This window comes from Bombina bombina, chromosome 11 (assembly GCF_027579735.1).
Source record: "Bombina bombina isolate aBomBom1 chromosome 11, aBomBom1.pri, whole genome shotgun sequence".
NCBI lineage: Eukaryota > Metazoa > Chordata > Amphibia > Anura > Bombinatoridae > Bombina > Bombina bombina.
The window spans coordinates 27,983,825-28,055,913 of NC_069509.1; the positions used below are offsets into that span (position 1 = coordinate 27,983,825).

Below are 72,089 nucleotides of genomic sequence, written 5' to 3' on the forward strand. Positions count from 1 at the left end.
CTCTGATATTTTAAGAAGCAAAAAACTTTCAATATTATAAACTGTACAGAAAGCTCTAAATTTATATATAAATACAGTGCTTTTGTTGTAAAAAGAGATGCAGGAAAAAGGCTCCGGTACTCATTGATTATTGATTGATATATTGAGGAAAGCAAAGGGACAACGTTATTTACAATGCTTGATATATTCTGCAGCTCCCTCTTGTGAGTATTTAAATGATTATAACAAATATTAGTTGTTATGAGATGGCAGACGTGAGGGTACTCAGTACCGGTGAGGTGAGTAGCTCCACACAAAAAAAACAACCTCTTTATAAATATATATGTATGTTTGTATATACAGAGCGTCTCATTGATGGTTTAAAAGGTGGCCAAAAATGAGTCCTCCCCCTAACTGTACCCTGTGCACCCTTGATATTTAATTTTCTAGGCACCATTTTGCACCCCAAATTATAATGAATTGTATTAGCTTGATATTGACACATTTAACAAAAACAAGAATAAAAATGTCCTTAAAATAAATATTATGCACTGTTAATAAAATGAGATAAAATTATATTTGTTGTTACCTGAAGCTGCAGCTGCTGCCACAAGACCTGCAAAACAGAGGAGAAACATCAGCTTTATGCGCATTTCACCACCAACATCTCCCACCTAAAGCTCTCCAGTAAATGAGCGCTTCTTGTAGGTGAGAAGAGCAGGTGCCAGAGTCTGTATGATCACGTTACTGGCTGCTAACTATGGAGCTTGCATTGTTACTCATGTAACTCAATAGCCCAACACTATACTGAGTAGCAGAAACAAATGGTTTCACAGCATCAGCTCTGTCAGGTGAGTGATATGGAGCACTGGGCTGTAATCCTGTGCATCAGATCCTAAAGGGAACTCTTCCAGGTATTACCCCAGCAGGAACACTTACCCAGGGTAAGGAGAAGGGTGAGAACTACAGCTGGCAGGTGGCAAACGCTCATCCTGTTGGGTGCATCAGATCCTAAAGGGAACTCTTCCAGGTATTACCCCAGCAGGAACACTTACCCAGGGTAAGGAGAAGGGTGAGAACTACAGCTGGCAGGTGGCAAACGCTCATCCTGTTGGGTGCATCAGATCCTAAAGGGAACTCTTCCAGGTATTACCCCAGCAGGAACACTTACCCAGGGTAAGGAGAAGGGTGAGAACTACAGCTGGCAGGTGGCAAACGCTCATCCTGTTGGGTGCATCAGATACTAAAGGCAACTCTTCCAGGTATTACCCCAGCAGGAACACTTACCCAGGGTAAGGAGAAGGGTGAGAACTACAGCTGGCAGGTGGCAAACGCTCATCCTGTTGGGTGCATCAGATACTAAAGGCAACTCTTCCAGGTATTACCCCAGCAGGAACACTTACCCAGGGTAAGGAGAAGGGTGAGAACTACAGCTGGCAGGTGGCAAACGCTCATCCTGTTGGGTGCATCAGATACTAAAGGGAACTCTTCCAGGTATTACCCCAGCAGGAACATTTACCCAGGGTAAGGAGAAGGGTGAGAACTACAGCTGGCAGGTGGCAAACGCTCATCCTGTTGGATGCATCAGATCCTAAAGGGAACTCTTCCAGGTATTACCCCAGCAGGAACACTTACCCAGGGTAAGGAGAAGGGTGAGAACTACAGCTGGCAGGTGGCAAACGCTCATCCTGTTGGGTGCAGAGGTGTCTCTGTCCATTGTTCTCTTCTTGATGAATCTTGTTCTCCTCTTTGTTTGTCTATCTCCTTTCTTGCTCCCTTTTCTCTCTTTTTCCGTTTCTCTCACTCTCTCTATAATCTTCCTGTCTCTGTAAGTGCTTTGCACTCTGTAGTCTTTCACTCTGTTGTCTCTCTCTATTTTTTACTTTTTCACTGTCTCCATTTTTCCCTCTGTATTTATTGTTCCAAGTTTTGCTCTGTCTTTCTTTCTTTTTCTCTCTCTTTTTCTCACTTTCTCTCTCTCTCTCTCTCTCCCCCTCTCTCTCTCTTTCTCTCTCTCTCTCCCTCTTTCTCTCTCTCCCTCTTTCTCTCTCTCTTTTTCTCACTCTCTTTCTCTTTCTCCCTTCTCTTTCTCTTTCTCCCTTCTCTCTCTCTCTTTACCTCTCTCTCCCTTTTTCTCTCTCCCCTTTTTTTCTCTCTCTCTCTTTCTCCCTTCTCTCTCTCTCTCTCCTTTTTTCTCTCTTTTTCTCTCTCTCCTTTTCTCTCTATCTCTCTCTCTCCTTTTCTCTCTATCTCTTTCTCTCTCCTTTTCTCTCTATCTCTTTCTCTCTCCTTTTCTCTCTATCTCTTTCTCTCTCCTTTTCTCTCTATCTCTTTCTCTCTCCTTTTCTCTCTATCTCTTTCTCTCTCCTTTTCTCTCTATCTCTTTCTCTCTCCTTTTCTCTCGATCTCTTTCTCTCTCTTTTACGCTAGTGTCAGTCAGCAGATGTGTCATTGTCTTGATATATTCCTGGTTTCCTCTTCTCTAGTACCCTCAGGGTATTTCAGCTTCCTGTAAGCTAACAAGCACCTAGCTCTATTCTTCACTTGTTTGTAACACTAACCTTCCTAAACACAGAGAACCGGACAATATCTGCCTTAATTATTTTCTACAAAATCTATTCTGCATAAATGTCATTTAAAATGACACATTTGTTTAATTTGAGCTCTTTAGATACGGTAGACCTATAGCCAATTTAGAGCGAGTTATTACACAGTGAACCTCTACTTGGATAAAGAGCTTAGAATTTGCCAGTGCTGAGGACCTACACATTACTAAAGCATTGACTTATATGTTTACATTAATATATATGCATTGCATACATACATATGCACATGAAATCATAATAAGATGAGTAATTACAGATATATGGATCTAGAAAGTGCACCAATGACAAGAGGCACATATGTGCTGCCATTAATTAGCAGATAGTTCGCAGTAGTGCATTGGCGCTCCTGAGCATATCTAAGTATGCTTTTCAACAAAGCATAACATGAGAAGGAAGCAAATTAGGTAATAGAAGGAAATTTGAAAGTTGTTTCAAATTGTATGCTCTGTCTGACCCAGGAACGAAAAATTTGGATTGCACGCCCCTTTAAGCTTCTTACTTAAAGGGATAGGAGCCAATTTAACAAGCTCCGTAGGGAGCTTGAGGGCCCATGTTTCTGGCGAGTCTGAAGACAAGAAAACACAAGTTATGGAGCTGCGGTCTAAAGACCGCTGCTCCATAACCCTGTCCGCCTGCTCTGAGCAGGCGGACAGGAAACGCCGGAAATCAACCCGATCGAGTACGATCGGGTTGATTGACACCCCCTGCTGGCGGCCGATTGGCCGCGAGTCTGCAGGGGGCAGCGTTGCACCAGCAGCTCTTGTGAGCTGCTAATGCAATGCTGAATACGGAGAGCGTATTGCTCTCCGCATTCAGCGAGGTCTTGCGGACCTGATCCGCACTGTCGGATCAGGTCCGCAAGACCTTTGATAAATAGGGGCCTCTGAATCATGAAAGTTTAATTTTGATTAGTCTGTCCCTTTAAAGGATTACTTTCTGTTATAATTTTTAAGCCAAACAACTAACATATTAAAGTTAATAAACATTAATTAAAACCTACTGACCTATATTTTCTCCAAAACGAAGTTTCATAACGTTATAAAAGTTATATCTTTTATTCCCCGATGATGTCACATTATCCTGCCCACTATTTTCAGCACTGTGTGTTCAAAATACTTAAACCAATGAAATTGTGTTTAAAGCGCCATTTTGAAACCTAGGTATTGTAAACGGATTGGTACAGAGCAAAGGATACCCACGGAGTGGGTTTGGAAAACAATTAAATTTGCAGACAAGATTTCTGATATACGGTAGAGATATGTTAATGAAATGCTATTGATAAAAAACGTGTTTGGGGTAGTTAGTTAGTTACAGGCATAGAAAATATTTACTTACAGTGGCCCTTTAAGTATATTGTACCCTAAATCAGAGAAAGTTGCAACTGTCAGCTGTTTGTTTAAACACAACTGCATTAGATTGTCACAGAGTGTCACAAATAGCTGTCACATTTCAGGCACTTTATACGTCTGTGTGAACCACAGTAAGTTTCACCGTTATTATTTTAGAAACAGACAATGCTTCTCACATCTAAATAGCAATTCTAGTACCATAAAAACATAATATGATTTGCATTAAATTGTGATGCACTAAGTACCCTTATTGCCATACAGATATGCATAGCATCCTGTATGCCAATAACGTGCCACATGCTTCTGTAAATACAGCGCCATCACAATAGCTAAACAAACTAAGGGAAAACATTCAAAACAAATAGAATGACTGCCAGATATTTATTTAAGTAAAATGGAACTTTGTGTTCAGTTAAAACAAATAACCTAATTATCCAACAAGTTATCTAATTAGCAATACAATACAGCTCTGTATGTTACAGCTCTATGTGGTTTTAACTAAAAATAAATAGATATTCTCACGTAGGGTAACAGTGCATGTGTTGGTCATGTGATACCCAGGTATGAAGAATAGTTACTTATGTTCGGAAAATCCTCACATTACTCAGTAGTACGGTTACACTATACAACACAATTAGTAATTATAATTTAGTATTCATTATTATTAGTAATAGTACTTAATGTTATGTATCTATTTATTTCTAAAGCAAATGAGGGTCAAGTTAGAGCATACAGTTAGTAAAACCAGATATTCCTTGGAAACCAGGAAAAAATCTTAAAGGGACAGTTAAGTCAAAATTAAACTTCCATGATTCAGATAGGACATGTAATTTTAAACCACTTTCCAATTTACTTTTATCATCAAATTAGCTCTGTACTCTTGGTATTCTTAGTTCAAAGCTAAACCTAGGTAGGCTCATATGCTAACTTCTAAGCAGTAAAGGTTGTCTCTTATCTCAATGACTTTTGACAGTTTTTCACAGCTAGACAATGCTAGTTCACATGTGCCATATAAATAACACTGTGCTCACTCTCTTGGAGATATTTATGTGTCAGCAGTGATTGGGCAAAATGCAAGTCTGTAAATAGCACTGAGATAAGGGGGCAGATTGCAGAGGCTTAGATACAAGGTAATCACAGAGGAAAAAAAATGTATTAATATAACAGTGTTGATTATGCAAAACTGGGGAATGGGTAATAAAGTGATTATTTATCTTTTTAAACAATACATATTTTCATGTAGACTGTCCCTTTAACCCATGACAATCCTACAATATCCAGCACGGGTCAGAGATATTCCCTTGCAATACTTTTATCTTTCCGCTTCTGAACTGAAACAAATTCCATAATATTATAAGTAACGTTCAGTCCTTTATTCAGTACTACATAACAGCTAGTGATGTATAAACTGAAGATAATAACAATATTAACAGCGATGTGACCACATCGCCAGTCGCCATTGGTTCAGTCTGGGCTTGCCGACAGGACAATGATAACGGGGACCTAGGAGCTTTTTCTCAAGTAACTTGTATAGTGTTGGTAAAGTGCAGAAAGAACCCCAATGTGCCTGTCTAGGTCTATATAATGACACAGATACCAGACGGTCCCTATTTCTGTCCCTCTACTAGAGTCCTATGTGCCTATTTGCAGAATTTCCCATAGACACATCTATAGATCAGGGAAGTACGTATCTCAGCATTAAGGGGTTATTGTCTTTCCCCTCCTTATTTTACTGTATAAATAAGGTATTGAAACCTTTGTATAGATCAGAACACAGCCCTAAGTATTAGTAAGTTAAAGGGACATGAAACCCAAAATTTATCTTTCAAGATTCAGATAGATTTTAAACTACTTTCTAATTTACTTCTAATATCAAATTTTCTTCATTCATTTATAATTGTATTAGTGCCATTAGTTTAAATAGTATTGCAGATATTTCACTAATGCCTTTCTTAATTTTAATTGAAGCTTGTTAATATATAACAGTAAACTCCCAGTTAACCGACATCCATGGGGATTGGTAGATTCCGGATAAGTGTAGTTTCTGGTTGCTTGAGAGTTACTATTGAAAATAGGCCTAACTAGTTATATAACCCATACTATAAACGCTGTTAATATTAATATTTAAATACAGTAAATAAAAACTAATTATTAGTTAATATTAATGTCGCCTCCGTTTAGTCCCGGGCACCTAGTGGCAGCGTAATATCTAATTCTCAGACTGCCTTGTGCTCACAACTTTCAAGAGCAGTTATGTAGGGTCTGGTGGCATGAAAAGGGCGTGCTTTTACCATTGAGAGGCTACTATAGAGAAAGGAAGCTGCGGAGCAAAGTTAGTGTTAATTTTAATGTACATTATGTACAATTTTTTTTTTTCTGGTTGCTTGAGAGTGTTGGTTGCTTGAGTTCCAGATAACTGAGAGTTTACTGTAATTACAATTTACATTTTCTTATATTCATAACATTTGACAATGTAATTATTTTCCCTGCAGGTACAAAAAAATAAGGTGGATTAGAACATTAAACAAATTGCTGCAACTTATCAGTTATGAATTATCCTAGTTAACAACAAACACAGAGAAAGGGGCGATTTATCAGGGGCCGAATGGCCCCTGTTTCTGTGCGAGCATCACAGCAAAACAGCAGTTATGAAGCAACGGTCTTAAGATCGTTGCTCCTTAACTGGTCTGCTGCCTCTGAGGCTGCGGAGATCAATCCTCCCAAACCTATATGATTGGGTTGATTGACACTCCCTGTTAGCAACCGATTGGCTGCAAATATGTAGGGGGCGGCATTGCACAAGCAGTTCACCAGAACTGCTTGTGCAATGTTAAATGGCGACAGCGTATGCTGTCGGCATTTAGCGATGTCTGTCGGACATGATATGCTACAGCGTATCATGTCAGACAGACATTGATAAATAGCCCCCAAAGTGAGGGCGATACCATATATTTAACAGTCCTTATTTATATTTCATGTATCATGCAAGTTTTACCTTTTTATTCTTGTTTTTTCTTTATTAATTAAAGCACCGTTAATTAACAGACAGCTAAATTACGAGTTTTGCGTTATGAGTGGCTCGGTAATAACTTGCAAGTTATTGTCACTGCTCACCTTTAATAGCGCTGCTATTACAGGTTTGCAAAAACCCGGCGATATGGCTGCCTTGAGCTCCATACTGCACACAAATATCAGCGCTGCTTTGAGCTGCTTTGACGTGCTCGTGCACGATTTCCCCATAGACATCAATGGAGAGTGTAAAGCTCCGTAACGCATCCCCATTGATGTCTATGGGTAAAGAAAAGTTATGTTTACACCTAACACCCTAACATAAACCCAGAGTCTAAACACCCCTAATCTGCTGCCCCCGACATTGCCGACACCTACATTACACTTATTAACCCATAATCTGCCACCCCAATGTCAACGCCACCTTCCTACACTTATTAACCCCTAATCTGCCGCCCCCAATGTCGCCGCCACCTACATAAATTTATTAACCCCTAATCTGCCGCCCCCAACGCTGCCGCCGCCACTATACTAAAGTTATTAGCCCCTAAACCTCTGTCCTCCCACATCACTAACACTAAATAAATATATTAAGCCCTAAACCTAACCCTAAGTCTAACCCTAACACCCCTAACTTTAATATAATTAAAATAAATCTAAATAAAACTTACTATTACCTAAATAATTCCTATTAAAAACTAAATACTTACCTATACAATAAACCCTTAAATTAGCTACAATATAACTAATAGTTATATTGTAGCTATCTTAGGTTTTATTTTTATTTCACAGCTAAGTTTGTATTTATTTTAACTAGGTACAATAGTTATTAAATAGTTATTAACTATTTAATAACTACCTAGTAAAAATAAATAAATACAAATTTACCTGTAAAATAAAACCTAACCTGCCTTACACTAACACCTAACATTACACTAAAATTAAATAAATTACATTAATTAAATACATTTAACTAGTTACACAAGTTACACAAAATAAAGAAATTATCAAATATTTAAACTAATTACTCCTAATCAAATAGTCTTATCAAAATAAAAAAGCCCCCTCCCCCCAAAAAAACCCTAGCCTACACTAAACTGCCAATAGCCCTTAAAAGGGCCTTTTGCGGGGCATTGCCCCAAAGAAATCAGCTCTTTTACCTGTAAAAAAAAATAATATAAACAACCCCCGAACAGTAAAACCCATTACCCACACAACCAAAACCCCAAAATAAACCTAAGCTCCCCATTGCCCTGAAAAGGGCATTTGTATGGGCATTGCGCTTAAAAGCGCATTTAGCTCTTTTACGGTGCCCAAAGTCCCTAATCTAAAAATAAAACCCACCAATAAACCCTTAATAAAACCTAACACTAACCCCGAAGATCCACTTACAGTTTTGGAAGACCGGCATCCATCTTCATCCAAGCGGCAAAAAGTCATCCTCCAGGTGGACAGAACTCTTCATCCAGACGGCATCTTCTATCTTCATTTTTCCGACGCGGAGCGGCTCCATCTTCAAGACATCCGGCGCGAAGCATCCTCTTCATACGATCCCAGCCATACACTAAAGGTTCCCTTTAAGGGACGTCATCCAAGATGGCAACCCTTGAATTCCGATTGGCTGATAGAATGCTATCAGCCAATCGGAATTAAAGGGTAAAAAATCGTATTGGCTGATGCAATAAGCCAATAGGATTGAGCTTCAATCCTATTGGCTGATCCAATCAGCCAATAGGATTGAGCTTGCATGGGTGTTCATATTTTTTGCAGTTTTCTCGCTCCATTCACTTCTATGGAAGATGAAGTTAATACTGTCGCGCAAAAGGCCTCTGTCTAGCAAAGCTAATGCGCGAGCAGGAGTGCTAAATTGCACTCCACTGGTAATCTAGCACTAAATACATATTAGCATTTAAGCACAGCACTGCAAAAATTATTGTACAAAATAAATATCTTAAAGGGACACTAAACCTAGTTTTTTTTATTTCATGGTTCATATAGAGCAGCAATTTTAACTTTCAAATTTATTCCTATTATCAATTTTTCTTCATCTCTCGCTATCTTTATTTAAAAAGCAGGAATGTAACGCGTAGGAGCCGGCCCATTTTTGGTTCAGGATCTGGGTTATGCTTGCTTATTGTTTTGCTAAATGTAGCCACCAATAAGCAAGCGCTATCCAGGGTGCTTAACCTAAAATGAGCTTGCTCCTAAGCTTTACATTCCTGCTTTTTTAAATAAAGATAGCAAGAGAATGAAGAGAAATTGATAAAAGAGGTACATTAGAAATACTCATGTTTCAGGTGTAGTAGGGAAAACCCCCCACTTTTTTTTAGATAAATTAAAGGAAAGGCAACCAACATAAATCATAAGAATACATTGCACAATCATTTTACTATATAATTAAATGTTTTTTGGGTGTACTTCTGAGATGAATTTCCCTTTAAAGGGATAGAAAAGTAAAAAATTAAATGTGCATGAATGTATTCAAATTTGAATTATAAGTAATGGTGGTGCACAGGCCCTCACAGGATATGTGCGTATGCTGCAGAAAAACCCTAATCATTTTTACTAGAAGCATTTTTGCTAATGGAAGTATATTGTAAAAATACTTATAATTCAGATTTGAATATAATCATGCACATTTCATTTTTTACCTTTCTATCCCTTTAAGGACTATGAACAAATATCTAGAGACTTTACCTGTCAAGTTTACAACTGATGTATAATCCGGCCATATATACCTAAATGTTTAGCACAATTGCCTGTGTTCTATGATTTACATAAATGATACTCACTAACATCTCATGCAATTACATTTCCCCTGTGAGATTATATAGGAGGGCCTATATGGCAATGAAGAACGATAAAAAGACTTGAAAGTTCTGTTCCATTTGGTATCATCTGATACAAATGCAGAGTCTGCTGGTCTGATCTGATAAATGGATTAGAGTCATGTCACAAAGCTTTGTGTCTCTCATTTTAAGGCATATGTTTTTATGGGTTATACAGGATATGGGTTATACAGTATATGGGCTGTACAGTATATGGGATATACAGTATGTGGGCTGTACAGTATATGGGTTATACAGTATATGGGCTGTACAGTATATGGGTTATACAGTATATGGGATATACAGTATATGGGCTGTACAGTATATGGGTTATACAGTATATGGGTTATACAGTATATGGGCTGTACAGTATATGGGTTATACAGGATATGGGTTATACAGTATATGGGCTGTACAGTATATGGGATATACAGTATGTGGGTTACACAGTATTTCAAATACACAGTATATGGGTTATACAGAATATGGGTTACACAGTATATGAGTTATACAATATGTGGGCTGTACAGTATATGGGTTATACAGTATATGGGTTATACAGTAAATGGGATATACAGTATATGGGATATACAGTATATGGGTTACACAGTATATGAGTTATACAGTATATGGGCTATACAGAATATGGGTTATACATTATATTAGTTATGCAGTATATGGGTTATACAGAATATGGGTTATACAGTATATTAGTTATGCAGTATATGGGCTGTACAGTATATGGGTTATACAGTATATGGGTTATACAGAATATGAGTTATACAGTATATAAGTTATACAGTATATGGGTTATACAGAATATGAGTTATACAGTATATGTGTTACACAGTATATGAGTGTTACGGTACCAACAGTGTACCAAGGGTTAATACCAGATGAACAATGTCCTGCATAGGGAATCAGCAATTCACAACCCAGCCAGTTTTCAGGTTTAAAACAGAATGTCTTTATTAAGGCTCATATGCCCAGTATTTATGCAGGTCTGACCCCCCAGATGGGGGGTTGAAAGAATGTTGTACATTACATGGAGGGACAACGCCCTTTGACAGGCCACAATAGAATCACATTACTTTACTTAGGCAGATAACAACTTAAACACAAGACACACTCTTGGCTTTTCTTATCACTGAGGCGTCTGCTCTCTAGATGTGATTAAACAATGGAATGTTTATTACTTAAACGTAATTATAGCACACAATAGCTGAGGCCAGCAAACCTGTCTTTTAGAAAACAGCTTCTCAAAGTTACACAAGGTCAATTCTTTTAGTTCTGACCACAGGGTCTGTCACATAGCTCCCCCCTTGTGGAACACTCCGGCAGACCCGGCTTGACCCTTTGGCGGGTCAACCTGGGGATGACCGGACTAGGAGGTGGTAGGCATGTCAGTTTGCCAGGACAATCCATCTGTATTCCCGTTATGAGAGAGAATTCCTGTCCATACAAACAAGGGTTCAACTTCCTCAGTGCCCAGACTAGGGCTAAACAGTCCTTCAAAATCTCATCAGCTTCTTTACGAGTTTTTTGTACCTGCTCTTTATAGGTATCCACAATCCCTTCATACTGACATAGGGTGCCCTTGAGTTGCTGCACCTCACTATGAGCCAGCGTCAGCTTTCCCTCCAGTGTCACTAAGTTTGTCTTTAATGTTTCATGTTCCACTCTCAAGCTGGTGTTTTCTGCAGTCTGTCGGTGCAGCTGGTCTAGCAGAGATTCCTGTTCTAAATGTGCTTTTTCCTCTGCACTCTTCTTCTCTCCCGCTAGCACTGTTACATGATTATTTAACGTGACCATTTCATCCTCTACTTGACTCTTCTCCTTCATCAGCGCATTGTAACGGGACTTCCACGTATCAATAGCGGATAGAGATTTACTGAGCTCAGCATCCTGGGGCTCAGCAGCAGGTGGGTCAGTCTCTGTGACACGGTTCTGGGCACTGGTAGTCACAGGGTTAACATCAGCGGGACCCATAGGAGCATAGACAGAAACAAGGGGGGCCAAGTTATTTCCAAGGAGAACATCAGCTGGTAAATCCTTCATGACCCCCGCATTCACAGGTCTAGCGCCCACTCCCCAATCCAAATGTACCCTAGCAACAGGTAGGCGGAACACAGCACCCCCTGCTACCCTCACAGCCACAGTGTCTCCAGTGTGCTGTTTCTCAGACTCCAAGTTCTTTTGAAGCAAGGTCATGGTAGCACCAGTATCCCGTAGACCACTGACCTCCTTCCCATTCACTTTAACCAGTTGCCGGTTATTCCGGTGGGCAGCTTGCACAAGGTCTGCCTCATGTAGGATGCCCCAGCATTCTTGCGCCTCTACGTAGCGGGCCGCAGGCTGAGGATTACGTGGGATTCCGCCGGCGGGTCTTCTCCAGGACTGTGCTTGGTTCGCTGCGTTTAGGGGACACTCTGGTCTTTTGTGCCCTAGTTGCTTACATCCAAAGCACCGAATAGGTTGTGAGTAGCCCCGCAAATTGAACCGGGCTCTCTGAGGGTAGTTCGTGGCCGGAGGCCGTGTGGTATAGCAGTGCGCCGGGGTTTGGTAACTGGCAGCTGCTGGGGTGACTGGGGGTTTGTACTCCACTCTAGCAGGGGGCTTAGTGGTAGCAGTGTCCAGTTTGCGGGCATCCGTATACTCATCTGCCAAGCGAGCAGCTTCATGCAGGGTGGAGGGTTTACGGTCCCGAACCCACTCTCGAACTCCTGCGGGTAACTTGTCGAAGCAATGTTCCAACAGGAATAGCTGCAGCACCTCTTCCCCAGATACGGCTTGGCACCCCGCTATCCAGTGAGCTGCTGTGCGGTGCACCTTACATGCCCACTCAAGGTAGGAATCTCCAGCTAATTTAACAGTGTCTCTGAACCGCCTCCGGTATGCCTCCGGTGTAACCGCATACCTGGAGAGCAGAGCCTCTTTTACAGTATTATAATCCCCGACTTCCTCATCTGGAATGGCCCGAAAAGCCTCACTGGCCCGGACGGATAATTTTCTGGATAATATCGTGACCCAGTCCTCTGCGGGTACCTTGTGTAGTGCACATTGCCTCTCAAAATCCGCAAGGTACCCATCAATCTCTCCTTCTGTTTCCAGGAAGTTTTTAAAAGCTGCAAAATTTACTTTTCTCTTTTCCACTTGGGCTGCTGCAGCGCCGCTTTGGCGAAGTAGGTTGGCCTCCACAGCTGCTATGACCCGGTCGATAATTTCCGCAGATGGGTTGGGGCCATAATGTGCCAGTCTTATTTTAACCGCCCGATCAAAGCTTGCTTCTTCGGGGGTTCTGTCTGATATGCTGGGCCCATTGGTTCCTACGGTCCCTGGTACTCCTTCCATCTTAGTCAGTATTGTAATAATCCCCCTCTTCCTGAGGTTACTGGCTTGTGTAGTTGCTCTTCTGGGCGATAAGGTTCATTCCGTCGCTTGCCACCAATTGTTACGGTACCAACAGTGTACCAAGGGTTAATACCAGATGAACAATGTCCTGCATAGGGAATCAGCAATTCACAACCCAGCCAGTTTTTAGGTTTAAAACAGAATGTCTTTATTAAGGCTCATATGCCCAGTATTTATGCAGGTCTGACCCCCCAGATGGGGGGTTGAAAGAATGTTGTACATTATATGGAGGGACAACGCCCTTTGACAGGCCACAATAGAATCACATTACTTTACTTAGGCAGATAACAACTTAAACACAAGACACACTCTTGGCTTTTCTTATCACTGATGCGTCTGCTCTCTAGATGTGATTAAACAATGGAATGTTTATTACTTAAACGTAATTATAGCACACAATAGCTGAGGCCAGCAAACCTGTCTTTTAGAAAACAGCTTCTCAAAGCTACACAAGGTCAATTCTTTTAGTTCTGACCACAGGGTCTGTCACAATGAGTTATACAGTATATGGGCTATACAGTATATGGGCTATACAGTATATGAGTTATACAGTATATGGGCTATACAGTATATGGGATATACAGTATATGGGTTACACAGTAAATGAATTATATAGTATATGGTTTATACAGAATATGGGTTATACAGTATGTGGGTTATACAGCATATGGGATATACAGATGAGTATATGGATTACACAGTATATGAGTTATACATTAAATGGGTTATACAGAATATGGGTTATACAGTATATGAGTTATACAGTATATGGGCTATACAGTATATGGGTTACACAGTAAATTAATTATACAGTATATGGTTTATACAGAATATGCGTTATACAGTATATGAGTTATACATTATTAGGGCTGTACAGTATATTGGTTATACAGTATATGGGATATACAGTATATGATATATACTGTATATGGGATATACAGTATATGGGTTACACAGTGTATGAGATATTCAGTATATGGGTTATACAGAATATAGGTTATACAGTATACTAGTTATACAGTGTATGGGTTTACAGTATATTGGTTATACAGTATTTGGGTTATACATTATATGAGTTATACAGTAAAAGACAGGAGATAAGAGGGGCGCCTCATGTGTATATCAATATGTTGAACCAATTAAAACATTTAAGAAGCCAGGTGGGTACTCACATTTGGCCCTAGTACACTTATGTACTAGTAGGTGCAGGCTAGTAGCTTAGGGTGTACCAGCTAACCCTCTCCAGGTGTAGGCAGGCCAAAGCAGGAGGAACCTGCTCTTCCAGGTGGTGATATGGAAAGTCAGTTGCAGCAGTATATACTGCTATATATGAAGGTGAACCAGCGCTTGTATTATACAAATTAGTTTATTAAAAACAAATATTAAAACAAATTTAAAAACATAAACAAGCAAAGGTTTAGGATGCAACGCGTTTCTCAGCCCCAACATGGGCTGTTTCATAAGGCATCTGAGTTATACAGTATATGGGTTCTACAGTATATGGGTTACACAGTATATGAGTTGTACAGTATATTAGTTAAATAGTATATGAGTTATATAGTATATGAGTTATACAGTATATGGGTTATACAGTATATGGCTTATATAGTATGAGTTATATTGTATATGAGTTTTTCAGTACTGTATATGGGTTATACAGTATATGGGTTCTTCAGTATATTAGTAATACAGTGTATGGATATACAGTATATGGGTTATACAGTATATGGGTTATATAGTATATGAGTTATATAGTATATTAGTTTTACAGTATATGGGTTATACAGTGTATTAGTTATACTGTATATGGGTTATACAGTATATGCGTTACACAGTATCTGTGTTATACAGTATATGTGTTATACAGTATATGAGTGAGTTATACAGTATATTAGTTATACAGTATATGTGTTATACAGTATATGGGTTATACAGTGTATGGGTTATACAGTATATATGTGTTATACAGTGTATCCGTTATACAGTATACAGGTTATACAGTATACGGGTTATACAGTGTATGGGTTATACAGTGTATGGGTTATACAGTGTATGGGTTATACAGTATATGAGTTATACAGTATACGGGTTATACAGTGTATGGGTTATACAGTATATGGGTTATACAGTGTATGGGTTATACAGTGTATGGGTTATACAGTGTATGAGTTATACAGTATATGAGTTATACATTATATGAGTTATACAGTATATGGTTTATGCAGTGTATGGGTTATACAGTGTATGGGTTATACAGTATATATGTGTTATACAGTGTATGGGTTATACAGTACACAGGTTATACTGTGTATGGGTTATACAGTGTATGGATTATATAGTATATGGCTATACAGTGTATGGGTTATACAGTGTATGGGTTATACAGTATATATGTGTTATACAGTGTATGGGTTATACAGTGTATGGGTTATACAGTATATGGTTTATGCAGTGTATGGGTTATACAGTGTATGGGTTATACAGTGTATGGGTTATACAGTATATATGTGTTATACAGTGTATGGGTTATACAGTACACAGGTTATACTGTGTATGGGTTATACAGTGTATGGATTATATAGTATATGGCTATACAGTATATGGGTTATACAGTATATGGGTTATACAGTGTATGGGTTATACAGTGTATGGGTTATTCAATATATGGGTTATACAGTAAATGGGTTATACCTTGTATGGGTTATACAGTATATGGGTTATACAGTATATGGGTTATACAGTGTATGGGTTATACAGTGTATAGGTTATACAGTATATGAGTTATACAGTATATGGGTTATACTTTGTGTGGGTTATACAGTATATGGGTTATACAGTGTATGGTTTATACAATATATGGGTTATACAGTGTATGGGTTATAAAGTATACGGGTTATACAGTATACGGGTTATACAGTGTATGGATTATATAGTATATGGGCTATACAGTGTATGGGTTATACAGTGTATGGGTTATACAGTATATGAGTTATACAGTATATGGTTTATGCAGTGTATGGGTTATACAGTGTATGGGTTATACAGTGTATGGGTTATACAGTATATGGGTTATACAGTGTATGGGTTATACAGCATATGAATTATACAGTTTATGGGTTATACAGTGTATGTGTTATACAGTGTATGGGTTATACAGAGTATGGGTTAAAGAATATATGGGTTACACAGTGTATGGGGAAATCTGTTGGCGCTCTACAAACAACTGATAACAATAATGACTGCTCCTGGAAGTTCATTCTAACGGAGGACCTAGATAGAGAGGTTCCTTGTTCCACACCTCGGCACAGAAGCATATTTTTGACCAATGGTAAAGCTTGTGCCTAGCACAGGAAGATTTAGATGGGTAACATATTTGAGGAGTATTTCTAATATGAGCTGTACAGTATATTAGTTAAATAGTATATGAGTTATATAGTATATGAGTTATACAGTATATGGGTTATACAGTATATGGCTTATATAGTATATGAGTTATATAGTATATGAGTTTTTCAGTATATGGGTTATACAGTGTATGGGTTCTCCAGTATTTGAGTTATACAGTATATTAGTTATACAGTGTATGGGTTTACAGTATATGGGTTTACAGTATATGGGTTATACAGTATATGGGTTATATAGTATATGAGTTATATAGTATATGAGTTATATAGTATATTAGTTTTACAGTATATGGGTTATACAGTATATGGGTTATACAGTATATGGGTTATACAGGTTCCTTGTTCCACACCTCGGCACAAAAGCATATTTTTGACCTATGGTAAAGCTTGTACCTAGCACAGGAAGATTTAGATGGGTAATATATTTGAGGAGTATTTCTAATTCATGATGCCTTTGCTCTCCAAATGTTTATTTCTATTAATTTTAACTAAATATCAATACTCCCTGGCTTCTAGTGAGGGTACATGACCCTCCATGTGCCCCTGGCCTCCAACTGGGAGAAAAATATGACACAAATATGAGCTAAAATTATTGGGGAAATCTAGGAGGGGTCTTCCCAGTGCCTAGAGCAGCACAAAAAAGAAAAGCACCAGATTTAGAAACATTGTTGCAATCACATCTATCATATAGCGTTCAAGACACGTGAACACTCCTGAGCCTATCTCAGTATGCTCTCATTGAAAGAAGCTAAGTTCTAACAAATCTATTTTTTTATTGTTCGCTCTATTTAAATCCGTCACAAATAATTTGAACCAAATGCCTTTTACAAATATACTTGAGTTGTACAAATAGTGCTTCTTGTTTTATGTGTGTCACTGTGCACTTGAGTCGTGGAAGTCCGTGAGCTTCTCTCCTATTGGCCAGCTTTGCACAAACATTTACTCTATAAGGTTTTTAAAGAAGACAGTGTTAACTTTTTCATGCAGCAAAACATGTTTGACTTGATTTAATGTTTGACCTTTTATAAGCTTTATAGAAATGGTTTATATTTGTCTCTTACGTATATATATTAATATGGTATGATTATAAAAAGCTCTGGTAGTGATGTTTGTTTTGTTTATAAGATTGGTTTCAGATTTTTCCCATTGTTCAGTTCGGACAAATTTTGTTCATTTGGGCATTTGTTTTGGCTGAATATTCAATTCAGATTTGTTACTCTTATTTTTCCTGAGAACATCAAATAGCTACAACTATTTTTATAAAAAATCTTACATTATAGAATTGAAACAATTAAAAGACCCTATTTTTCAATGTTTAATAGAACATTCAACCCACTAATTGAAAATGTCTGAGTTTACCCTAGTCTCCCACCTCCCTATGCTAGGCTAAGCTTAACTGTATAAGATTGCATGACAAAAACCCAACATTTTGTGCTTGACTGGTTTTCCCTAACAATATAGTTACTTCTCCCCCTTCCTGCGCCTTTTTTGGTCCAAAGCCGCATCAGCAAATTAACTCATCAATTTGGTCAAACAATCATTAATTTTTTCAGCATTTTTCTGAATCAGCATACATTTTGATGAACTTGTATTTGTCCAAAGCCCAATGCACTTCTCAGTTGGTCTTGATAAAGGCCCGAAACGTGTTGACAGTATATGGTAAGTCTATTGCTTAATACCTCACACTGTTTATAGCAGTATTGCACTATTGTTTTTCTGTATTTTTATTTTTAGGTCTCAATAACACACAATACCTAGAAGGAGGGCTTTGGATAACTCCGGACCTATACTAGTTAGGATTTACCAAGCACAAAGCCACTTTAACACTATTTTTGTTTTTGACCCTGATTTTTTCACCATCATTTTTGGTACATTTTTACACTTTTTGGATTGTGGATTACCTAATTTTCACAGTAATTTTTTCATTTTTTTCTTACCACCACCTAAGGATTTTTAAATCTGACCGATTTTCCATCAAGGATTCACATTCCCCATTCCACAAGGATAGACTTTCATTTTACATGTGTTTTTTTAGGCAAAGCATTCTGTCTTTACTTGCTTTTATTTGTTTTTATTTGCTTTTTTTGGTGATTTGTATGAGCTCATTAGGTCACATGGATCCATGTTGTCATGCAGATTTGATTATATATGTCTAAGATTGTAATACTTATGTAATAACCTTTTTTATACTTGTTTAATATACTTTATGTTTGGGAAGAATAAATGCTGATTCTCCCTTAATTACATTTCTTTTTATATATATATTTTTTTTTTTCGTGAGTATTATTATTTTAGATTTTTAGCATAGTGTATATAACCTTAGCCTTCTCTTAGGCGCTCCTTGGATTATTCTATTTTTTAGTGATGCTTGTTTTGTTTATAAGATTGGTTTCAGATTTTTCCCAGTGTTCAGTTTGGACAAATTTTGTTCATATGGGCATTTGTTTTGGCTGAATATTTAATTCAGATTTGTTACTCTTATTTTTCATGAGAACATCAAATATTTACAACTAATTTTAACAAAAATCTTACATTATAGAATTGAAACAATTAAAATGCCCTATTTTTCAATGTTAATAGAACATACAACCAACTGATTGAAAATGTCTGAGTTTCCCCTAGTCTCCCACCTCCCTATGTTAGGTCTAAGCTTGACTGAAAAAGATTGCATGACTAAAATCCAACATTTTGTGCTTGACTGGCTTTTCCTAACAATATAGTTACTTCTCCCCCGCACTGCACCTTTTTTGGTCCAAAACGCATCAGCAAATGAACTCATCAATTTGGTCAAACAATCATTAAGTTTTCAGCATTTTTGCGAATCTGCATACATTTTGATGAACTTGTATTTGTCCAAAGCCAAATGCACTTCTCTGTTTTTGGTGTAGTGTTTTATGGTGACTTATTATAAAGCTGCAAGATTAGTCTTGTTGCTATTGGCAGAGCAAAACCTCTCAGAGGGCACAGTACAAAGTATTCTACCTGAGTCAATTAGCATATGCGTGAGCCACTTTGTCTTCAAGTGAATTGTTTTAATAAAATAGGACACAATTTAATAATTTACATATTTTAGTGTGTCAAGATATTACCATTAAAGGACAGTTTGAGATCTTTAAAGAAAATATTAAGTTATAATTAGAAAAGCAACTTTCATAATTCATCTTGTCCCCTTTTCATGCAATTTAGCTCTGAAATTGGTGGACTTTCTAATTCTCAGAGCTGGAAATGCACCCTGCAGACCTCTCAAGGCTAACCCCGCTACTTTCTTTATTGGCTTCAGCAGCTACCAAGTGCAAAACAATTTAGTATGTATTAAAACAATGACCGTGGCTAGTCTTGCCAGCTGCAAACTCAAGCCTGGATTCACTCTTCTAAATATGGCAAGTGGTGGGTGGACTCTGGCTATAGAAAAGCAATTATAGTCAATAAGGTGTTAGTTTATTTAAAAAGAATGTTAGACTTGGCTGATGTTATTCTATAGTAAGACAACAGAAATTGATTTCAATAACAAGGTGTTGTGTGTCCCTTTAAACCTCTTGTTTGTGCCCTTTGGCAATTTCCTAAAACGATATATAGTTAATTGACCAACAGCACCATTACCCATGTGATTAGGAGATTAAGAACATGAGTTAATGGACTGCAGAATGTTGTAGCAAGACTGGGAACATCGCCAAGTTGTGCATAAAATTTAGTTTGTTCCCCGGAAATTGCTGCTGACAAACTAATAACACCGTTATTTGCTGTGCTGGGTAATGTTGTAGCCCCAGAACTTGTAAAATTAACATTAAGCACAACTGCTGAAGCGTCAGGAGCATTTTTTACAATCCAGTCTATGTAAGATGTCACACTCATGTACACCCCAGGGCGGCTCACATTTCCGCAACCCTCTCCAAAACTGACCACTCCAGCCAAGAACCAGCGTCCATCCTGGGCACAAACCAAAGGCCCTCCGGAGTCACCCTAAACAAAGAATTAAAGATTTCCTCATTAGTTTGCACATAAATACAAGAGCTTCTCAGCTACATTCAGAAGAAGATTTGGACGTGATAATATCTGATGAGCTAATTATATCACCTGGCAGGAGTCTTTCTTCCCTTCTTGGTACCCTGCACAGATCATATCATTGAAGATGATTGTTTCATTTTCACTAGTATTAGAATTGATGTGATAAAGGTTGTCACATGTGGTTGCATCAATTAGTGGCAGTTGTACTTGCTTCAGTGTTTGTGGACTCTCCAGGCTGACTGTAAACAACCCAAGACAAACACGATTACTTTAGAGATCATCCTGGAGTCATTTGATGATCATCAAACTACTTTAGAAGTCATTTGCACATCATCAGACACCACCAGGCTTTTAAAGTCACCAACTAAGAAAAACAAAAATCTTGGTGGTGACTTATTAGCAGATTATCTTACTGATTAAATCACAAGCATGAACAGTGAGTGATTGGATCTAGAGTCATCTCATTTACATATTTTGGCCTGTGGGCAAACTTCAGGATGGCTTCTGATAACTAGTCTGGAGTCATTAATTAATTCAGAATGACTCCAGGAAGATCATCCTTTTTGAATATGGAAATTATCAAACATGTTATTAAAATATAACACATTTGAACCCTTCCCCTCTGATGTTTATTCCCAAAAGTAGAATGAGTCCAGATAAACTTGTCTGTATCAAGTTGCTCAAAAGTCCAGAAAAAATATTTTGAGCTGTGAAAAAATTAAACTAAATCTGTCCACACTTTAATAGTCATATTTATCTGTTTTTTTAAGCTGACTTCTGTAAACTGTTTCTTGGTTTTCTGTACAGAATCAGCTCATTTTGAAAGCACCTCAGACGTTTGCTAAATCCTTTTAAACAACATGTTAATAACAAGCACACAACTGAAACCAAATAAATTAAAATTACATTTGTAATAATAATAACATATAATATATTTTCAATATAAGTATATTAAATAAAAAAAATATATAAAAATGAAAATCTAACTTATTTTAAAAGATTTACTTACAAACTAATTTTAATTTGTAATTAAAGGGCCATAATACCCAAATGTTGAAACACTTGAAAGTGATGCAGCATAGCTGTAAAAAGCTGACTAGAAAATATCACCTGAACATCTCTATGTAAAAAAGAAAGATATTTTACCTCAAAATGTCCTAAGTATTCACACCCCATTGTAAAGGACTTTAAGCAGCAAATCAGCATCTCTGTCCCGGGACAGGCAAGGGAATGAACTTTGTGCACACTCATGTTATTTCCCTATTCAGTTTAAGTCCGTTTACTATGAAATCTCATGAGAGTTAAGTGAAATCTCATGAGATCACAGTAAAAGAGTTCATGACCTCAGCACTGCTGATGCTGATTGGCTGCTATTCATTTTTTTTTTTTTTTAACCTGCAGCTGGACAACAGGTGAAGTATAACGTTTTACACAGCACTTACTCTGGTGAGCTGAGGAAATTGTGAGGTAAAATATCTTCCTTTTTTACATAGAGATGCTCAGGTGATATTTTCCTGTCAGCTTTTTACAGTTATACTGCATCAGTTTCAAGTGATTTAGCATATGAGTATTATGTCTCTTTAATCATTACATCCATTTAATATTGCATATTTAATTCAATGCATTGGGTGAGCCAATAACACGAGGCATATATGTGCAGCCACGAATCAGCAGCTCCTGAGCCTACCTAGTTATGCTTTTCAACAAATGATACCTAGAGAACAAAACAAATTAGATAAAATAAGTAATTTAGAAATTGCTTAAAATCACATGCTCTATCTTAATTATAAAAGAAAAGAAAATTGGTTTCATGTCCCTTTATGGTTTAACTTTCTCATGAAAACACTAGTTTACCACGTCTGATCGCTCGTCCTGTGTGCGCAAAATAGATTTCTGGTATAGCTCCATTTCTCTTTAAAGGAATCAGACAGTTTTAAAACAATCTGTGAACTAAAATAATAAAATAAATGCATGTTGAATAGATCCCAGCTCTAGTTTGCCAGCAAGTAAATGTGTACTAAAGGCACATAAAGTCCAAAAAAAATCAGATAAAGTGTAAAATAATAAAAAAAAAACTTTCCAATTGACTTCTATTATCAAATTTACTTTGTTTTCTTTGTATCCTTTGTTGAAAAGTCGGTAGAAAAGTGTAGGAGCGTGCATGTGACTGGCACAATACATGGCAGCAGTTTTATAACTATTTTATGTGTTTGCAAGAACAGGAAGTGGCAGCAGTGTTTGCTGTTATGTACAGCTCTAGAAATCAGCACAGTACCTAAATATCTCATCAACAAAGAATATCATGAGAATTAAGTAAATTTGATAAAAGAAGTAAATTCAAAACTTTTTTAAAACTGTATTCTCTGTCCGAATCACGAAAGAAAAAGTTTGCATTTCAAGTCTCTTTAATACATGGCTTAGAATATAAATAATAATAGAAGCCATCTCTGTGTATTGCAGTGAGTTGTGTAGGGGATCAGACAAATCTATTTATAGTCTATATTATGTGACTACAATACATTAGTGAGTCCCTGTTCCTGTGTGATGTTAATGAGAACAAAGGCTTCTTGTGGTCGTCACTTGTATTCTGCAGGATAGAAGAGCAGGTGAGTTTATGAATAGTAATTTATTGTGTTTGTGTTTCTGTAGCTCTCTCCGTTGCGCTGCACGTCAGACTAAGAGCAAACTGAAATTAGAATTAGAAAGCTGTCATTTCCCTACAGCATCACTTTAAAACAATCTTTGAGCAATTAGTGAATGAAAAAAATACAAAAAACAATTGTGAAGCGATCCCAGTGCAGTGCAGGTAACCTTGCCTTATCACAACTTTACCTTATGGTGTAAAGTATAAATAATAATAGAAGCCAGCTCTGTGTATTGCAGTGAGTTTTGTGTAGGGGATCAGACATATCTATTTATAGTCTATATTATGGGACTACAATACATATTCAAGTCCTCTTTCTGTGTGACGATCATGAGTACAAAAGCTTCTTGTGGTCGTCACTTGTATTTCTGTAGCTCTCTCTCCATTGCGCTGCCTGACAGATACATAGGGGGCATCTGTATAATAAGTCTGCATGGACCATTGCGTGAGTACGGAGCAAGAGATGACATTCTGTGTCCTTTATGTTACCACTGTACTGCAGGGGATTATGGGAAAGGACGAGCAGTATGTGCGCTATAACAAAGCACAGAAATACACAGCAAACACGTTGTAAATTTGTGTGTATCAGAACAGGACTTGTCACATCCCATCTTCAGTGCTCACTAACAGGACAGGTTTACAGGATGATCTTAGGTCAGATAACCAGCATTACTGGGCAGCTGGTTATATCACCTGTGCTGTAGTTCAGATATTGGACGCACTGATCTAAACTTCGCCAAATCACACAGACTTTTTCTCTCTGACCCTCGCAGGGGCTGACCTGGTGCAATTATCGTAAAAAAGGGGCAGTCCCTGCAATTCGCGAGATGTCTTCTATTGAAATTAATGGAGCTTGCTGGAAAGGGAAAATTTGCTCTACGTTAGCAGTGAGCAGGAGGCGCACGTTACACATTACATCCTGCAGACAATATAAATCATATTACGCTGCTTTCTACGTATAGTATTTTACAATCATCTATATTTACGTATGCATGTTCTTTTCTGTTAGGGTTATAAGTATTTTGTTGTAATGAAAATGCAGGGAAAAATTGTGACCGGAATGGAATTAAGGGTTAAGGCCCTGTGGGAGTGAGATGCAGTGGCAACATTGTTGCTGAAAAGGGGGTGCCTTACCTGGGCTATAAGAAGGCAGATCACGTAGGCTTCGGCCTCTTTTTCCTGTTCTGCTGCCACTGGAAAAGTTCCCCACCCTCCCAGCCTGAAATTTGTACAATCAGTTAGTCATCACTAGGGTGACTTAGTAGCGTGGCTGACACAAGGTTAGTCTACTCAGTGTACATAAGCCCATGCTTTTAATTTGTCTCACGCTCCCCCCACGAAGATCCTGTTGTCCGTCTCGATTCTTCGGGGGCCCTTATGGTCGGAGTATTTTGAGAATATTACACCCAAGTTGAGCGGTTGGTCTGGCCCTTGGTGGTGACAGGTTAAGTGAATGACGGCCAGTGTGGGGAAGCGGCGTCATCAGGTGCAGGCCTGGTGAAGCTTCTCCACCTCGATCGGCCGTGAATATGCAAACATCCCTGTCAATTTATGGGCGTAGTAGCTAGGCTCCGCCCACGCTTCCCTTCCCGACCTGGGGCCAGATCAGCTTGACAAGGGTACTTATGGTTAGGGTTGATTGCCGCCTACTGATTTGGTTCTGTTTTATCCTTTTGTTCTTTAATTTGGAACAAATGATGTTTAATAAAGTTGACCTAGCGGTCTTTACCCAACGCTTGTGTCTGGTGTTTTATTTGAGTGTTTAGTTTAAAGTCTTATTAAAGGCAGCAGAATGAAAACTAGGGCATTTGATCCCTTAGGTGTTTACTGTTACCACAGTGATCACCTGACTATAAATACTGTTACCACCATGATCATTTGACTATACTGTTACCACAGTGATCACCTGACTATACTGTTACCACAGTGATCACCTGACTATACTGTTACCACAGTGATCACCTGACTATACTGTTACCACAGTGATCACCTGACTATACTGTTACCACAGTGATCACCTGACTATACTGTTACCACAGTGATCACCTGACTATAAATACTGTTACCACCATGATCATTTGACTATACTGTTACCACAGTGATCATGTGACTATACTGTTACCACAGTGATCACCTGACTATACCTTTACCATAGTGATCATCTGACTATACTGTTACCACAGTGATCACCTGACTATACCTTTACCATAGTGATCATCTGACTATACTGTTACCACAGTGATTACCTGACTATTCTGTTACCACAGTGATCACCTGACTATACTGTTACCACAGTGATCACCTGACTATACTTTTACCTACAGTGATCACCTGACTATACTGTTACCACAGTGATCACCTGACTATACTGTTACCACAATGATCACCTGACTATACCTTTACCACAGTGATCATCTGACTATACTGTTACCACAGTGATTACCTGACTATTCTGTTACCACAGTGATCACCTGACTATACTGTTACCACAGTGATCACCTGACTATACTGTTACCACAGTGATCACCTGACTATACTTTTACCTACAGTGATCACCTGACTATACTGTTACCACAGTGATCACCTGACTATACTGTTACCTACAGTGATCACCTGACTATACTGTTACCACAATGATCACCTGACTATACTGTTACCTACAGTGATCACCTGACTATACTGTTACCACAGTGATCACCTGACTATACTGTTACCACAATAATCACCTGACTATACTTTTACCTACAGTGATCACCTGACTATACTGTTACCACAATGATCACCTGACTATACTTTTACCTACAGTGATCACCTGACTATACTTTTACCTACAGTGATAACCCGACTATACTGTTACTACAATGATCACCTGACAATACTTTTACCTACAGTGATCACTAGTGATGTCGCAAACCTAAAATTTTGCGTTCGCGAACGGCGGACGCGAACTTCCACAACGCGAACCGCTATAGACTTCAATAGGCAGGCGAATTTTAAAACCCACAGGGACTCTTTCTGGCCACAATAGTGATGGAAAAGTTGTTTCAAGGGTACTAACACCTGGACTGTTGCATGCCGGAGGGGGATCCATGGCAAAACTCCCATGGAAAATTACATAGTTGATGCAGAGTCTGGTTTTAATCCATAAAGGGCATAAATCACCTAACATTCCTAAATTGTTTGGAATAACATGCTTTAAAACATCAGTTATGTACACTACTGTTACACCAGATATGAGTTGCACTGGGGTGACACTGTGCCCTGGCAGGCAGGCACTGAAACGCACACGTGTGAAGGAAACTGACTGCTATTATTTAACACAGTCAAAAAAGTGTTTTTTTTTTTAAATCTACACTACTGTTACACCAGATATGAGTTGCACTGGGGTGACACTGTGCCCTGGCAGGCATGCACTTAAACGCACACGTGTGAAGGAAACTGACTGCTATTATTTAACACAGTCAAAAAAGTGTTTTTTTTTTTAAATCTACACTACTGTTACACCAGATATGAGTTGCACTGGGGTGACACTGTGCCCTGGCAGGCAGGCACTGAAACGCACACGTGTGAAGGAAACTGACTGCTATTATTTAACACAGTCAAAAAAGTGTTTTTTTTTTTTAAATCTACACTACTGTTACACCAGATATGAGTGGTGGCACTGGGCAAGTGGGCACAGCATACGCTGTGAGCCTGACACACATGCTGGCAGGCAGGCAACTGCAATTAGATTATACAGGGAAAAAAAAAAAAAAAACAGCCTAAAAAGGGCTTTTTGGGGTGCTGTCCTTACAGCAGAGATCAGATGAGTCCTTCAGGACTGTAGTGGACACTGAATACACTAGCCTAGCTATAGATTTCCCTACTAAATCAGCAGCAGCTACACTGTCCCTCCTCTCACTAACAATGCAGCTTCCGAATGAATCTAAAATGGATGCTGTCCAGGAGGTGGGAGGGTCTGGGAGGGAGGGTCTGCTGCTGATTGGCTGGAATGTGCCTGCTGACTGTGAGGTACAGGGTCAAAGTATTACTCAATGATGACGAATAGGGGGCGGATCGAACATCGCATATGTTCGCCCGCCGCAGCGAACGCGAACATGCTATGTTCGCCGGGAACTATTCACCGACGAACAATTCGCAACATCACTAGTGATCACCTGATTATACTGTTATCACAGTGATCACCTGACTATACTGTCACCACAGTGATCACCTGATTATACTGTTACCACAGTGATCACCTGACTATACTGTTACCACAGTGATCACCTGACTATACTGTTACCACAGTGATCACCTGATTATACTGTTGCCACAATGATCACCTGACTATACTGTTACCACAGTGATCACCTGACTATACTGTTACCACAGTGATCACCTGACTATACTTTTACCACAGTGATCACCTGACTATACTGTTACCACAGTGATCACCTGACTATACTGTTACCACAGTGATCACCTGACTATACTGTTACCACAGTGATCACCTGACTATACTGTTACCACAATGATCACTTGACTATACTGTTACCACAGTGATCACCTGACTATACTTTTACCACAGTGATCACCTGACTATACTGTTACCACAGTGATCACCTGACTATACTGTTACCACAGTGATCACCTGACTATACTGTTACCACAATGATCACCTGACTATACAGACAAGATGCATATATTTTTTTGAGAGAGGAACTTGTTTACTTGAAAATAAACTTTATTGGGGGTCTCTACAAATACCAGATTTTTATTGCACATTCCCAAGCAAATCCCCAAATGTTTTTTCTACTTTGCTTTTTAAAACATGTGATTCTCTTTCTTGGAGATTTGTAGCTGCTATGGGAACTGAGTTTGAGGGGATTGAAGAACCTCCCCCATTCAGCTCCCTAGCAGCTACACTGAGCTTCCTGGTACTGCCCCATTTGTGACATCACCATGTGCATATGTCCCATAAAACATGTGAGTGCCGCCTTCTAGTCCACCAACAACTCCCGGCCTGCAGTGAGGGTGCCATGATTCTTCCCTAGCCCATACCCCTTCTCCTTTAAGAGCTTCCTTACACTTGCAAACAGGTGCTTAGAAATTTTAGATAGTCTCACTCTAGCTTTGCTCTGAGTCTGCACGCAGCGAATTCTCAGCTAACTAATTCTTTGAGATCAAGTCTCCAATTTCTCTACAGTCTGAGGAAATATTAATCCTTACTCTTCATCTGCTATCTCTACTTAGTTTCCTGTCAAAACTAATACCTTTCCTACTGCTGACTACGGAACTGTTTGTGGAATCCATTTCTGTGCTGTTAACGGGACTTCCTGTGGAAGTTTAAACTAGTTCTGTGACTAATCCTTATGCCAAGCTGTAACTGCCAGAAGCAGATACCGATCTTACAGTTTGATACAGCTCCTTTCAACTCACATTTGGGTTTCCGTTCCTCCTAGCTCCTCCCCCATGCATCAGAGCCTTCTGTGTGAGTAGTACGCGTCACCGGAGAACCACGGACCCAGCTCTTCGTTAGTAACTCAGTGTTACGCAAGGTACTCCCAGCTGATCCAGCTTTGCACACTGTCGGTCCATTCGACAGAAAGACCATATTACACATGATTGTCTCCCAGCGTTTCACTGCTAAGCTAAGACATAGGTCATAATACAGAACCTCTGATATTGTGTATAGTTAACCTTGCTCCGTGACTAAACCCTTCAGAACCAGATTTGCAGGAATTATAGATTCTGTTGTCAAAACAATTTCTGGAGACTTCACTGACATATGTTATTTGTAACAGTTTCCATCCTCATTCCACTCCTTTGTTACTTATATTGCATCACCATCAGCAATACTAAACTGCTACTGGTTGGTGTATCCATCATTCTGTATTAATTCACATCCTGATAATTGTGTATTTCTTATTGTGAGATATACAGGTCACTGTGTTACAAGTATTGCGAAAAGAAACTTACACATTGTACAGATCTGCAGCTGAGATCCATACAAATTCCCTTAAAGCGTTACAGAGGGGGATCAACAAAAACAGAGTTTAATCGGGAATCCCCCTGCATGACGACAAGTGCTCATTGTGCTCCTACAGGAAGCGATGTTCATGACAAGAACGCATCGTCATGCACATTGCAGGGGTTAAACACAGAACAGCAAATGTTTGAGTCTATTAAGAGTATCTACCTATATTTTTATCTAGATTTTTAGGTCTATCTATCTATCTGTATGTCTATCATCTATCTATCATCTATCTATCTATCTATCTATCTATCTATCTATCTATATATAATCTATCTATCTATCTATCATCTTTTTATCTATCTATCAATCTATCTATTTATCTATCTATTATCTATCTATCTATCTATCTATCTATCTATCTATCAGGAATACTCACCCCCAGGACTAGTGTTCCCCCAGCCGGTCACCCAGCATTTCATTCCTGTAGGAAATTGGACCTCAGCAGATGGGAGACACACAGGGAGGATGTAACTTGTGAAATTAACTTCTGTTTCCAGTTCCAGAAGACTAATATCCCCACTGGTTCCATCACCTGCAAATTTGGGATTATGAATGGCCCTTTTCACCCTAATGGAGACCTCCTGCATATTGGCTTTGGACAGTTGGTGGGACCCCAGATACACATAGACAGATGAGGTGTCACTAAAAGAGACAGAAGGAGACATCATGACCAGATGATTTAGATTATAGTAACAATAACATACCTTGTGTGACTGGTCAGCTTTGTATTGAGATTATTAAAGGAACATTTAGGTCACTTTTATCTTGTTACTGCATCCTACATTATTTTAAAAAATTCGGTACACCAAAAAGTTGTAGCATTAGTTTTGTGCGTGGACAGAACATACTGACATTACCCTACAATATTAATAGACATTAAAGGGATACTAAATCTATTTTTTTTTTTCTTTAATGATTCAGATAGAGCATTCAATTTTAAGCAACTTTCTAATTTATTACTACTATCAATTTTTATTTGTTCTCTTGATATTTTTATTTAAAAAGTAGGAATTTAAAACTTAGGAGACAGCCCATTTTAGGTTCAGCACCATGGATAGTGCTTGCTTATTGGTAGATACAGTTTGCAAACCAATAAGCAAGCATAACCCAGTTTGTCAACCAAAAATGGGCCTGCTCTCCAGTTTTACATTCCTGCTTTTTAAATAAAGATTGCAAGAGAACAAAGAAAAATTGATAATAGGAGTAAATTAGAAAGTTGCTTAAAATTGCATGTTTTATCTGAATCATTAAAGAAAGAAAAATTAAGTTTAGTGTCCCTTTAACAACCAACTTCATAGAACAAATACACGTGGTTGATACCTGCTCAATCAACTGATATTAAAACATAATTAGTGTATTTACACCAATTGAAAATTAGGGAAATCTTTAACCAAATAAAAAAATGTACCGACTGTACCCAAAATGCCCCTGTTCAAAACTCTTCAAGAGACATTCACACGTATTTCTGTGATTTTGCAGCAGGAGATGGTTAACTGCACATGTCACATGCTAGTACTACTAAACACTATTGGCCACAATCACTTATACTAGCCCTTCAACCTGTGAATTAAAACCCTGAAACTCGCCATTTTGTTTGTCATTATTCCTGGTGGTTTATTTTTTTGATTTTTGAATCTAGCAAAGCAAATAATGATTTTGTGTTTTCAGGAGGAAATGATCTTGATCTTTAGGGTTATTATTGGCAGAAGCATTTTAGAATTGCGATAACTAGAATAATACACTGAAACTACTGGCTGATGTACAGAAATAGTTTTCTGCCAAAAACAAGAGCAAGATTGTGGTTAAAGGGATAGGAAAGTCAAAATAAACTTGCATGATTCAGATAGAGCGTGTCATTTTAAGACACTTCTAAAGTCACTTCTATTTTCAAATGTGCTTTGTTTTCTTGGTATCCCTTGTAGAAAAACAATACGCACATATCCTGCACTAGTGGGAGCTGCTGTTAATTGGTGAATGCACACATTTGTCTCTTGTGATTGGCTAAATAGATGTGTTCATCTTGCTATCAGTAGTGAATGCTGTTCCTTCAGCAAAGGATTACAATAGAACGAAACAAATTTGAAAAGGGAAGTAAGCTGGAAAGTTGTATGTTCTATCTAAATCATGAAATAAAATGTTGGGGTTTACTGTCCCTTTAACCCCTATATTTTAGATTACTGTTTGGGTTAGAAGTTTGGTTAAGAGTTAAGATAAATGGAGTTTGAGTCAGCAGAGTTGGATTTGATTCTGGGATTTATTGAAGGTTTAGGGTTAACCCACTGGATGCCAAAGAGGGCTTCAGAGCCTTGGTATTCAAGGGTTAATTTGGTGTTACCTGTGAAACTCCTGTACTGGTAAACTCGCTGCTATAAGTTCCTGGCAATGATGGTGACAATGCAGCTAGGTTATTTTTGTAGCCATGGTTGTACCTCTGGACAATATTCTTCAGGTACCACCACACTTCAAACCTGCTGAAGGGATCTCTGCTTTATCACCTCAAGCTGTGATGATAACTTCCTAACAAACGGGACTGGTTGCAGATCAATATTTTAGAAGTCTTAAGGGCCACATATACATTTATAGTTATTACCTCTTTGGGGCTCTTTTGAGTTTTGCTCACCTTGTTTTGCACCCACTAGAAGCCCTTGAAGTTGGCCACACCTGAGCTAAAGTATGCAGAGCTGCTTTTGCAATAGGTGCCTGCACATACTTACTTGCCAAAGCAGTGAGTAGCAGACACCACCCACTTTTTACTGACGAGGGATCCACCGCAGAAATGTTCTCCATTTTCCCTTAAGCTGACCTGCCAGGGCCACGCTCCCTGTGTAGCATCCTCACCACCTACTATACGATTACGCATTTGTGGTTTACCGCACTCTAGAAATAAAACAATAGCACTTACTAATTTACATTTATCAGTGATACATAGTATCAACCATTTGACTGACGTACAAAACAATCAGAGTGCAGGAGATTACCCTCTCCTGACCTACCAGGGCATTATGCTTTAACTCTTCGCTCATCCATATAAAAGAGCAGTATTTAAAGTTTCAATTTAAACTAACATATCAGTTGTGCACTTCCTGCTAATACTCATTGACATGTAGAAAGTATCTACTAATTCTTAAAGAAAATTAGCAGTGAGCACCACCATCAGCCAATGGGTATTAGTAGGAAATGCCTATAAGCCAATGAGCATTAACAGGAAATGTCTATCAGCCAATGAGCATTAACAGGAAATCTCTATCAGCCAAAGAGCATTAGTAGGAAGTTTCTATCATAGAAACATAGATTTTGACGGCAGATAAGAACCATAGGCCCAACAAGTCTGCCCAATATTTCTTAAAAGTATAAATTTAGCCTTATGCTTATCCCAGTTATTCTTGAAGTCCCCCACAGTGTTTGTCTTTACTACCTCTTGTGGAAGTTCATTCCATGAATCAATCACCTTTTCTGTAAAGAAGCTTCCTCAAATTACTCCTGAATCTACTACCCTTCAGCTTGAAATCATGACCCCTTGTTCTTAAATTTTTCTTTTTATGAAAAATACTCAGCTTTACTAAGCCCCTTAATATACTTGAAAGTTACAATAATATCATCGCCATTCTCTCATCTACAGCAGTATGCTACACCAACTGCTACACCCTGGTCTTATAATTTTGTTAAAGTGACAGTATACACCAATTTCAATTTAACTGCACGTAATAGACAATACTACAAAGAAGAATATGCACAGATACTGATATGAAAATCCAGTATAAAACCGTTTAAAAACCTACTTAGAAGCTCCCAGTTTAGCACTGTTCAAAAGGTTAGCTGGAACACTCACTGAAAGTGGTTGTACAGCAAAAACAGCAGACACCCCCCCTTCCTCTGCATATGAAAAGACTCTTTACTCAAACAGGTGCAAACTGAAGTAGGTATACATCAGTAAACTTCAAAACTTTGGTGCTTGGTTAGGAGTCGGAAAATCAGTGCAATGTTATTTAAAAATAAGCAAAACTATACATTTAAAAAAAAAAACTGTATGGGTTATATAAATGGATCATCTACAAAACATTTATGCAAAGAAAAATCTAGTTTATAATGTCCCATTCAATTAATTGGGCATCTAGCACAAATCAAAGTTCCTTTAAAACCCTTGGATAAATATTTTCAGGACCCAACAAAACCTCATCCTCTGTAAAAAGAGTACTTCTATAGTGATGTCGCGAACATAAAAATTTCGATTTGCGAACGCGAACTTCCGCAAGAGTTCGCGAACCGGGTGAACCACCATAAAACCCACAGGGACTCTTTCTGGCCACAATAGTGATGGAAAAGTTGTTTCAAGGGGACTAACACCTGGACTGTGGCATGCCGGAGGGGGATCCATGGCAAAACACCCATGTAAAATTACATAGTTGATGCAGAGTCTGGTTTTAATCCATAAAGGGCATAAATCACGTAACATTCCTAAATTGTTTGGAATAACGTGCTTTAAAACATCAGGTATGATGTTGTATCGATCAGGTAGTGTAAGGGTTACGCCAGCTTCACAGTGTGCAGTGTAGGTGATATACCTGCCCTGACCATGCTTTGCAGACGAGGTATCAGTGGTCAGATGGACCCTTGCCCCAACACTGTGTGCCAGACATGCCATTATAGCAGACTTATATGGCTTTGGCATTGCTTTTTGGTAATTAGAAGGCTGCTAAATGCCACTGCGCACCACACGTGTTTTATGCCCAGCAGTGAAGGGGTTAATTAGGGAGCATGTAGGGAGCTTGTAGAGTTAATTTTAGCTTAAGTGTAGTGTAGTAGACCCTGGTTTCTCAACAGCCGGGCCGTGGCCCAGTACCGGGCCGTGATAGCCCTGCTGGTGGGCCCTGACCTGTCATGCCCCCACTGCACACTCTTACCCCACTGCAAACCAGGTGCAGACTGAGACCAATCAAGGCCCCAGGAACACTGTCTCACACTGACCAAAATGTATTAAATTGTATGCAAATGTACATGGTAGCCTTCCTGCCCTGCCCCCAACATGCCCCTCATCCTACAGAGCCAGGACCCCCAACATTAAGGGCCAGAGAAAGGGCACCCAACCTCCAGGGCCAGACCCCACACTCCATGGCCCTCACAGCGACAGACCCCTGCCAGGGCCCCCACTAAACCCACACTTATTTGCTTAGTTACTGATAGGGCAACTGAAAACTCCAGCTTAAGGAATGCACCAAGATCCGTGGAGATACCATTTGTGGCCCCCCCTACTTGCTGGTCCCTCTGCCCAGGTCCTATTTGCCTGGCTGATCAGCCCGCCCCTGCTGCTCACTATATATATATATATATATATATACTACTGGGCCCCGGACTAGTCTAGCTAAAATTTACCGGGCCTTGAGGTCACTTTGGTTGAGAACCACTGTAGTAGACAACCCAAAGTATTGATCTAGGCCCATTTTGGTATATTTCATGCCACCATTTCACCGCCAAATGCGATCAAATTTAAAAAAAAAAATTGTTCACTTTTTCACAAACTTTAGGTTTCTCACAGAAATTATTTACAAACAACTCATGCAATTATGGCATAAATGGTTGTAAATGCTTCTCTGGGATCCCCTTTGTTCAGAAATAGCAGACTTATATGGCTTTGGCGTTGCTTTTTGGTAATTAGAAGGCTGCTAAATGCCACTGCGCACCACACGTGTTTTATGCCCAGCAGTGAAGGGGTTAATTAGGGAGCATGTAGGCAGCTTGTAGAGTTAATTTTAGCTTAAGTGTAGTGTAGTAGACAACCCAAAGTATTGATCTAGGCCCATTTTGGTATATTTCATGCCACCATTTCACCGCTAAATGCGATCAAATAACAAAAAATTGTTCACTTTTTCACAAACTTTAGGTTTCTCACAGAAATTATTTACAAACAACTTATGCAATTATGGCATAAATGGTTGTAAATGCTTCTCTGGGATCCCCTTTGTTCAGAAATAGCAGACATATATGGCTTTGGCGTTGCTTTTTGGTAATTAGAAGGCTGCTAAATGCCACTGCGCACCACACGTGTTTTATGCCCAGCAGTGAAGGGGTTAATTAGGGAGCATGTAGGCAGCTTGTTGAGTTAATTTTAGCTTAAGTGTAGTGTAGTAGACAACCCAAAGTATTGATCTAGGCCCATTTTGGTATATTTCATGCCACCATTTCATTTCGCAATTTTAGGTTTCTCACTGAAATTATTTACAAACAGCTTGTGCAATTATGGCACAAATGGTTGTAAATGCTTCTCTGGGATCCCCTTTGTTCAGAAATAGCAGACATATATGACCTTGGTGTTGCTTTCTGGTAATTAGAAGGCCGCTAAATGCTGCTGCGCATCACACGTGTATTATGGCTAGCAGTGAAGGGGTTAATTAGGTAGTTTGTAGGGAGCTTGCAGGGTTAATTTTAGCTTTAGTGTAGAGATCAGCCTCCCACCTGACACATCAGACCCCCTGATCCCTCCCAAACAGCTCCCTTCCCTCCCCCACCCCACAATTGTCCCCGCCATCTTAAGTACTGGCAGAAAGTCTGCCAGTACTAAAATAAAAGGTTTTTATTTTTTTATTTATTTTTTTCAGCATATTTACATATGCTGTGGTGTAGCATCCCCCCTTAGCCCCCAACCTCCCTGATCCCCCCAAAACAGCTCTCTAACCCTCCCCATCTGCCTTATTGGCGGCCATCTTGGGTACTGGCAGCTGTCTGCTATTATTTCACAGTCGAAAAGTGTTGTTTTTTTTTAAATGTACACTACTGTTACACCAGATATGAGTGGTGGCACTGGGCAAGTGGGCACAGTATACGCTGTGAGCCTGACACACACGCTGGCAGGCAGGCAACTGCTATTAGATTACACAGGGAAAAAAAAAAAAGCAGACTGATGTTCTAGCCCTAAAAAGGGCTTTTTGGGGTGCTGTCCTTACAGCAGAGATCAGATGAGTCCTTCAGGACTGTAGTGGACACTGAATACACTAGCCTAGCTGTCGATTTCCCTATTAAATCAGCAGCAGCTACACTGTCCCTCCTCTCACTAAGAATGCAGCTTCCGAATGAATCTAAAATGGATGCTGTCCAGGAGGTGGGAGGGTCTGGGAGGGAGGGTCTGCTGCTGATTGGCTGGAAAGTGTCTTCTGACTGTCAGGTACAGGCTCAAAGTTTACTCAATGATGAGGAATAGGGAGCGGACCGAACATCACATATGTTCGCCGTCCGCGGCGAACGCGAACATGCTATGTTCGCAGCGAACTATTCGCCGGCGAACTATTCGCGACATCACTATACTTCTAAGTTCATTTCCATTTTTTGTAGTATCTCTTAATGTAGAAATTCTGTCTTCACAATCTTTTGTGAAAAAAGAAGTAATCATTGAGACAGTCTGCAATTTGCTAATCTCCTTCTACTATTCAACCATCAACTATTTTCAATTTTACTATTCCAACCTTAGTTTTTCTTCTTTCACTCTTATATCTAAAGAAGGTGTTGTCCCCATGTTTTATCTTCTTTTCTGCATGAGCTATAGCCTTTCTAATTAACTGCCTAGTTTTATTTTTGTTGGAATCTCCATATTTGCATATCATCATCTGACTGTGTGCGTCTTTAATTTTTATAAGCTAATTTTTTTTGTCTTTACAGCATGTGCTACTTCTTTGGAAAACAATATTGGTTTCCACTTTCTTTTAATTTTACAGACATGCCTACTACAGTTGAAGGTTGCATCTAAAATGGCACACTTTAAAAATTCCCACTGTTCTTGAGCCCCCGTAACAGTAGTTTACCCTTTCAAATAGTTGTTTAGGTATTCTCCCATGTATGAAAAATCAGCCTTCCTAAAATCTAGAATGTTTGTTCTATTCTGGGTGGACAGTACACATGAATACTAAACCAAACAGACTTATGATCACTAGACGCTAAGTTCTCACCTACAGACACATCTGATACTATATCACTGTTTAACATTTTTAAATCTATCAGCCAATAAGCATTAGTAAGACGTTTCTATCAGCCAATGAGCATTAGTAAGAAGTTTCTATCAGCCAATGAGCATTAGTAAGAAGTTTCTATTAGCCAATGAGTGTTAGTAGGAAGTTTCAGCCAATGAGCATTAACGTGAGGTGACTACCAGCCAATGAGCATTAGTAGGAAGTTTCAGCCAATGAGCATTAGTAAGAAGTTTCTAGCCAATGAGTATTAGTATGAAGTTTCAGCCAATGTGCATTAGTAGTAGGTTTCTATCAGTTAATGAGCATGATTTAGAAGTGAGTATTTATAGAAAGTAGATAACTGATACAGCCGTATACATTTTAGTTCAGATTTAAACAGTTTTTGCATTACGTTTTCCTGCAAAACAAGAAATTCAGTGTGTCTAGAGTCAGCTCTTTCATCAAATGGCAGTGTATTGTTAGAATACAGTATCCTTTTAAAAGCATATTATTTCACGGGACATTAAAGTCATAATTACACTTTGTACACATGATTCAGATAGAGCACACAATTTGAAACAACTTTCCAATTCACTTACATTCTCTAAATGTGCACATATTTTTATATACACAATTTCTGAGGCACCAGCACCTACCGCGCATGCGCAAGAATTCCCAGAATATACATATACGGATTTTGTGATTGCTAATAACTGTCACATGATGTAATGGGAGGGAGAATAGAACTAATTTTAAAAATTGTCAGAAAGGAATCTACTTCTCATTTGAAATTTAAACACAATGTTTTGCATTCACTGATATTTAGTGGTCCTTTCATTATTTCCTTACCATATCCCCTGCACATAAACTTTATGACCTGTGAGCTATTAACCACTAGAGCACTGGGACTCTCCATTGCAATTAACCCTGTAACTCCCTGACCCCCCACACCTAAAGCCTAACACTGCTGCCTCTAACTGTACCCACTCACCCTGCCCCCCAACCATGCCCTTCCCGATCACATTAACACTGACTATACAAGTCCTCCACCAAAACGAACCCCCTCAACTCCCATAATCACATTAGCATTTACTAGAGCACCAAAGTAACCCTTACCCTCAATATTATTCAACAGACCCTCTCACCACAATTAACCCCTAACTCCCAGACTACAAAACCATAACTTCTAGTCCTTAACTCCTCTACAATGTTAACCCATTACATCCTGCACTCTAGTAGCACCCATTGACCTCCACAAGCCCTGCTAGCACCAAAGTGACCCTCATATGAATTCCTTCTACACAAACCTCGCTCCTCCATAATACACCTCCCATGTGCATGAGTAGAGGCTGCATGGGGATACAAATAAATATTATATATTGTTAGTTAGCAGACAGTGTGGGCTTTGTTCTGTGAGCTGACAGGGGAATGATGATAAACAGTTCTTCAAACAGCTTGAAAAAAACAATGCTGGAAGCAATACAGCTATTGTAACATTAAAGGGACAGTATACACTAATTCTCATATAACTGCATGTAATAGACACTACTATAAGAAAGATCTAGTTATGCAGTGTCCCTTTAAGACACAGTGACTGATGTAGGGAAAACTATTGGTAAAGTAGGAAATAACTTGTGTCGTTGGTGACATAAATGCCAGCAAGCAGCTTACGCACAGCGTTTTACCTGGTGACATCTCAGTGCCAGGTATTTACCTCTGCAGGTTGTTAGCACATGAGACTTTCACTGACAGATGCTGTAGGTGTGAATGTTATTGTTGGATTCCGCACCATCTGGCTGCACTTTAGCTTTGTGACAGTGACACAGTGAAGCAATAAGGCACAAGTTGTTCCAGCACGGCCAGGTCATTTAGCACTATGGCTCTTCATGCACTTTTATTTCTAAAGAAATACAGGCCCCTAGTTATCAATGTCTGTCGGACCTGATCCGACAGTGCGGATCAGGTCCGACAGACATCGCTGAATACGGCGAGCAGTGCGCTTGCCGTATTCAGCATTGCACCAGCAGCTCACAAGAGCTGCTGGAGCAATGCCGCCCCCTACAGACTCGCGGCCAATGGGCCGCCAGCAGGGGGGTGTCAATTAACCCAATCGTACTCGATAGGGTTGATTTCCGGCGATTCCTGTCCGCCTCATCAGAGCAGGCGGACAGGTTATGGAGCAGAAACACGGGGCATCAAGCTCCATACAGAGCTTGATACATATGCCCCATAGGCTGAGCATTTAACATGTTTTTGTGAACAAAATAAATACATTTTGCCTTTATTAAAGGTAACATTCAGTTTACAAATATTCCATTTTTATATAGGGTTCTATAAGTACAACCCATTATAAACTCATATTTATATTTATATATACAGGCAGTCCTCGGGTTACAGACATCCGACTTAAGTACAACTCGTACTTACATACAGAGAAAATAGAGCTTTATCGACAATCCTTCTTTCCAGGATAATCCAAAATACTGAAAATCCAATTGTCACAAGGACAGAAAGTGATGTGAAATTTTCTGAACAGGGGCACAGATAGCAAAACAAACTTTATCCTATGCTATCCAAAACAAAAAAAAATTTTTGGCTAGAGTTTCACCTAAAAAAAGTGCCTGTTCCAACTTACATACAAATTCAACTTAAGAACAAACCTAAAGTCCCTATCTTGTACGTAACCCGGGGACTGCCTGTATACATTAATGCAATATATATATACTGTATATATTAAAAATAAAACAAAAGAACACACAGCGCAGCCTGGTTCAAGGTAGTGGGAAATAATTTAATAAAAGCACAGCCCTGCAAATATTGCACTTACAAGATTAAAAATAAAAAGATGCATATCACAGAAACATCAGATATTTTCCCAGCTTCCAGCCTGGACACAGCTCTGTTTAACTCCTTACCGCCAACACTCCTTCAGGAAAAAGGGTGCAGTCTCTCACAATTTAGTGTTGCTTCTCCCGGTTAAGCCAATGACGGTATTAGGTAGCGGCTGTCCATTTTGAGGCTTCAAATAGCTACAGAGTCTGAGTAGTCCAGGAATGCTCAGACATTAATCACAGAGCTTCACTAAAGTACCCTACGCGTTTCATCTGCTTATACCGAGCAGACTTTTTCAGGGGTTAATACCTATATGGTATATCCCTATTTAAAACTACTAAGACCGGAAATGATGTAGGGGGAGCGGGCTTAAACATTGCATACTTCATTACCAGGTCCAAAAACAATACAATTCTTAAGTTTATGTGAGCATTTTCTAATAACTGTCATTTCGTTACATGTTAACTTTGTGTCTAAAACGTATCGTTTTTGGACCTGGTAATGAAGTATGCTGCATTTTTTTAAATGAAGCCTTCACTGACTAGGGATATACCATATAGAGCCCCTGAAGAAGTCTGCTTGGTATAAGCAGATAAAATGCGTAGGGTACTTTAGGGAAGCCATGTGACCAATGTTTGAGCATTTACGGACTAGTCAGACTGTGTAGCTATTTGAGCCTCAAAACGGACAGCCGCTACCTAATACCGTCATAGGATTAAAGGGACACTGAACCCAAAATTTTTCTTTCGTGATTAAGATAGAGCATGCAATTTTAAGCAACTTTCTAATTTACTCCTATTATCAATTTTCTTCGTTCTCTTGCTATCTTTATTTGAAAAAGAAGGCATCTAAGCAATTTTTTTGGTTTAGAACGCTGGATAGCACTTGTTTATTGGTTGTTGAATTTATCCAGTAATCAGCAAGAACAACCCAGGTTGTTCACCAAAAATGGGCCGGCATCTAAACTTACATTCTTGCTTTTCAAATAAAGATACCAAGAGAATGACGAAAATTTGATAATTTGCATGCTCTATCTGAATCACGAAAGAAAAAATGTAGGTTCAGTGTCCCTTTAACCGGGAGAAGCAGCACTTGTGAGAGACTGCACCCTTGTTGACGGCAACAGAGCTGTGTCCAGGCTGGAAGCTGGGAAAATATCTGATGTTTCTGTGATATGCATCTTTTTGTTTTTAATCTTGTAAGTGCAATATTTGCAGGGCTGTGCTTTTATTAAATTATTTCCCACTACCTTGAACCGGGCTGAGCTGTGTGTTCTTATGATTTATAGTTCTCCTCTTTCACCTGGGACCAAGGCACCCGTTGTTTACACATAGCAGCAAACGAGGAGAGGATCTGGAATATTGTTTCTTTGGAGTGTTCACCTGGAACGAATTGGGACATTGTGGTTTCCTCTACTTGTGTTTGTCACCGTTTGCACAACAGGATACAAACACGCAAGTTCTGTCATTTCATTTGTATACAGACTCCAAATAAACATACCTTGTGGAAAGTGTATGAGCTTACTGTTGCATATTTATTTATTTATCATATATTTTGTTAATTACTTTGGCTGTATTGAGTTGCATTTCGCGATTAGGCACCTCTTAGTTACTATCTTGACCTAGTGCGTTGATATATATTGTCTTCCATTTTTTTGTTACTGTATATATTAAGATATGCAATCAATAACACACATACAAACATATTACACACAAACACACACAACTCACAAATACAAACATATAATACACACGCCAGGCGCACACACTACATACACATACATGCATAGTATTTGTACACACATCTCACAGACACATACTCACACATATTTGCACACAAACACACAAACACATGCACATAAATACCCACATATACATACATATAGGTAACCACATACGTGCATACACTTGTATTCACATGCAGACACACCCACACATATATAGATACCTATAGGTAAACCCATACGTGTATACACACACATATACATACCTATAGGTAAACACATACGTGCATACACACACACACACATATACATACCTATAGGTAAACACATACGTGTATACACACACACATATACATACATATAGGTAAACAAATACATGTATACACATGTAGACACACACACATATACATACATATAGGTAAACACATACGTGTATACACACACACACATATACATACATATAGGTAAACACATACGTGTATACACACATATACATACATATAGGTAAACACATACGTGTATACACACACACACATATACATACCTATAGGTAAACACATACGTGTATACACACACACATATACATACATATAGGTAAACACATACGTGTATACACACACACATATGCATACATATAGGTAAACACATACGTGTATACACATGCAGACACACAAATACATAAATATAGGTAAACACATACAGTACATGTATACACATGCAGACACACAAATACATACATATACGTAAACACATATGTGCATACACATGCAGACACACACACATATACATACATATAGGTAAACACATACGTGCATACACATGTATACACATGCAGACACACACACATATACATACATATAGGTAATCACGTACGTGCATACACATGCAGACACACATATACATACATATAGTTAAACACATATGTACATACACATGTATACACATGCAGACACACATATACATACATATAGTTAAACACATACATGCATACACATGTGTACACATGCAGACACACATATACATACATATAGTTAAACACATACATGCATACACATGTATAAAAAGGTGACAAACTGCCTATGTCAACGCGTTTCACCCTTAGGCTTTATCAAGACATGTTTGCCTGTGTCACCTTGTTGGCTTTTTAAACCCCTCTTGCTCTCCTGATTGGATGACAGGTTTTTTTCAATTTAAGGTGGTATGGATAAATGTTTAGCTGTGTTCTCATCTTAAGGTGGATATGACATTATTTAGTTTTATGTTATGTTCGTTCATATTATACCAACAAACACATAGTGAATCCTATTAATATATGTATATCCAGATACATATTAAGAAAGATAAAAGATAAGAAATAATAAATTACAGACAATTATATTTGATCTAAATAAGAAATGATACTAATAGATTATATAAAAGGGGAAATGTCCAGATCTGAATTTAGTCCTACTGGATATAGCGTATCCATATTGTATGTGCAAAGTGACCTAATCACAACAGAGGGGGCGCTAAAAAAAGGACAATGGGATAATAAACATCTATAAAAAATAATAATAATAAAAACAACAAAATATGTATAATGACAACAAAATATGTGGCAAGCAATTATCTTGCAACAAATGATACCCTTTAAGGAAGTGAAAAAGGGTATTAATGTCCTTTAGATAAATGGACGAATTTCTGTGTTGGCTGCCTCCTCCTCGCCGGCTGGTCCAGGTGTAACTATGAAAAATGAAGAAAAACAGAGGGGCGCCTCATGTGTGGTATCATCAGTGGGAAACAGAAAATCGTAGATAATATAGCCAAATGAGTACTCACATACTCCAGTAGCACCCGTATGTGCTGGTAGGGACAGGCTAATTGTAATCAATTGTGCCTCTAGTTTTAAAAGTTGTTTTTCTAAGCTACCTCCCCTCCAATTTTATTTAACCTTTATTAGGCCCCAGAATCTGAAATGTTTGAGATTATTTTTATGAGTTTCTCTAAAATGTGAATATAATTGTGTGTCAATTTTGCCCCTGTCAATGCATGAGAGATGTTCCCTGATTCTTTCCCGGATGGTTCTTGTCGTTTCCCCTATGTAATATTTTTTTGCATGAGCATTCAATGATGTAGATAACCCCTTTGTCCTGGCATCTTATAGTATCTTTAATTTTTAATTTGAAATTATTCACTTCTATTTCTTTTATTTTGCTACTATATTTGCATGATCTACACTCTAGGGGGAAAAAAATATGTTGGATCAAGAGCAAGTACTTCATAGGTGTCAAGATCTCCCAATAATCTGTATGCTTCCTTTGTGTATTGTGATCTATTCATTACCACAATCCCTCCCCCCTTGTCCGCAGGTTTAATGATTATGTTTTGGTCTTCTTGAAGGTTCTTTAATACCATTCTTTCCTTATATGTTAAATTATTTTTCAATTTATTTTTAGTATTGGCTTGTTTGATATCCCTTTGTACTAGTTTTTCGAACAATTCTAAATTTCTCCCTTTTTCACTGATGGGATAAAAGGTGGAGTGAGGTTTTAATCCTGAATGTTTGAACATTAGTGTATTGGGACTGGGCTCTGTTTGTGTGGGTTTTATCCAATTTCTCTCTATTGGGTTTTTAAGAAAATATCTTTTTAATGTGAGTTTTCTCACAAATTGGCTGACATTAATGTGAGTATTAAATTTATTGAGTTTAGCAGCTATTCATTTGTCACCTGTCATCCTGTCATTGTTTATCGCTACAGTATACATCTAATACCGCTACTTCTAGCGATTTTTACGCTCTCTCCGAGTGATATCAGAGGCGTCACGCTAGTCTAACATAAAAGGCCGCATCCAGGCCTAGGTCGGTAACGCCATCAGATGTGTGCTAGCCGTAAGACTGATCTACACAAGGTAAAACTTTTCTATTATTCCTAGGATCCTAGATGTATTGACATCTTACGATAACAGGTACTCTCTTTGTGACTTTTTACATTTCCACCGTGGATTGGAAATACCGTAGCCCTCGACATCATTGTCTTTTATTGCTATTTATTATTTCTTAGATACGCCACTTTATATTGTTATATGGAGCTATTTTATGCACAAGGGAGACGTCCCTTTTATGTTTTAATATTGTGTTATTAAATTGTATATTACTTGGATTCTTTTGTCCCCTGTTATTTGTATTATTTTATTTATTCATTTTAATTTAAAATTTTATATTATTTCACACTCCCCTATATAGGCTCTGATCCTTTTATTTCCTACACAGGTTTTTCATTTATTATTTATATATTGGGTCCGTGCTTTTAGCGCTCACTCTTTTTTTTGTATTTAGTATCTTTTTTGTTTTTCTTTGAGGGGAAAATCAGAGTGTAGCAGGATTTTTTTTCATATTGCACTTTAGCTCTCTTTTTATCTTCATACACATGTATACACATGCAGACACACATATACATACATATAGTTAAACACATACGTGCATACACATGCAGACACACATATACATACATATAGTTAAACACATACGTGCATACACATGCAGACACACATACATACATGTAGTTAAACACATACGTGCATACACATGTATACACATGCAGACACACATATACATACATATAGTTAAACAGATACGTGCATACACATGTATACACATCTAGACACACATATACATACATATAATTAAACACATATACGTGCATACACATGTATACACATGCAGACACACATATACATATATATAGTTAAACAGATACGTGCATACACATCTAGACACACATATACATACATATAGTTAAACATATTCGTGCATACACATGTATACACATGCAGACACACATATACATACATATAGTTAAACACATACGTGCATACACATTTATACACATGCAGACACACAAATACATACATATAGTTAAACACATACGTGCATACACATGTATACACATGCAGACACACAAATACATACATATAGTTAAACACATACGTGCATACACATGTTTACACATGCAGACACACATATACATACATATAGTTAAACACATACATGCATACACATGTATACACATACAGACACACATATACATACATATAGTTAAACACATACGTGCATACACATGTATACACATGCAGACACACATATACATACATATAGTTAAACACATACGTGCATACACATGTATACACATACAGACACACATATACATACATATAGTTAAACACATACGTGCATACACATGTATACACATGCAGACACACATATACATACATATAGTTAAACACATACATGCATACACATGTATACACATGCAGACACACAAATACATACATATAGTTAAACACATACCTGCATACACATGTATACACATGCAGACACACAAATACATACATATAGTTAAACACATATGTGCATACACATGTATACACATGCAGACACACATATACATACATATAGTTAAACACATACGTGCATACACATGTATACACATGCAGACACACAAATACATACATATAGTTAAACACATACATGCATACACATGTATACACATACAGACACACATATACATACATATAGTTAAACACATATACGTGCATACACATGTATACACATGCAGACACACAAATACATACATATGGTTAAACACATACATGCATACATATGTATACACATACAGACACACATATACATACATATAGTTAAACACATATACGTGCATACACATGTATACACATGCAGACACACAAATACATACATATGGTTAAACACATACATGCATACACATGTATACACATACAGACACACATATATATACATATAGTTAAACACATATACGTGCATACACATGTATACACATGCAGACACACAAATACATGCATATAGTTAAACACATACGTGCATACACATGTATACACATGCAGACACACATATACATACATATAGTTAAACACATAAACGTGCATACACATGTATACACATGCAGACACACAAATACATGCATATAGTTAAACACATACGTGCATACACATGTATACACATGCAGACACACACAGACATACACTATTTAAAACACACATGCACAAACACACATAAAAAATTCACAAACCAACTTGCAGAGTAAACATTTTTCATTAAAGGTAATTATGATCACAAGCTGAAGGCTAGTAGGTTCAGGAGCAAGGTGCAGAAACTCTTCTTTACAGGTTGGTTGATTCATTGAATAGATTTCCAGTGGTAATTTTTTTAATGTTATTTTATTTATTTTTTTGTATTGTTAGGATGTTTTAATTTTGTAATTTATTTATTTTTTATTTTTGGTATATTATATTTTTTTTAAATAGTAATGTTATGTTTTCTCGTAGTTTAAGCGTAGTTTTTTTATTTCACAGGTTTTTATTTATTTTAAGGTAGTTATATTGTAACTTCAATTTAAAGTTAGGCGGTGTTAGGTTTTAGGAGTTAATAGTTTAATTTAGTTTGTCGCTATGTGGGGAGTGCATCGGTTTAGGGGTTAATAGGTTTATTTAGGGAGTCGCGATGTGGGAGGGTGGCGGTTTAGAGGTTAATAGCTTTATTTAGTGTTGGCCATGTGGGGGGACGGCAGTTTAGGGGTTAATAGCTTTATTTAGTGTTGGCGATGGGGGGGAGGTGGTTTAGAAGTTAATAGCTTTATTTAGTGTTAGGGATGTGGGAGGTCAGCGGTTTAGAGGTTAATAGCTTTATTTAGTGTTGGCGATGTGGGGGGTCAGCAGTTTAGAGGTTATTAGCTTTATTTAGTGTTATTAGACTAGGGGTTTATGTTAGTTTGTTAGGTTTTTACAAAACTTTCTTTTCTCCATAGACTTCAATGGGGAATGCGTTTATACAATCGCCTTTTCGCAATCGCAGGTGTTAGGTTTTTTTCCCCATTGATCTCTATCTGGGAAAACATGCACAAGTACGCAAAGTCAAAACTTTTTTGTGCGGTATGCAGCTTAAGTTTTAGGGTGACTTGTAAAACTGGCGGTATAGAAATAGTGGTACAGCCCCATTTCCCCCGGTGTGTACGCTTCGGCTGTACCGCACAACTTGTAATCTGGGTCAATGTTTGTAACACTAATACACATTACACAAACTTCCTCTATTACTGTACTACATTAGGGTTCACACCAGCTGTGATCATTTCTCATTTTCCCACCACCACTCTTTCAAGGCTCCCCCCAACTACATCAGCTCCTTCCCACGACATGACCGGCTCCACCCACTAAACGTGAGGCAACAACTCCCACTCCCCACCATGTTCCAACCTCCTGCCTCAGCTCCACAAACAAAACACCAGTGGGCTTCTGGGAAATAAACCATGTATGTATTTTCTGGAAACACCACTGCTTGAGATAAGTAGATTGTTGCACAACTTCAAATAAATTGGAACAACTATGAATTTAAAAACTCTGGTACAAGAATTCCTGTAGATTGGAATGGGGTCATAGAGTGTAATACTGACACACAGAGGGGCCACATACCTATTATACTGTAACATACACATGGGTCACACACAGCAGGGATAATACAAACTGCCCCAAATGTACATTTTGACTCACCTATTTCAGCCTTGGCAATATCAGGGACCACTGAAAAAAATAAAATAATACAGATTAAACAGTGAAATATTTTTATTTCTACTTCCTCTCTTTATATTCCACCAACTTCACTGCAAAAATTGTTTTTTTAATAACTTTTATCCCATTTCTCCCAATTTTGCAAATCTCAGGACTTCTTATTTCTGTTAATTTAACACAAAATCTTGGGGGCTTATCTATCAAGCTCCGAACGGAGCTTGAGGGGCCGTGTTTCTGGCGAGTCTTCAGACTCACCAGAAACAGCAGTTATGAAGCAGCGGTCTAAAGACCGCTGCTCCATAACCCTGTCTGCCTGCTCTGAGCAGGCAGACAGGAATTGCCACAATTCAACCTGATCGGGTTGATTGACACCCCCTGAGTCTGCAAGGGGCGGCGTTGCATCAGCAGCTCTTGGTGCAATGCTGAATACAAAGAGCGTATTGCTCTCCGCATTCAGCGATGTCTGTCAGACCTGATCCGCACTGTCGGATCAGGTCGGACAGACATTTGATAAATAGGCCTCTAAGTGTGTTTTCCTAATATGTGTTTTCATACGTTTTCATGATTAACCCAACCAGTTTCATATTTGACTGTGCCTTCTCACCTTTCTGAATTGACAGTCATGTCTCTTCCAAGCCACAAGTTATTGGTTGTCCAAGGCAGCGCTAGTTATATGCATTCCCAATCTCAAACAATCTGTCTGGCCTTAATTTGAAAAGGCAGTATCATTTTACATGCCCAGCTTAAGAGGGAAGTCCAGGAGACACTAACATATGTAGAAGAGGTTACACATCACTGACACTAATTTTTTTACTCTAGATAAAGCTTTGTGGTTAACCTCTATGGTCTACAACCACCTACCCTACATGATTACAATCTCATCATATCTCTTTTCCACCTATATGCTATGTTACCTATATTGCTTTTCTTCTGCCAAAACACTCCAACCTTATTCTACTCGCTCAAACATTTTGAGTTTTCAAATTCCACTGTTGTACCCTGTCACTCATATCCCACCTAACACCACATATTGGTGTCATTTGTTTCCCATAATCCCCAAATATTTTGAACCTCACCTATGCTACTCACACAAGAATAACCAGAACATCCTTATTTCTATTACTTACACGGTTACGCCCACTTCTGTCTTTAAGCCCTCAGGAATTCTGCTCAACAAATTAATCTCCCAATTTAAGACTCTTACTAACTTCTGACACTAACCAAAAATAGATAAATTCCTATCATAATACACTTTTTTCTATTGCTTTATATGGGGGTCTTTAGATTAGCTGCAATGAGAGGAAAAGGGGCTTTTATTTTCCTTTTACTTTGCCATCAGTGCATAACTTATGGTCAATTTCATTGCATATGTAAGCTTTTACTATTTTAGTATTTAGCCTGTTCCTTCATACAACCCCCTAGACTAATCTCACTATTGTGTGATCACATTTTCTTTAACCCTAGATGTGAGTGAAGCTAATACATTGAACCATATTGCAAACTACAACCACCACATTCCAAATAAACTAACTTCCCCCCAAAATATGAGTTTAAAGAAATCATCCTTTGAACCAGATTTCCTTTACTATACTATAAATTAAATTTCTAATCCATCTATCACTCAAATCAAGCTTATATTTAATCATTGATATCCTCAAACCCAAATGTATTTTTTTTATTCTCCGATACATTCTATCCTTCTGCACATCCACGCACTATTTATGGAATAAATTGTATGCAGTCAGAAGACACCTCCTAGCAAGCTCATATCATCTTTCAACTAGAAGCACTCTCTCAGCTAGAGATGCACTTTCTGTTTTAACCCAGCAACTGAGGATGAGAACGGTTGCCATCTTTTCACTTCATAACCTGTTTACTTCATCCCGTTCTTTCACAACTCAATGTCCTTTCATTCAATTCTTACTCCATCTCTGGGTTCTTTTCTTTATTCTATAATAAATAAATCACTAGACATGTGCATTTCGCTTCGTTCCGAAGCACCAAAACTAACGAATAAATACGAATTAGTTCGGATTTATTCGTTACATTCGGATGGCCATGGACTAATCAAAATTACACTAGTATTGTACAGTATATTAGGTTATATCACTCTGCTATGGGTTACACCTAATATTACACCTAACACATACCGAACTTCCGAATTTACGAATCGAATCCGGACCGAATACATCCAAATTTATTTGAATCCGAATGAATCCGAAACTAATGCATTCGAATGTTTCGAATGGCATTCAAATCGATCCGAAAACGAAATTCGAAAACATCCAAATAGATCCGAAACAAATTTTTCCACCGTACACAAGTCTATAAATCACCCTTCACACCAAATCCCTACTTGTTGCTCTATAGCACTGAGAAGCAAAAGACTGTTTTAACTGACAACAGATACTAACTTGCCAAACTTACTTGCAGCGGTGGTTCAGAAAGCAATGTCCCCATTGTCAGGTGTCACTGATGAGACCAAAGCCCACTTCTCCATACGTCTACCACTAGGCCTTTTAGATGGTTTGGGCACAGATGACCTCTTTAGAATCCTCCTCAAAATATCCATAAGCCCATTTGGCATTTATTGTACAGATCACTCTGGCTTCAAGTTCATAGGTCTTCTCCAGTTACAACTCTTTGTCAAGTTAATCAGTTCATTTTGACCTCATTATAATCTATATATTAATGACACCCACACATAATTATCAATCAAACCCAGCTCTCCAACCTTCTTTTATAATTGATGTTGGCACATGGCCATCCAGCTTGATGCAGTCATGTCTCTTAAACTGAGACACTTCACATACAAAGCTAATAGATCTGCTATGCCAATTTTACAAACCTTCTTGCATACATTCTAGCTTTTCTTTGCCCTTCACTACCCATATCCAGCAAATAAGTCCTAATACTACTATGTAAGAAATGTTTCCAAAACCTTCCTAATACTAAAAAGTAACCATAAGAACTCTAAACAACTCTCTTTATCATTTCCAGTTTGATTACCATATCTAACTATTCATTATTCTGCAAGCTCTCTCAATTTTAATTAATTTTAAATGTCACTCTCATTCTGCGTCAGCTGCTATGCTCGCTACTCTCTTCTTGCTTCACTGGCTTCTTATACACATAAACTTACAATTCTGCATAACTCCTTGAATCAGAAATAGGAAAGCTCAGGAGCAACACAGAACCTAGGTTATACTGCTCGTCATTGGTTCCTCCATGTGTTCATTTAGAAACCAGTAGTGCATTGCTGCTCCTTCAATAAATGATACCAAGAGAATGAAGCAAATTTGAGAAGTAAACTTGAAAGTTGTTTAAAATTGTATGTTCTACCTAATTCATGAAACAGACATTTTGGGTTTCATGTCCCTTTAAGAGACAAGTTTTTATCTTATCTTTTCTGTGGAAGCCAAACAATTGACATTTTGTTAACAAAACAACAGAGGAAAAACCCTGTCATCTGCAGATAGTCTCCTACAAGTAAAGGAAGCGGTAGGTGGAGTTTGACCATTATGACACAATGGCCTCTATTTATCAAGGTCTGTTGGATCTGATCCGACAGACGTCGCTGAATACGGCGAGCAATAAGCTCGCCGTATTCAGCATTGCACCAGCAGCTCACAAGAGCTGCTGGTGCAACGCCGCCCCCTGCAGACTCGCGGCCAATAGGCCGCCAGCAGGGGGAGTCAATCAACCCGATCGTACTCCTAGGCCTATCTAGGTATGCTTTTCAACAAAGGATTTCAAAAGAACAAAACAAATTATATAAAAGAACATACAATTTCAAACAACTTTCTAATTTACTTCTATCTGAATCATGGGGTTTCATGTCACTTTTACTTATCACTGAGGGGCCAAATTATCAAGCTTCGAATGGAGCTTGATGCCCCTGTTTCCGCGCAAGCCTTCAGGCTCGCCGGAAAACAGCAGTTATGAAGCAGCGGTCTTAAGACCACTGCTCCATAACTGGTCCGCCTGCTCTGAGGCTGCGGACATCAATCTGCCCGATCCTATACAATCGGACTGATTGACACCCCCTGCTAGCGGCCAATTGGCCTTCGAATCTGCAGGGGGCGGCATTGCACAAGCAGTTCACAAAAACTGCTTGTGTAATGATAAAGGCAGACAATGTATGCTGTCCGCTGAGCGAATCATGTCGGACAGACCAATGATAAATCGCCCCCCGAGTATTTATTGTATCCTTGTATAGAGTTGAGGAACATTTTATTCTCAACAAATACTTTTTTAACACAATGTTATAATTCTAATGACGAAGCAAAGACCATAACCTTTATATTGTCTAGTACCTCTGTATTAATACGCTCTTGTTATAAGGTACATCATTTATACCAATGGCCGCGCTCAAGCCAGCTCTATCAATTCTAAAGTGATTCAGATAGAACATGCACTTTAGAACAACTTTCAATTTAATCCTATTGTAAAATTTGCTTTTGTTCTCTTATTATTGTTTTATGGAGAGTTAAACTAAGTAGGCTGATAGGAGCTCAGGAGTGTGCACGTGTCTTTAGCATTCTATGGCAGCAATGTTTGCAAAAATGTATAACATAGCTATAAACAATGTTGCAAACACTGCAGCCAGTTGGCTAAAGACACGTTGTACCCTCCTGAGCTCATCTTGGATTATTAAGAATAAAGGCAACAAAGTCAAAATTAAACTTTTGTGATTCAGAGAGAGCATACCTAAGTAGGCTCAGGTTTATTGATGGCTACACATATAAGGCTCTTGTGATTATCTCAAACAATGTGTTCAGCTAGCTCCCAATAGTGCATCGCTGCTCCCTCAACAAATAATATCAAGAGAATTAAGCACATTTGATACTACAAGTCAGTTGGAAAGTTGTTTATACAGTAATTGTATGTTGTCTGAAAAAAATGGGTTTCATGTCCCTTTAATAAAGTACACCAAGAGAGCTAAATAAATTAGAAAGTCTAAACTTTCATACTCTATCCAATCCATTTAAGGGGGTAGATTTATTGATGTGCAGGCAGACATGATCCACTGTAGAAGACCATGTCCGCCACACACCGATAAATTTATCATTGCACAAGCATTTCTAGTGAAGTGCTTGTGCAATGCCGCCCCCTGCACATTCACGGCCAATTGGCCGCTAGCAAGGCGTGCAAATCAACCCTATCGTATCCGATCGGGCTGATTGCAGTCCAACGCCTCAGAAGTGGCGGATGAGTTAAGGAGCAGCGGTTTTAAGAACTCTGCTTCTTAACTTATGTTACTGGCGAGACTAAAGGCTCACGCGAAAACTGCTGCATTTGCAGCATAATAAATCAGCCCCAAGTTTTTGGGGGGTATTTTCCTGCCCCTTTAATGTATTGAGTATAGTCATGCAAATAACACATCTAGCACTAATCTATAAATCTGTTCTTCTCTGTCTCTCCTTTTTATCAGAACAGATGACCCAGCCTGTAACTGTTTAGTTTGGTGTCAGCTCTGTGACGGTTACTCACCTAGAATCAGAAGCAGCAGTGACCCACGTACGGTGTCCGTGAGCATCTTCAGTTTGTGGTTGTGGCTACTGATGCTGCAGCTGCGTCTGACCTTTCTATTAAACACTCCTGTACGGAGACTTTGCTATTAAACACTCCTGCAAGGAGAATGTCGGAAGACCTGTTTTTCTTTTATTATTATCCTTTTTTTTGTTATTTTTTTACACAGTAATATTTGGCACCACCTATAATTTCATATTTACCCCTCCTCTCTTTCCTCAACCTGTTCATGACTATACGGTTGACGTAACGCTACATTCCTTTGTAATGTCCACCGATACAATTGTATCCCCTTTTATTCTGTTCTGACTATCACCAAAAAAACAAAACAACTATCACACCCAGATCTAGTGCTCTGCTCTGGGCTACAGATTTTAAAAATATTAACAAATACTTACTTTTAATCAAGAGTTGGTGAGTGCCAGATTAAATATAAAGTTATAACTAGATTATGGATTTAATGCATTCGTGCTTCAGATTCACCAAGTCGTTTGCTGATTCGTCAAGTCGTTTGATAAACGAACAGCCAAATACATTATTAGACGAAACAAACTAAAACAAATGGCTTCTTGACTAAATCAATTTGTTCATTTGTTCACGCTGTTTGGCTCCAAAAGAGTGCAGAAATGGTTAATAAGCTTCTTTGTTTGTAATGTTGTACAGGGGGTCTGACCATTCATGTATCCATCGTCGCCTGCCCTATTCTGATAAAGTATTACTAATGGCTGATGTTAAGGACAGCCGGTCAGGCACTAAATGCTGGATTTTAGTCACACAGAGTTGTTTGTTCTTTAACATTGAAAAATTGTTGTTTTTTTTTAATTGTTTGAGCCCTATAATGTAAGTTTTAATTAATATTAATTGTCTACATTAGCTGATCCCATTGGAAATAACAGTAACAAACTCAAATCCAATATTGATCCAAACCAAATTCCTGCATGGATGAAATGTGTCTGAATCTAATGTTTTAAAAAATTTGAAACAATTCTTTTTGACAAAACACATTTTCACCTGTGCCCCTTGCGCAACACATGTTGAAAATTAGTAGATGTACAAGGGCAAAATTTTCGGTTCGGCCGAATCTTTCATTCCAAATATTTAAGATACTTGTTTTTGGAATATTCGACGACCATACTATACAAGATGCATCTATCATTCATGGAACATTAAACATTTGTTTTTGTTAAACGAACGTTCATGTTTTACTGCTAAAGCTAAAAAAGTTCACCTGTAGCCTACAAAAAACTTCAGCTCGCTGGTGAGAGGACTAACCCCCCCTCATCTTCACAGAGCCCTGGATGCTCTAACAAAATGAGAGGAATTTCTGTGTTTTGTTAACAAATGCACATGTCTAAAAATGAGTGAACATAAGTCATTATACTTGTAATTAAATAAAACATTTGTCAATTAAATGTTGTTTTCCTCTGCACCAATCATAGTGCATATTTGTTGTATCAGAACAAACTAGTAAACCGGGGATCATTGATTTGAAATAAAATGAATGAATATAACATTTGAAGAGCGCACAATGGGATGGAAGCTTAGCCATAAAGTAGGCAATTTTAAAAAACGTTTAAATTTACTTTTACTGTCTAATTTTTTTCATACTCTTGGTATCCTTTGTTAAAAGCATACCTAGGTAGGCTCAGAAGCTGCTGATTGGTGGCTGCACATATATGGCTCATGTTATTGGCTCACCCTTCTGAATGAAGCCAATTAGATAATAGAAGTAAATTGGAAAGTTGTTTAAAATTGTTTTCTCATTCTGAATCATTAAAGAAAAAAACTGTGTTTTATGCTCCTTTGAAATGTGTGGTCCTCCTAAATTCTGTGGCCCCTCTTTTCCAATAGTAAATATTTTATCCACATATTACTTAATAAAAAACGCATTGTCATTATCTCTCAAATATATTATTCAAAAAAGTAATACATTATTTATATTATTATCTGACGGTTAGATTACTAGTTTTGCGGTATGAGTGAAAAAGCATCGTTAAGGCTCTTTTTCACTACCGCTGCTATTACGAGTCTTGCAAGTTTAGCTGCACCGCACACTTTTTTGGCTGTAACGCAACGTAACTACTGCAGCTTTCCAAAAGTCCTTTTCAATGGGACTTCCTTAACGCCGGTATTACGAGTTGGAACAGCCAATAGAATGCAAGCTCAATCCTATTGGCTGACTGGATCAGCAAATAGGATTGAAGCTCAATCCAATTGGCTGATTGCATCAGCCAAAAGGATTTTTTCACCTTTAATTCCGATTGGCTGATAGAATTCTATCAGCCAATTGGAATTAAAGGGACGCCATCTTGGATGACGTCACTTAAAGGAACCTTCATTCGAGAAGAGCCGTCGAAAGAAGAGGATGCTCCACGCCGGATGTCTTGAAGATGGAGCCGCTGCGCGCCAGATGGATGAAGATAGAAGATGCAGTCTGGATGAAGACTTCTGCCGGCTTGGATGAAGACTTCGGCCCGCTTGGATGAGGACTTTTGCCGGCTTCGCTGAGGACTTCTGCAGCTTAGTTGAGGATGGATGTCGGGTCTTCAAAAACTGTAAGTAGATCTTCGGGTGTTAGTGTTAGGTTTTTTTAAGGGTTTATTGGGTGGGTTTTATTTTTAGCCTAGGGTTTGGGCGGAAAAAGAGCTAAATGCCCTTTTAAGGGCAATGCCCATACAAATGCCCTTTTCAGGGCAATGAGGAGCTTAGGTTTTTAGGTAGGTTTTTATTTGGGGGGTTTGGTTGTGTGGGTGGTGGGTTTTACTGTTGGGGGGGTTGTTTGTATTTTTTTTTACAGGTAAAAGAGCTGAATTATTTGGGGCAATGCCCTGCAAAAGGCCCTTTTAAGGGCTATTGGCAGTTTAGTTTAGGCTAGGGTTTTTTTTATTTTGGGGGGACTTTTTTATTTTGATAGGGCTATTAGATTAGGTGTAATTAGTTTAAATATTTGATAATTTCTTTTTATTTTGTGCAATTTAGTGTTTGTTTGTTTTTTGTAATTTAGTTAATTGTATTTAATAAATGTAATTGATTTAATTGTAGTGTTAGGTTAGGTTTTAGTGTAACTCAGGTTAGGTTTTATTTTACAGGTAAATTTGTATTTATTTTAGCTAGGTAGTTATTAAATAGTTAATAACTACTTACTAACTAGTCTACCTAGTTAAAATAAATACAAACTTAGCGGTGAAATAAAAATAAAACCTAAGATAGCTACAATGTAACTATTAGTTATATTGTAGCTACCTTAGGGTTTATTTTATAGGTAAGTAATTAGTTTTATATAGGAATTTAGTTATTCATAGTAGGTTCTATTTAGATTTTATTACAAGGACAGAGACTCCTATTTTCCTATATATCGTTTCACTTTACTGCAGACAGCATTTTAACGGACATTAAGTTTAAACAAACAATAAAGACAAGAATGAATAAAACAAGGTTTGAAATGTAATGGACAAAAATGACCAATGAGAAGAGTCCAGCAATTCATAAAATGACCAGTAACTGTCAATTCTTCCTCTTTTCTCTTTGCTGCTCACAAGACATAAGTATATTGTATTGCTGCACTATAATAAAATATATATTTATTTTAGTATTTTTTCTTTTATTTTTATTGCCTTTTTAGGTTTGTTTATAAGTTTTTTCCCATCGTCCTTTTTCTATTTATTTACCCCTTTATGCGTTTTTCTATAGCTCTTTAGTTTTATAATTTTCATTTATTTATTTACATGTATTTACATTTGTTTAGTGATGTTGCGAATAGTTCACCGGCGAATAGTTCCCGGCGAACATAGCATTTTCGCGTTCGCAGCGGACGGCGAACATATGCGATGTTCGGTCCGCCCCCTATTCCTCATCATTGAGTAAACTTTGACCCTGTACCTCACAGTCAGAAGACACATTCCAGCCAATCATCAGCAGACCCTCCCTCCCAGACCCTCCCACCTCCTGGACAGCATCCATTTTAGATTCATTCGGAAGCTGCATTCTTAGTGAGAGGAGGGACAGTGTAGCTGCTGCTGATTTAATAGGGAAATCAATAGCTAGGCTAGTGTATTCAGTGTCCACTACAGTCCTGAAGGACTCATCTGATCTCTGCTTTAAGGACAGCACCCCAAAAAGCCCTTTTTAGGGCTAGAACATCAGTCTGCTTTTTTTTTCCTGTGTAATCTAATTGCAGTTGCCTGCCTGCCAGCGTGTGTGTCAGGCTCACAGCGTATACTGTGCCCACTTGCCCAGTGCCACCACTCATATCTGGTGTAACAGTAGTGTACATTTAAAAAAAAACAACACTTTTTTGACTGTGAAATAATAGCCGACAGCTGCCAGTACCCAAGATGGCCACCAATAAGGCAGATGGGGAGGGTTAGAGAGCTGTTTTGGGGGGGGATCAGGGAGGTTGGGGGCTAAGGGGGGATGCTACACCACAGCATATGTAAATATGCTAAAAAACAAAAAAAATATTTTTTTTTTAAAAACCTTTTATTTTAGTACTGGCAGACTTTCTGCCAGTACTTAAGATGGCGGGGACAATTGTGGGGTGGGGGAGGGAAGGGAGCTGTTTGGGAGGTATCAGGGGGTCTGATGTGTCAGGTGGGAGGCTGATCTCTACACTAAAGCTAAAATTAACCCTGCAAGCTCCCTACAAACTACCTAATTAACCCCTTCACTGCTAGCCATAATACACGTGTGATGCGCAGCAGCATTTAGCGGCCTTCTAATTACCAGAAAGCAATGCCAAAGTCATATAAGTCTGCTATTTCTGAACAAAGGGGATCCCAGAGAAGCATTTACAACCATTTGTGCCATAATTGCACAAGCTGTTTGTAAATAATTTCAGTGAGAAACCAAAATTTAAGTTTTTTTAAAATTTGATCGCATTTGGCGGTGAAATGGTGGCATGAAATATACCAAAATGCGCCTAGATCAATACTTTGGGTTGTCTACTACACTACACTTAAGCTAAAATTAACTCTACAAGCTCCCTACATGCTCCCTAATTAACCCCTTCACTGCTGGGCATAAAACACGTGTGGTGCGCAGTGGCATTTAGCAGCCTTCTAATTACCAAAAAGCAACGCCAAAGCCATATAAGTCTGCTATTTCTGAACAAAGGGGATCCCAGAGAAGCATTTACAACCATTTATGCCATAATTGCATAAGCTGTTTGTAAATAATTTCTGTGAGAAACCTAAAGTTTGTGAAAAAGTGAACAATTTTTTTTTATTTGATCGCATTTGGCGGTGAAATGGTGGCATGAAATATACCAAAATGGGCCTAGATCAATACTTTGGGTTGTCTACTACACTACACTTAAGCTAAAATTAACTCTACAAGTTCCCTACATGCTCCATAATTAACCCCTTCACTGCTGGGCATAAAACACGTGTGGTGCGCAGTGGCATTTAGCAGCCTTCTAATTACCAAAAAGCAACGCCAAAGCCATATAAGTCTGCTATTTCTGAACAAAGGGGATCCCAGAGAAGCATTTACAACCATTTATGCCATAATTGCATAAGTTGTTTGTAAATAATTTCTGTGAGAAACCTAAAGTTTGTGAAAAAGTGAAAAAAAAATTTTTATTTGATTGCATTTGGCGGTGAAATGGTGGCATTAAATATACCAAAATGGGCCTAGATCAATACTTTGGGTTGTCTACTACACTACACTTAAGCTAAAATTAACTCTACAAGCTCCCTACATGCTCCCTAATTAACCCCTTCACTGCTGGGCATAAAACAAGTGTGGTGCGCAGTGGCATTTAGCAGCCTTCTAATTACCAAAAAGCAACGCCAAAGTCATATAAGTCTGCTATAATGGCATGTCTGGCACACAGTGTTGGGGCAAGGGTCCATCTGACCACTGATACCTGGTCTGCAAAGCATGGTCAGGGCAGGTATATCACCTACACTGTGCACTGTGAAGTGGGCGTAACCCTTACACTACCTGATCGATACAACATCATACCTGATGTTTTAAAGCACGTTATTCCAAACAATTTAGCAATGTTAGGTGATTTATGCCCTTTATGGATTAAAACCAGACTCTGCATCAACTATGTCATTTTCCATGGGAGTTTTGCCATGGATCCCCCTCCGGCATGCCACAGTCCAGGTGTCAGTCCCCTTGAAACAACTTTTCCATCACTATTGTGGCCAGAAAGAGTCCCTGTGGGTTTTAAAATTCGCCTGCCTATTGAAGTCTATGGCGGTTCGCCCGGTTCGCCCGTTCGCGAACATTTGCGGAAGTTCGCATTCGCCGTTCGCGAACCCAAATTTTTATGTTCGCGACATCACTACATTTGTTTATTATTATTCAGTTTACCTTTATTTCCTATTATTTCCTTTGCAGTTTCTATCTTACTTGCTCCGTTTTTTCTTCCACATTCTTTTAACTTTTTCTTTCGTTTACGCTATATCTTAATTATTTCCTTACCTGCCGGTTTTATACTGCATAATTTTTTACCTTGCTTCTTACTTTTGTTTTCCGTTATATTTATATATTTAATTCTCTTCCTCTGCTACGCAACGATGTCTAGTTGCGTCCGCCATCTTGTTTCCTCTTTCTAGCCTCTGTCACGCCTCCATCTTATGACGCTTTTCTCCCGCCCCTTAGACCTATCAATCAAAAAAAAATTCCCTCACCGTTCTGCAGTTTACCTCAGATTTTGTCCGGAGCAGTCATACAGCCACATTACTAACATTTGCAACATTTGTTGCCTACTGTTTCTACTTATTTTATTTACACTACACTTTTACATCTGATCATTTTATTTAAAGTTGTAGGTAGTATGTATTTTCCTACATTAATGTTTTAAGCTTTAGTTTTATAGGGAATTTTTCAATTATATTTAATTTTATTTTTAACTTTAATTAACTAGTAAATTGATTATTTTAGGATGTCTGATGATAATAAGTCTCAGTATTCTGAGAACTATGTTAGAGATTTGATTAATAGCTCCCTGGAGCCTTTTAAACAGCAGATGATTCAATTTCAATCTGCAATTAACTCTGTTAGTAAAGTGAGAGATAATATTCCCAGAAAAGCTTCAGCAAAAAAGAAGCATTTGTCAAGTAATACTAAACCAAAATCTCATGATAAACATCATGTTTCTTATAAAAGAGTTATTTCACGTCAGCCTCATTCTGACATTTCCCAGCCTGCATCGCAGCGCAAATATGTATCATCAGACTCAGAAAGTGACTCTAATATTAAAATAAAGAAGGGATTGAATAGAAAAAGAAAATTTTTAATTTCTTCTGATTCATCTGATAATTTTGATGTCTCAGATATGCAAATTGAAAAATATTATCCTGAATATGAAGATCTTTCTAATGATTCAGTAGATAATTTTAATTATATTACTTCTTCTGAAGAGGAATTTCCCAAATCAAAGAAATCTAAGCTCATGTCTAAGTCTAAAAAAGTAAAACTTATAGATAATTTTGGAGATCCTTACACTGACCCAAATGATCTAGAACATCCTAGATCTTCTCATTGGAAGCCTTCTAAAAGGGTTTCAAAATTTTTAGATTACTATATTCGCAGACCTCTTTCCTCAAAGGCAAAAAATATTTTAAAAGCTGAATGCCCTCGACCAGAGCTCCCTCACAACACTCATATAACACCTAATATTGATGAAAATTTGCTCAAATTCTTGGGTAATAAAAATACAAATTTAAGGAGAGGTCCTGACAGATTCTTAAAATCATGTCAGGATAAACTATTAGATACTTTAGGTCCTGTCACTAAGCTTTTTGAATTGTCCGAAGAGGCAATTTCCTCTGATTCTATGTTGGATCCATACGTCTCTAAGGAATGGATTCAAAGATTAGTTTACCTTCTTGGGGATGCCAATACTACCCCTATCCACTCAAAGGAGGAGACTTCTTTTAAGATGTCTTGACCCAAAAATTTCAGATTTTGCCCCCACTGAAATGGGTCCTAAGGCTGATGGCCTCTTATTTGGAGATGCTGGTTTACAACAGCTTAGTTCATACGTAAATACTTTTAACAGTCTCAATAAAATCAAGACTAATACTAAAAATATATTTTATCAATCACAACCTTCTAAGGTTTTACCCAGGGCTGGAAAAGGCAGGGACCGCTTTTCCAGCCGTTACTCAAATATATCCAGGTCCCACTTCCAAAAAATTTTCCCACTTCCTCACACGCAAGTTTCTTTCCATCAAGAAACAGAACATTTTTCAACAGAGGTTCCAGGAACTTCAGGAATACTAGGAGACCATTCCAATGTAAGTTCTCCCATCTTTATTTCCACAAATTTTGCCTATCAAAAAATAGGTGGCAGACTTATGTATTTTATAAAAGAATGGCAAAAAATTACATCAGACCCATGGGTTATTCAAGCCGTATCCGGCCTTCAATTGGATTTTATTCAAATTCCCTTTCAAAACTCCTGTCCTATCCCAATAAAAGTTTCTACAGAAGATCAATCCCTTCTAGATTTAGAAATATCGGAGCTACTGGAGAAGAATGCAATAGAAGTAACACCTTCTCCAGTAGACTCTTTCATCAGCAACATGTTCTTTGTGAAAAAGAAAGAAGGATCTCTTCGCCCTGTTATACATTTAAGAGAATTAAATCAATTCCTTGTTTTCAATCACTTCAAGATGGAAGGTATTCATCTTTTAAGGGATTGTCTTTAGAACAAAGATTGGCTTGTAAGACTAGACCTAAAAGATGCATACCTATCAGTCCCAATTCACTTAGATTTCAGGAAATATCTAAGATTCCTTTGGAAAAACAAATTATGGCAGTTTTCTTGTCTGCCTTTTGACCTTTCTTCTGCACCTTGGGCTTTTACAAAGATCCTAAAACCAGTTACAGCCTGGTTGAGAAAAAGGGGAATTTGTCTAATAATATACTTGGACGATATCCTTCTTATTCATCAATCTCCCCTTGTTTTGAAGGATCAGTTATCTCTTACGATAAATTTCCTCCAAAACTTGGGTTTCATTATCAATTTCAAGAAATCAGTTTGGGTTCCTTCCCAGAATCTGATTTTTCTTGGTTTCAATGTGGACACTGTTTCAGCTTCTCTCAGCCTTCCTACGGAAAAGATCAAAAGAATCAAGAAAGAAATTTGTTATCTTCTGAAGAAAGACTTTTTCTCTATCCGTCTTCTAGCCAGAATTATAGGACTTCTATCCTCTTCTATCCAAGCAATTTTCCCAGCTCCCCTTCATTACAGAGCTCTCCAAAGATTAAAAATGTATTACCTTCGACAGGGTTTCTCATATCAACACAAAATATCCTTATCAAAGGAAGCTTCAGAAGAATTGAATTGGTGGCTTCTAAATATAGAAGCATGGAACGGGAAAGCAATTTTTGGGAAGTCTCTAGATTTAATAATAGAGTCAGATGCGAGCAAATAAGGTTGGGGTGCAAGATGTGGTTCTCTGATTACAGGAGGAAAATGGTCTCCTTCAGAGCAACATCTTCACATCAATTGTTTGGAACTTCTAGCAGGAGCTTTTGCAGTTCAGAGTTTTGTCAAACACAAAAACCCTATAACAATTCTTCTTCGCATGGACAATATCTCTGCCGTTCATTATATCAATAGTTTAGGAGGTACTGCCTCAAAATTTTTATCAGATTTAACAAAATATTTTATTCACGACTGTTTATCTCAGAATATATCTATTCAAGCAGAATATATTCCGGGTCTAAACAACCAGATGGCAGATTGGGGATCGCGATACCTTACAGACTTCAGCGATTGGAAATTGATTTCTTTAATTTTTCAGAGAATTCAATCTCTCAGGGGTCCCTTTTCAATAGATCTCTTTGCCTCTCGCCTGAATCATCAGATATTTCCTTATTTCAGTTGGAGACCAGATCCTCAGGCTCTAGCAATAGATGCCTTTCTACAACAATGCCCGATTTCAGGAGCATATGCCTTTCCCCCATTTTCGATGATTCTCAGGACGCTACTATTTGTCAAACGTCAACAGATTTCTCTTCTAATAATAACCCCCTTTTGGCAAACTCAAGTTTGGTATGCTCTTCTTCTAAAATTATCATTTCTTCATCCAATTCTACTACCGTCCATATCAGATCTTCTAACAGATCCTTCAGACCAATTCCATCCGCTGGTCCTTCAAGACAAACTTCATTTAATTGCCTGGATGATTACAGGGGATCCTGGTCTGGCGATGGATTATCGGAAGAAGCTAGACTCCTCCTTCAAGATTCCTTGGCCCCTGGAACCAAAAAATGTTATTTATCCTCCTGGCTTAAATGGTCTAGCTGGTGCAATTTTAGACACCTGGATCCCATTTCAGCTCCTTTAAATCAAGTTATTAACTTTTTATCTTCCCTTTTTCAGTCGGGTTTAGCTTATAGATCCATTAATGTAGCTAGATCAGCTATTTCTGATGGTCATGAATTACTTAATAATATCCCTATAGGTCAACATCCTACTATTTGTAGACTTTTAAAATCCATTCGTCTTAAACGTCCTCCTTCTTCTAATTATTCTTTCTTTTGGGACGTATATTTAGTTATTCCTCTTTTTAATTCTTGGCCTAATAATGAAAGTTTAACTCTCAAACAACTAACAGTAAAATTGACTACTCTGCTATGTATTTTATCTTGTAAAAGAGTATCTGATGTTAAGGCTATTGATTTCAATTCCAAATCTTTTTCACCTCAAGGTGTAATTTTTTCTATCTCTCGTAGAACTAAGACTTTATCTTCATCTATTTTTTAGACATGTGCGTTTCGATTCGTTCCGAATCCAAATTCGGACGAATTTGTTAAATTCGGAGATTCAGATCGATTTGAATTTCTGAATTACGGTAGTACCGAATCTACCGACTAAATCCGAATTAGTTTGGATTTATTCGGTAAATTCGGATGGCCATGGATTACACTAGTATTGTACAGTATATTAGGTTATATCACTCTGCTATGGGTTACACCTAATATACAGTACATAATACTAGTCTAATACACAGCACATCCCACCTAACACATACCGAAATTTCGAATTTCCGAACCGAATCCAGACGAATTTATTCGAATCCGAATGAATCTGAAACGAATCCGAAACTAATTCATTCAAATTTTTCCGAATTCGAATCGATCCAAACCGAAATTCAAAAAAATCTGAATCGATCCGAACGGAACCGAAAACAAATTTTTCGACCATGCACAAGTCTACTATTTTTTATCCTTATTTTTATGAACATCCTAAACTTTGTGTAGTTCTTTGTCTCAAAGCATATGAACAAAGAACTTCTCTTCTTAGATCGTTTTCTCATAATCAACTTCTTATTTCTTATGCTCCTCCTCATTTACCCGTTTCTTCCCCTACTATTAGTAGATGGGTGAAATGGGTTATGACTCAGGCTGGTGTTGACAATAATTTTTCTTCTCATTCTATTAGAGGAGCATCTGCTTCTAAAGCATTTTCAAAATCTGCTTCCCTTCAAGACATTCTTAATGCTGCCGATTGGTCATCAGATTCCGTTTTTAGGCAATTTTATTTTAAACCTATTCATTCTATTCCTTTTAATTTAGTTTCATAAGTTCTTTGCTTTAAACTAGCAAAATAGGAGTCTCTGTCCTTGTAATAAAATTCCGATTATCCTAGCTTTGTAAAGGAATAATCTAGATTTTATTAAAGAGACAGAGACGAGTATTTTCCCTCCACATTTTATTATCTTTATGTTTGTATTATGATTTTACCCTCCCTATATTAAAGTTTTTATTACAATCATTAATATTATTTTCTCATGTTTTTGTTTTAGTGAAAATTCTTCTTCAGATTTTCCAGGAACCTTCTGAATCTACTAGAAGAATACTTCAATCAACATCTCAAAGATTTGATTTGACTCCAAGCAAGTCTTCTTCTTTTAGAAAGTTCTTCAATCAAGATTGTTTTTCTTCTGTTTTCCTGTTTTTCTCCATCCTGATGTTTCTGGGAATTTTGTGTTATTTTTCTGACAATATTCTTAATGGTTTTAGCATCAAAGATCAAAGAGGAAGAATTGACAGTTACTGGTCATTTTATGAATTGCTGGACTCTTCTCATTGGTCATTTTTGTCCATTACATTTCAAACCTTGTTTTCATTGGTTTATATGTTTTATTCATTCTTGTCTTTATTGTTTGTTTAAACTTAATGTCCATTAACATGCTGTCTGCAGTAAAGTGAAAAGATATATAGCAAAATAGGAGTCTCTGTCTCTTTAATAAAATCTAGATTATTCCTTCACAAAGCTAGGATAATCGGAATTTATTTTAATTACATTAAAGTTAGTGGGTGTTAGGGTTAGACTTAGGGTTAGGGGTTAATAATTTTAGTATAGTGGCGGTGACGTTGGGGGCGGAAGATTAGGCGTTAATAAATGTAGGTAGGTGGCGGCGATGTTAGGGGCGGCAGATTAGAGGTTAGTAAGTGTAATGTAGGTGGCGGCGACATTGGGGGCGGCAGATTAGGGTTTAATAAGTGTAGGTAAGTGGCGGCGATGTTAGGGGCGGCAGATTAGAGGTTAGTAAGTGTAATGTAGGTGGCGGCGACATTGGGGGCGGCAGATTAGGGTTTAATAAGTGTAGGTAAGTGGCGGCGATGTTAGGGGCGTCAGATTAGGGGTTAATAAGTATAGGTGGGTGGCGGCGACATTGGGGGCGGCAGATTAGGGATTAATAAGTGTAGGTAGGTGGCGGCGGTGTCGGGGGCGGCAGATTAGGGGATAATAAGTGTAATGTAGGTGGCGGCGATGTCGGGGGCAGCAGATTAGGGGATAATAAGTGTAATGTAGGTGTCGGTGGTGTCGGGGGTAGCAGATTAGGGGATAATAAGTGTAATATAGGTGGCGGCAATGTCGGGGGCGGCAGATTAGGGGTGTTTAGACTTGGGGTTTATGTTAGGTGTAAACATAACTTTTCTTTCTCCATAGGAATCAATGGGGCTGCGTTACGGAGCTTTACATTCCTTTATTGCAGGTCTATGGGGAAATTGTGCTCGAGCACGTAAAACCAGCTCACAGCAGCGCTGGTATTAGAGTGTGGTATGGAGCTCAATTTTGCTCAACACTCACTTATTGCCTGCTAACGCCGGGTTTATAATAACCTGTAATAGCAGCGCTATAGGGAGGTGAGCGGTGACAATAACTTGCAAGTTAGCACCGAGCAGCTCTTACCGCAAAACTCGTAATCTAGCTGTGAGTTTATAACATTTATTTTAATATTATTTTTATGCATTAACAGATTAAATTAAATTATTCTTCACATGGTTAATGTGGTGTGAAATCTAAGAGAGCTCTGCCTCAGACCTGTCACTGTATAATTTATTTAAAAGGACATAAAATAAAGTGTTTGTATATGTGAGGTCATTTTATTATTATACTGTTGCTGGCATATTTGTTTAATGTCTGCAACTGGGTTAAACACATAGTTAAAGCCAGCTCCTGAGCAGCAATGCTCTTCTGTGAGCTAGCTAAGCACATCTGGTGAGCCAGTGACTAGAGACATATATGTGAAGCTACCAACCAGCTGCTACCTCCCATTAGTGTATTACTGCTTCTACTGAGCCCTTTTTTGTAACATTGCTTCTACAACTGGTATAGAATAGATTCCTAAAGCTGTACCCCACAGTAGTTACGGGGAACTTTAATGCAGGAACTTGCAGGAGAACTGTCAGCCCGTGTCAGGAGAAAAGAAATGATAAATATGTAACTAGTCCAATTAATGAGGCGTACTATAGGAAATACGACTAAAACAATCTAATTGAACCCTTTTTGGGAGCACCTGTGTGCCAAGGAGAACGGGAACAGAGTAGGGGAATTTTACAGTCGAACTTGCCCAAATTTATGAATAGGGGCATTTATTTGTGTGCACATTTTTTGGCGCAAATGTAGGAGAATAGCAATGATAAATCTTGCACTGATAAGGGGTTTAGACAATTTGATCACTGACCTTCATTGCACAGTGTGAAAATGCTTATCTGTTTTTTGATCTGTAAAATAGACTCCTAATGATGTATCACACTATCTCACAGCGAGACTTGTTAGCACGGCAGTTGTATTAGATAAATTGTATCTTTTTGAGAAATGTTCCTTCATTCACTTCACATTTGCCAATCAACTTAATTTGGAATATATATATATATATATATATATATATATATATATATATATATATAGAGAGAGAGAGAGAGAGAGAGAGAGAGAGAGAGAGAGAGAGAGTAATAGAATACTCCCAGCACTGTTTCTTTTTAGGAAAACATCCTTTATTAAAGTATCAGAGAATAAAACAACAGCTACGTTTCGGGCCTACATAGCCCTTATTCATGCTGTATTACAGGTAAAGCACCTCATTTTGCCACCTGTGATTAACAGATTAACTCCTTAATGTCATATGCATATCATCTTCTCTACGGCATACTGCCATCTAGTGGACATTAAACAGTGGGAACTCCACCTATAGATTATAATAAAAAATTGTTTAAAAACAATTTCCAAAATTCATTACTAACTATACAATTTTTAATCTAATCTTGAAAAGAAAGAAAGCATAAAAATATACTGTACATAAACAGATTTTACAAAAATAAATGTAAATCATAATCTCTGTTTAAACATCTGCACGTACTAATACATCTTTAAGATTTTTTACCCTTTTAAATGATTGTATGTGAGTGGTGGCACTGGGCAAGTGGGCACAGTATACGCTGTGAGCCTGGCACACATGCTGGCAGGCAGGCAACTGCAATTAGATTACACTAGCAGACTGATGTTTCACAGTCAAAAAAGTTTTTTTTTTTAAATTTACACTACTGTTACAACAGATATGAGTGGTGGCACTGGGCAAGTGGGCCTGGCACACATGCTGGCAGGCAGGCAACTGCAATTAGATTACACAAGTAGACTGATGTTTCACAGTCAAAAAAGTTTTTTTTTTTAATTTACACTACTGTTACAACAGATATGAGTGGTGGCACTGGGCAAGTGAGCCTGGCACACACGCTGGCAGGCAGGCAACTGCAATTAGATTACACAAGCAGACTGATGTTTCACAGTCAAAAAAGTATTTTTTTTTTTAAATTTACACTACTGTTACAACAGATATGAGTGGTGGCACTGGGCAAGTGGGCCTGGCACACACGCTGGCAGGCAGGCAACTGGAATTAGATTACACTAGCAGACTGATGTTTCACAGTCAAAAAAGTTTTGTTTTTTTTAATTTACACTACTGTTACACCAGATATGAGTGGTGGCACTGGGCAAGTGGGCCTGGCATACACGCTGGCAGGCAGGCAACTGCAATTAGATTACACTAGCAGACTGATGTTTCACAGTCAAAAAAGTTTTGTTTTTTTTAAATTTACACTACTGTTACACCAGATATGAGTGGTGGCACTGGGCAAGTGGCTTGGCAGGCAAGCAACTGCAATTAGATTACACAGGGAAAAAAAAAATGATGTTCTAGCCCTAAAAAGGGCTTTTTGGGGTGCTGTCCTTACAGCAGAGATCAGATGAGTCCTTCAGGACTGTAGTGGACACTGAATACACTAGCCTAGCTATCAATTTCCCTATAAAATCACCAGCAGCTACACTGTCCCTCCTCTCACTAACAATGCAGCTTCCGAATGAATCTAAAATGGCTGCTGTCCAGGAGCTGGGAGGGTCTGGGAGGGAGTGTCTGCTGCTGATTGGCTGGAATGTGTCTGCAGACTGTGAGATACAGGGTCAAAGTTTACTCAATGATGACGAATAGGGGGCGGATCGAACATCGCATATGTTCGCCCGCCGCGGCGAACGCGAACAAGCTATGTTCGCCGGGAACTATTCACCGGCGAACTATTCGTGACATCACTAGTCAATATGTACCAAAATGTCTGAGGAATGTTTCCAACACCTTGTTGAATCTATGCCACAAAGAATTAAGGCAGTTCTAAAGGCAAAAGGGGGTCCAACCCGGTACAAGCAAGGTGTGCATATTCTAATAACTCTAGCTGCCCCCACTCCACAGCTGGTTCTAGATACTCAGTGACTCATATAACCACCTGACAAACTTTATATTGATGCTTTTTTATTATTATTATTATTAAGGATTAGATACAAAAACAATTACAGTTATATAAATACAATTTGACTTAACAACACATACATTACAGAAGATGTACAGACAAGTGAGTAAAGGACATGAAGTAACACTCATTATTTTTACCTCAATAAACAGTTACTCTGATTTCAAACCTTAGAACCGGAGCAATAAAACAAATTCAATTGACAATTTGCAAAATATAAGTGTTTGCTTTTTTCTTTTTAGCTTACATGCTCTAAAACTAATACAAATTATACTCTACCTATCCTATAATCAGAAAAGGAAATATTATCCAATCCTCACCCCCCCCCCCCTTTAAAAAAACAACAACTTGCCAATGCTCTACTCTCTTTCCCCTAAATCCTCTTTTAACCCCTCATAATTTAGCCCAGCTGTTCTCCTCGTAAATTAGATTACATTATAAATTTTGAGTTATTTAAGATTGTGATAAGTTGTCTCTGAATAATACTATCTAGAGATTTAATATACGTGCGCCATTTCCTGAATATGTTTAATCCCTAAATCTGCATGTTCAATAAGTAATTGATTTCAAATTGTATTTTTTAATTATTAAAATTTTGGTTCCTTCTGGTTGCTCCAGTATTTTACTATTAGAAATGTCATCCCAGGAGAGTAGTTGTGTTTAGAAGTAAAGTATGATTTCCTGCTGCATCGTCGCCTATCAGAGAATCAGCTAATCATCTATGACATCTATGATAATTGGTAGATTCTTAAACATATTTTCTGAAAACATTGTTTAATCATCAGCATACAATGCTACCTTTATTGTTAACATCCCTATCTTTAAACCCTTAACTAAATCCCTTAGATATACAGTGAGAGGTTCAACAGCAAGATTAAACAGCAATGGTGACACTGGGCTCCCTTAGCATGTGCCTCGATGCAAAATAAAATTAGATGATTGAATCATATTAATCACTATTAAGGACAGCGGGATACTAAAAATGAAATGGAAGGAGTTTGTAAAATTGCCCTTAAACCCGAACCTTTCTAAATGTGTAAACATATGATCCAAAGTAATCAAATTAAAGGCTTTCTGATCATCTAAAGCAAAGACTGCAGCATCTTAAAGACTCAATTTATCAAGCCCTTCTCCTCTCTATGACTGCAGGTTCTCACAAGAGAACCTGCATTTAGGATTTATCAAGCAGCAGTCATCTTAGGTAGAGAATTTCAATCTCCACGGTCTCCTGTGACCAGGGAGATTGGCAGCTTGATTGGCTGTGTGTGGGCTGGGGGCGGAATCACATGCAAGCACAAAATAGTACTTGTGTGCAAAATTGAATTCCGGCAGATTGCTGCCCGACAGAGGAGAGCTGGGGTGGACAGGGGTAAATATGTCCGCCCCTGTCCACCCTTAGATGATAATTCGAGCCCTAAGTGAGGTTAGATTTATCTTCTTTTTCCTTTTGGCTATAGTTCTAATTTCCTTAAAATAGATGATCTGCCCCTCATAAAGCCAGTCTTATCTGTATGTAATTAAATTACCCATTACTAATTGCAACCTTTCTACTAAAATTTGTGTAAAGACTTTATAGTCTACATTTAATAATGAGAGCGGCCTGTATAGGTCTCCAAACTTTAGAGTCTTTTCTGGGGTTCAATAATAAAGTTATCTTCGATTATTGAAATACATTGATCGATTTTACCCTTCCATGAAATATCCATTAAAGAAATATGTCAGTAATAACACAATGTTATCTTCCAGAATTTTATAGAATTCCCCAGAAAAAACTATTGGCTAGATTACGAGTCTTGCGTTAGGATTAAAAAGCAGCGTTGAGAGGTCCCAACGCTGCTTTTTAACGCCCGCTGGTATTATGAGTCTTGCAGGTACAGCTGTACCGCTCACTTTTTATCCGCAACTCGAACATACCGCAAATCCACTTACGTCAATTGCGTATCCCATATTTTCAATGGGATTTTCCTAACGCCAGTATTACGAGTCTTGGAAAAAGTGAGCGGTACAGCCTCTCCTGTCAAGACTCGTACCGCATTTAAAAGTCAGTAGTTAAGAGTTTTATGGGCTAACGCCGTAACATAAAACTCTTAACTAAAGTGCTAAAAAGTACACTAACACCCATAAACTACCTATTAACCCCTAAACGGAGGCCCCCCCTCACATCACAAACAGTTAAATAACA

At 38.2% G+C, this 72,089-nt stretch overlaps 1 protein-coding gene across 1 annotated transcript; it reads right to left on the reverse strand.

Annotated features, from left to right (window-relative positions):
- Window positions 1-19,637: 19,637 nt before the first annotated feature.
- On the reverse strand, window positions 19,638-53,954 carry LOC128642142 (serine protease 27-like). Its single transcript, XM_053694819.1, has 6 exons — window positions 53,813-53,954; window positions 48,302-48,331; window positions 31,969-32,131; window positions 29,631-29,896; window positions 20,661-20,830; window positions 19,638-20,546 (listed from the first exon to the last, which is right to left on the reverse strand). The coding sequence occupies exons 1-6, from the start codon at window positions 53,856-53,858 to the stop codon at window positions 20,163-20,165; spliced, it is 1,059 nt and encodes a 352-aa protein (XP_053550794.1). The 5' UTR covers window positions 53,859-53,954; the 3' UTR covers window positions 19,638-20,162.
- Between the last annotated feature and the right edge of the window lie 18,135 nt (window positions 53,955-72,089).

Excerpts from the sequence above, each read along its gene's own strand:
- LOC128642142 (XM_053694819.1), bottom strand. The coding sequence starts at position 53,858 with ATGCTCACGGACACCGTACGTGGGTCACTGCTGCTTCTGATTCTAG. Across the intron at positions 32,132-48,301 it reads TATTGCCAAGGCTGAAATAG|AGTGCGGTAAACCACAAATG; the intron begins GTGAGTCAAAAT and ends TTTTATTTCTAG. Across the intron at positions 29,897-31,968 it reads GCTACTCACTGCTTTGGCAA|TGACACCTCATCTGTCTATG; the intron begins GTAAGTATGTGC and ends TGTCTCTTTTAG.